This window comes from Etheostoma spectabile, chromosome 5 (genome assembly GCF_008692095.1).
Source record: "Etheostoma spectabile isolate EspeVRDwgs_2016 chromosome 5, UIUC_Espe_1.0, whole genome shotgun sequence".
In the NCBI taxonomy this organism is placed as follows: domain Eukaryota; kingdom Metazoa; phylum Chordata; class Actinopteri; order Perciformes; family Percidae; genus Etheostoma; species Etheostoma spectabile.
In genome coordinates, this window is record NC_045737.1 from 27513232 (window position 1) to 27585320 (window position 72089).

General features: G+C 40.6%; 1 protein-coding gene and 1 long non-coding RNA gene across 2 annotated transcripts; both read right to left on the minus strand.

The window, feature by feature from the left end:
• Window positions 1-25619: 25619 nt before the first annotated feature.
• cox7c (cytochrome c oxidase subunit 7C) lies at window positions 25620-27973 on the minus strand. Its single transcript, XM_032516785.1, has 3 exons — window positions 27786-27973; window positions 26135-26276; window positions 25620-25720 (listed from the first exon to the last, which is right to left on the minus strand). Exons 1-2 carry the CDS (start codon window positions 27858-27860, stop codon window positions 26160-26162), a joined length of 192 nt encoding a protein of 63 aa, XP_032372676.1. The 5' UTR covers window positions 27861-27973; the 3' UTR covers window positions 25620-25720; window positions 26135-26159.
• A 5669-nt stretch (window positions 27974-33642) lies between these two features.
• LOC116690254 (uncharacterized) lies at window positions 33643-43997 on the minus strand. Its single transcript, XR_004332214.1, has 3 exons — window positions 43843-43997; window positions 39886-39891; window positions 33643-33652 (listed from the first exon to the last, which is right to left on the minus strand). It is a non-coding gene; the product is annotated as an uncharacterized LOC116690254 (long non-coding RNA).
• Window positions 43998-72089: the final 28092 nt, after the last annotated feature.

A 72089-nucleotide genomic window follows, 5' to 3' on the forward strand; every position in this document is an offset into this window, starting at 1 on the left:
AGTAAAATTGCACATTTCAGAGTGGTCTTTTATTGTGGCCAGCCTAAGGCACACCTGTGCAATAATTATGCTGTCAAATCAGCATCTTGATATGCCACACCTGTGAGGTGGATGGATTTTTTTGGCAAAGGACAAGTGCTCCCTATCACAGATTTAGACAGATTTGTGAACAACATTTGACAGAAATAGGCCTTTTGTTTACATAGAAAAAGTGATTCAACTCATGAAAAATAAGGGCAAAAACAAAAGTGTTGCAGTTAGAATTTTGGTCAGTATAGTTGTCCAATTATAAGACAGTGTGGCAGGGCAATGATCCTTAATATGAATGTAAGGCAACCAAGGTTTTTTTGTTTTGTTTTTAGCCAAATGCTTGACTCACCAAGTCACATAATGTCCACAACTGCATCTGCAACTGAAGATCAGACACAAAATACCCCATGAGACGAGCAAGGAGTGGCTGCAGTGCAGGCCTGGCAGGAAAGATGACAAATGTCTGCTGATGTCTGATGATAGTAGACTTGGTGTTAGCGGCCACTCTTACATATTTCACAGAAAGTGAACACTCAATTGTGAGATTCTTTTACTTGACCTGAATGAACTGGTGCACATAAACATACAATCCGGGATTTTTGGAAGTTGGTCAAGTGTCTTTGGCCTGTTTCAAAGGTTTTCATATTTTTATATATTATAAATACAATTGACACACAACATATTTCCTATAGAGCGCAGTTTAATGACAACATCTAGAAACATCTATGATCGCACACCCACTCTTTTTTTTTTTAACTTAGAAAAAAATGATGTTAACCTAGGGATACATGTGCAAAGTCAGTGCACATAAACTGACCCAATGTCATCAACACAGTGCATAGTGAGGTTGCTCTTTTTGGCAAATTCTGATCTGGCTAAGCTTTAAATACCTTAAACGTTTAAATGCTGTTTGCAGGCTGGGGAGTTTGACTTGAAAGCTCCAGTAAGTCAGCCATGGGCTAAACCTGATAGAAATCGTATAGTGTTGAGCAACTCCAACTGATGGTCTCCACTCACCATCTCCAGTCATAACCTCAGTGCAGCTGACATCCCCATTCCGTTCTCCACACTCTTTTTCTTTAATTATGAACCCTCACGGTTCTGTTCTCTCTCTTTTTTGTACTGTGATTGGACACTCCTTTCAAGACAGATAGATAGGATTTTAAAGCTCTCATGACGAATGGTTCCTGCATGTGCTATGACAGAGGACACCTTGCATTCCCATGGGTCACTCAGGGAGCTGATGCCTATGTTCTCTGCTACAGCACAGGTTTCCTCTAAGTCGTGTGACACAGAAGTCATTGAACTGTGAAATCTAAAGGCTGACATTGACTTGACATGTAACCACCAAAGCTACTCCACTTAAAACGCACAAATACTCTGTGTAAACACGTAAACTAACATGCACCATTAGCTGTAGTCGTACACTCAAGCATGAACTCATCATTAAGCAGGTAGGCACTTCAGTGTGAGTGTGCTCTTGAAGTGGCCTGGTCTCAAGCCCCTGCATTTACTGCATGGCCATGTCTTGTAGGCTTCATTGCTGCTAGGTCCAGTAGTCCCCTGTCCTTATTTGGCTTTATATGGTGTTTTAATGGAAGACCGGGATCATCCTCTGTCCCTGTGAGGCAGTGCGACTGAGTTCTGTTGATCCTACTAGATTGAGCGTAATGAGATTGCAGACAGGATGTGGCTAATCGCCTTTCCCTGGCAGACAGATGAGTGGAGAGTGTCAGCTTCATACCTGCTGAGAGGTGCAGTAACCATTCTCTACTATGTTTGACTTCAAACCCTGACTCTGAGATGTGTAGGAAAAAAAGACACTTCATGTACTGTACCTGTAGAGGTTAAATAACCGAGTCTAAAATCTAACCTCTAACAGTTCAACCCATTTGTGCATGTGTCTTCTGTGACTTTGTCTGTATCACTGTTATGTCTTTGTCTTCATCTCTGAATCTCTGCATGTGTGTAATGGGAAGTGGTCCAGGGCTTCTGTCAAGGGGAGGAAGAGTGTAAAGGAAAATGGCCGGCCAGCCTGGCTGTTGTGCTTTGTTTCAGCATAACTGCGTTGTCAAATTTGAGGATGGGCACTGATCCATATTAATTGTCACATTGTCATAACTCTTCATTGCCCTCAAAAGCAGCACATGGGGAAGATCTCCACCCTCCTACTAAGACAATGACGTTTTGTATTCATTAATGCATTGCATATGATTTGAGGCGGCAGCATCATGTCTTTTAATGTAATGAAAAATGAATGTGCATGAGATATCCATTGCAAGTGGTCATTGGTTCCTGATTGGGTTAGCGTGAGTGACAAGATATTTTTTGTCCACATTGCCATTTATAACATAAGGAAGTGTTGCAGACTCAACTATATGTGTCAATATTTCTTTTGTCCTATGTGGTTAGGTGTATTGGTTAGAGACAGACATAAACTGTAACTTGGCTGGGAGAGTGACAAGCTATACATACACATGGACTTCCTTTCACAGTCTTTTTTCTGTCATCCTTCTCACATACAGACCTTCTTTAGCAAAATCTTCATAATGTGCGTCACCTGAATAACCTCTTGTGTCTCATTTAAGTGCTAAAGTGGTGAGTGTACACATATGTTCACATATGTTCCAAGTTCCTGGGTCAGGCAAACCCGCTTGCCTTCTCTTCCTCAACTCAAGAAGACTATACGGGGACTTGTGTAAATAAATCACCAGATTAACATAAAAGTTTAAAAAAGGGAGTGAGTGACACATGGATGGATAGCGTGATTAAAGGTCCTCGAGAGGAGCAGGCTTAGTTTTCCAACATTACTTTCATTGGATTTATGAAAGCTTCCCATGCCACATCCAATGTCAGCCATATACTTAAAATTTAATGTCATGTGTGAATGTGAATTTCAAGACGCAACATGAAACCTTAACCACTGAAAAAAAGCTCCAATCAGCTTTTTTCAGAGACTATGTCTTAGAGCATGCACATACATTAGCTCACATTAAAATCTACTTTAATAATCTATAAATTGTCTTTGGAAATGTATGTTTTGTATGATTTATCCTTGGCATTCAAGTTTCATGTTATCAGTGCACAAAGATTTTTTCGGCTTTAACTTTCTGTTGCTAGTTCCAGTTTTGTATTTATTTTTTTCTGTGACATTTCATGTCTCCTTAGTATGCTAACAAGCCACATGACTTCAGTTCCTTCTCTGCAGAATATGGGTATTATGCTGCAGGAGGCTGCAGGTCCATCTGTTGCTGAGTGTGTGTGTGTGTATGTATGAGGTGACATTTCATTGAGTGTTGTGGTGAATGTAAAACAGAGTGTAAAAGAGACAGAAGTATGAGGCCTGCTCCACATTTGCGTTTGCGTGTGCAGCACACTCTTGCATTTGTTTCCCTGCCTGCACACTTGTCTTGTAATATTGTAATTGGTGCCGGATGAGACTTCCGCTGGCGTTGCCTCAATATGTGCCCGTCAGGCCTCCGTGCGTCAGTGAGTTACTAATGTGTTGAGCAGGCTATGGAACAGTCTGCTGATCTACACCTCCTGCAGTCTCCAAAGGGAATTGGAGAAGGCAGATGGGGAGGCCACTGTGGTGCTTTATGAGTGGATAACTGCAGGTTCTGTATGTGTGGTGTGTGTGCACACAATTAATGCATCGACTTAATCACAAAACAGTGTGAAATTACACAAAAGAGAGACTTTCCTTCTTCATAGATGAATCCTGCAGATGACAGAGTCCTTACAAATGAATGGTTCACTGTTTTCTACAACAATAGACACCAGAAGCTTTGACTCTTTGCTTTTCTTTTCTTCCTGACACTCACAGTGGCGGCCGGACACGCTCTGACCAGAAAAGCTATCCTACTTTCGCTGTGGTGTAGTGGGCTGTTTTTCACTTTCTTTTTTCAGAGGGCAAGTGGGGGAGTTTGCAGCTGCCACTCGAATGCACATATGGGCAGAGCGGTGATGAGATGGGGGCGGGGGACAGAGAGCACATGGCCCCCTCAGTCACACTTTATTCATTTCAAGGGATGGAGGTAGAAAATGGGCGGCTCACTGCATGCACTACATTTTAATTTTTGTTCTAACTTTGACAGAAGAGAGTATGAGAAGAATTTTTGTATACAGAAAAAAGTTAAAACAGAAAAAGAATGTTGTCTATTCCTCTGTTCCTCTCTTTGACACACACCACCCCACACACACACACCACTCCACACACACACACACACACACACACACACTCACACAGATACATATGCATGTATTGACAGACATTCAGAGATACATTTTGTTTTTGAATTCTATCAGCTGGATTGGAAAACAATATAATTTAATTCAGCCCTACTGCCACCTTCAAGACATTTTGTGTTTATGTATGTTTGGGAGATGGAGGAGTAATAACTAACAACTGTGACATATCAGTTCCTGTTTTGGCAAAGATCACAAGTCATCTGCATTCATTTATGTATTTAGACCTGATTATTTCATAATTTTACATGCTGTATCTACATTATAATTGTTTATGTAAATGATCTTGCATGCCTCTGCTTTGTTAATTAGACTATTGCTGCACCATGTTTGACATTCTAGATGTAAATTCAGGAATAATTGAATTTTTTTTTGTAAATGTCTTCTAAACGTGATGCCTGCATCTATATTTTGCTTTGTAGTGCCTTGTCATATTGTTTGTAAAGATGCTTGTCCAGATGGGCCCTGGAGGTAATTAAGAGCACTCAAGTACGCGTAGAATGACAACTGATACTCCACAGAAAGACTGCTATTACAACTAATGGACTGCATCAATAAGATAAGATGCATTCAGCTTGTGGGTTTAAAATTTTACGGATTGAAGTTAATAAGCCTAATTTACTTGGCACCCATTCAGATATATAAAGCTCACAACTTCCTATTTTATATAACAAGCCAATAGCACTTGTTCTGCAGGATTAATATTTGCAAAAAAAAGGATATTAAAGGGGGAAAGTGAAGGATGAAGACCTTCCACGATATTAAAATGCACTGTGTGGCTCAGCGCCCATGTTTGAGGTTGATGATCAGATGATATCACCCTGGCACCAATGGTCTGGGCGGTTCCTTTTCCCATCTGGTGTTGCCATGAGAGATGGACAGCAGGTCCCCGAGGGCCAATGAAGGAGGTTGTTATTAGAGGCACTTCCTGTAAAAAGTTACTTACAAATATCAAACTCATAAAACAAATAAGTGTGTGTGTGTGTGTGTGTGTGTGTGTGTGTGTGTGTGTGTGTGTGTGTGAGTGTGTGTGTGTGTGTGAGAGAGAGAGAGAAGGACAAAAAATCTTATTCAGCAAATATTCATTGTATATGAGACATTTCACAAACAAGTTTGTACTAATCCTCAGACAAATGTATGATTATGAACATACAACATGCATAGTAAAGTGTAAAAACTTGCAGAATATTGATACATATGCAGGAAACTCATAATAAATCAAAATTCAACATCCATGCTCGTGACCTCAAACCCATTAGTCAAATTGTATCACTTCACTGAAACAGGAATGGTATTGCCCACAGCTACTGAGAATGGGTTTGCTGCATCAGGTGATGAGTCATGTCCTATATGAGGCTATCCCATCCATCCGCGCATGCAGGCAGACACCAGACGCTCACTGCCCAACCTATTTGAGCAACAGCTGAGACATCATAATCCACATTAACTGTCCACTGAATGCATGACATCATCTTCACTCCGGCGTTTTATATGCATAAGTAAAGAGATTAACATCTCTCTGACTAAATTAAGACTGCTGTGCACATTTATCTATTTCTCTCCTTTCTTGTCTCTCATTGCAACCTCCTAAGACAATTTCTGTTATTCCTGTTTGCTTTTTTTTACTCTTGTCTCTATCTCGTACTTCTTCTTCCATAAAAAATCATTTTCCTCTACTCTCTCATGTCTTGCTCTCTCTATATCTTTCTTACATCCCTCCACCCCCTCAGGCCACGGCATGTGCGTTGCAATCTGCAGCCCCAGTGCTCTGCTGTCTCCCCAGGCCTCCCCATCACCCTGTACCCTCCCCTTGTGCTTTTAGGCCCCTCTGTTTAATTCATGAGCTTCCCGTGGCTCCTGTCATGTCTCATCGGGGCCACAGGAAGGCAAAGTGTAAATAATGGAGCATCCCCAAAGACACGTTCAATGCTGACTGTCACAGCAGCGCACCATGTGCTCCCATAGAGAAGACAGGGCAACAGTCTGTGTTTCTGTGCCTCTCTAACACATATGTCATGCTCATAACATTTTTTTTACACATATAGTGAACACAAAGTGTAGTTACAGCAGGGCAGCTGGCACGTGTAAGCACATTCTGTGTTGATGTGGCACGTTTCACCTCTCAGACATTTTGTACTTTGCAGAATGTCCATAAATAAATATTCAAACAAATTAAAATGCCTCATGGACAGGTTTCAACATTGCACTATATAGTTTTTTCTTTAAATAAATAACTTAATTTTTTTTTGTGTATTCAAACTACACTTGTTTTATTTCAGTAGTCTGCATGACTGCAGACACTCTAATCCACCTCAAAACAAGCTGAGGCACATTTATCAAAATGAGCATAGCATTCTCCCACTGCGAGAACGCAATGCTAATCTTTACCATTGATCACCTCTGGGTGTTTTATTGGCATTATTCACAGCAGAGGTTGTTTCGAAGCAACATCCCATCTTCTGTGGAATCCTTCCTTAAACCCCATAACAGGATGCTCAGATCAATACTGTTGAGATAAAATGAGAAATCAGGGCAGTAGTAAGGAGGCAAGGCCCTTACTTAATTCTCACAGGGCAAAGTCTTTAAAATGATCTGCTTGTTAAGCATAGCTGAGCAATTCCTCAAACACAACAAAGATCCCTTTGTCCTACTCAAATATCTACCCTCAGGATATTTGTTCTGCGTACATCAATAAAGAATGGATCAGGACAGGGGACTAAGCCTGGATAGGATTGTAGAGCTTCAGGCTCAAAACACAGTGTCCTTGTAATTTGCCTTCTTTTCTTTGCAAAATCACTCACCCTGCAGGATTTCTCCATTATCAATTTTCAGGGCATCAGGCATGTTTATGGTACTATAAATTGGGCAAACAAGACGGTAATGTGAATGAGGCTCAACGTTGTGATGGACAGATAGAGACTGAGTCGGCTGTGGAATAAAATAAACAGATTTTGCCTTGAGTCCAAGCTGAAAGCCTGTTTTTCTCTGCGATGCAGCAAACTATTTTTCAGTTGGGGGTGAATGTTTTCTAATTATAGTAAATGACACATTTGGAGAGATGTGTGTATTTGCAGGTGTATAGTGTGGGCTTTGGTCATGTTCACCCAGTGATGCTGTCTTGCTCATTGAAGGCAGCCCTAAACATCCTGGGTCACCATTATACTTGGGTTATATAAAAATGTAATTAAATAAAGTGCATTACTTTCATGGAGGTATAACAGTGAATGAGAACAGCCTGTGCTCATACGTACCATGCCACAATATGACCCGATCTGAGGTCATGAATGCAATGGCTGCATCCTTACAGTTATGTCTCCCCACCGAGCTGAATTAAGTGTCATTTTGTGTGTGCACACAATGGATGTGTTTCGATTGTGTCAGGTACAGAGACAGTGAGACAAAGGTGCAAATATCATGGCAGTTGATCACAATAAAGGAAATCTCTTGGGGGTAACAACCTGGCAACACATCATGTCCTTATTGATCTGTGCTATGTTCAGCAAATCTGCTACTTAGGCTGACTGTGTTTTACTATTACCTGTATAACCCCACATTAAGGTTCTTGGCTCACGGATGTTGTTTAATTCTGCTTAATCCTGTTCCCTGTAGCCATTGCCATTGATGCAGCCCATTTGTTAATGGAATGTGTGTGTGTGTGTGTTGTGTTTGTGTGTTGTGTGTGTGTGTGTGGTGTGTGTGTGTGTTGTGGTGTGTGTGGGGTGTGGTGTGCGGTGTTGTGGGTGTGTGTTAACACTTACCATTCATCCCTGATAATCTATTTTGGATCAGAGACATCAGGGCTTCTTTATTGTAATAGCTCAACGGTTTTCTTTCACCTTGATATGAGAACAGCTTAATACATTAATTTGAACTGAACTAAATTTACTAAGTTGGAAAACAAAATGGAAAATGCATTGATCTATACATGGTCCATTTACCAACACAGGAACTTGAAATATTTCATGTTTCTGTTTATTATGTACTTTTAATAAACTTTTGGCAAAGGGAAGGCTTACACTTTGAAACCTGTCTACACATTGAGTTATTAAGCCAGGCAAAAATAACACACATGTTTTCAGCAAATAAGTATGGCATCTACCATTTAGAAGACAATGTGTGTAAGTAAAATAAAAACATTTCCCTTGTGAAATATAGCCCATTTGCTGCCCTATATTGACCAAAATTGGAGGAGGGCACTGTATGACCATGGAGCTCTGCATGCCAAGAGATGCCGTTTACACAGTTGGTTGTGACAGTTGCTAGTAGTAATAAACTCACACGCTGACTTTTCAATCTGGCATCAACATTTTGTTTGATCACTTCAGCTGTGGTGGGCTACATCTAAAACAAAATAGCAATATACCACTCTGGTTTACTTGCAAAGCTCTTTATAGCATTCAGTGGCTCGATAACAGGCAAATTACCCCACTGAAAAAAGTCCATTCAAGCATGAATAATGCAAAACAAATTTAGATTATGGAATAGATTGCATTACAAATCAGTAGAGTGCTTGGAGGCAAGAGGTGAGGGTCTATTGTCTACTTGGCATAATCCGCTCACTGGAATGGATGTCATAAAAAGTGTGTTACTTACAATGTGATGAAGGTGGGTCTCAGAAGAGCAGCCCCCATGGGCCGTCGAGAGTAACACAGTAGGAGGCTTGGTTTTGTGTTAAATGGAAGAGCAATGGAGGATTAGACACTATCATGAAAAATAAGGGGAATGCAGGTGGGTAAATCTAGGACAAGTCATTAGATGAGGAAGGATATTCATCTTCAGTGCCATGGGTTCCAGCAGAAACAGGCTGAAAATATCATCTTTCTTTCTTCCTTCTTTCTGCTATTCTATTTTTCTTGCAAATTGCCAACAATTGCTTTTCTGACCCAAATAATAGAACTTTACTTCAAGATGGGACAGGTTTATAGTCTCAAATGTGAGTACAAAAAGTGTTTTTTTATCAAAGGAGGCAGATGAACTATCAGCCTCTGTGGCACTTATTGTAATGATCGTGATGCTGCTGTTTAGACAGATCTCATTTTGACTGGAAAACGCCTGCAGCAAGGAGCGTGTGTTTTCACCAGTGGCAATTTTCTCGGGGTCTTTTTAAAACAGGAGCAGGCAAAGTTTTTCGCTCGAGGGCGACACTTGGTCTGCAATTAATTAAAGAGTACTTTATTCCCCGATTTTACTAGCAAATGTTTTTACCACCCCTCACAAAGACAGGAACTTTCTGTAAACACACACTCTGAACTCCAGCTGCAGAGCTGTGCTTCCTCAGCAAATATAATGGGCGTATAGAAAGTGTCCCAGCACCTTTGATTTAAGTCTTGTGGTGCCGCATTTTTTCATTTATTGAAAAGATATTTGTTCCTCATGCACACCTTGGGATTTCAAAAATAATGGTTCAAGTCAAAGCAAAGAACCACTCCCTGTAGACTTTAGCAGTGTGTTATTGTGCATGATTGAATAGGAGTTCTTCTCTTGGCTTTTTTGTCTTCAAAAGCGGATGAAGGGTAACTGCCGGATCAGCAGGTATGGTTTTATCATTGCTGGCTAGACGGGAACGATTTAGGAAAGCTTCACCACCCAAAACACTGCATGATACAGTTTTCTCTCAGAGTTGTACTGCAATTATGGTACAGGCTTTTAGAATTGACGTTAAAAGTTAAAATGTGTCTGTGAGTGTGTGTGTTAACTGCTAATGAGACTGAATGTAAGTGACGGATGCCCATCTGTGATAAAAGGTCACATGGAGAAGGCCTGAGGGGAAATGACTGCTGTGGCCTTCTGCTCTGCACATGTAAACTGTGTGTAAGATAGATAGATAGATAGATAGATAGATAGATAGATAGATAGATAGATAGATAGATAGAGTTCTGTCTATATGTTTGTTGCCAATCCAGACTCTCCATATTCTTGTTCTGTTCTTTTTTTCCATCTGCCTCTTAATTTTCCTGTCTTTCTTCCTGTCTTCTGTTTTTACTTTCCTTCACAGACCTCCCCGAGGCCAGTAGCATCCAAAAGCCCTTTTATGAGGACCTAATGAGAAGTAAAGCCCTGCATTCAGTTGCGGTGCCTCTGGGGCCTGTTGCTTTTCTGAGCTTAGTTTCATGTCCCATCCTATTCAGAGGGGTTGACGAAAAAGCAAACAGCACGCTATTCTTAGGAGGACAGGGCAGGGCCTGATGTAAAGAGAGAGACATATTGGTTCTGCTATTCACCAACACTAGCATATTATTATAATAGTAGATAGTATAACAGCATATAGGCTATTATAGTTATAAGTAGATTTGTAGCTATATACAGTAAGTTAAACTTTAATCGTAATGCCTTTACTAGCCCAGAAGCACTTTTTAAAAAAACAGTTGTTGTTGTTGTGATTTGCTGTTCTTCATGCTGGGTCTAACTCCAGTCAGTCAGAGGAAAAGTGTGGGTGAAGCCCCCTCTCCTGGCCAGATCCTGCAACCCTTAAACAAGAGCTGCTTTGTCTGATTTAACTAGGGGGAATACACAATTTACTATTTATCTGCAATATCCATTTGAACATATTAGAAAAGTAATTGTAGCCATTGACATATAATGCACAGAACATCTTGTGTTGACATATCTCTTACATTAGATGCAATGTGATGCATCTTTTAAATGAAATATCTACAGATGTTGTGTGACTTTTGCTTCACAATGCCCATTTTGATAAGACTCCTTCTGGAGTGACAACAGTGCCAACAGTCAGTCACAGTGCTTCTGTGTGAGGCTTCCACATGGCGGAGATCCAGCACACACAGACACTGCCATGTGTTCTGGTGGTTTAACACAAAGATGGGAACAGTTGTCAGAGAGGGCCCCTGTTGTTGTCAAAGCAAACGGGGATGGTACACAGAATCACATGTTTTGATATGTCTTCTGTATCCCCAGCCAGCAAAATCATTGGACCATTTTTAGACAAGCCAGTAGATGGCACTGTAACATCAAAGCTGAAGCAAGTGTCCTTATGCTGCTATATGAAAGAGGCAGGAAAATACATCACCATTATGAGAAATGTCAGCCACACGTATCATCACAAATTGGGGAACAGATTGGTGGGAATGAAATCTGTATGGTAATAGGAGATGATAACATATGAAAATGCACAATCTCAGGATAAATTCTTCCTGAGGAGTATAGATTCAGAGCTTAGATGTTTGCCACAGTCTTAACAAAAATATGCAATTTCAAAAAACACGGGCACCTGGTGGAGTGGGCCCATGTATAGGGGTTTGCTCCTCGTCGCAGCGGCCGCGGGTTTGACTCCGGACGTTTGCTGCATGTCGTTCCCCTTCTCTCCCCTTGCAATAAAAGCAAGCTCCACCAAGTTAAAACATGTACCGTACACTGGGGCTACATACTAAGGAGTGTTGTTTTTATAGCTTGGGAACAATGAGAAGTAAAGGACAGAAATTACGACCTCTCTGTTTGGCTCACACTGCCATGAGTTCCCCATTGCCTGCTTCGTGCAGCTGTAAATAAAGGTAATTGTGCAAAAGCTTAATTAAATGACATAAATCCTGTTTACGATGTCGGGCTTTACTGAGCCACTGAATCATAGGAGGAAGGAGGGATACAGTGTTTGTGTGTACACTTTCTATTTCTTTCTACCCTGACACAGTGACACTTCCCCCACCCTACTGCTTGCTACGTGCTTTCCCTTTTTCACACACACACACACACACACACACACACACACACACACACACACACACACACACACACACACACACACACACACACACACACACACACACACACACACACACACACACTATAGTACACAATGTATGCAAAACACAAACTTCCCCTCTCTGGGTAGACACGAGGTACAGCTTTACTGGGGCTCTTGCTAACGTCACTTTCTGTGGAACTTTGGACACTTGGAGCAATAATTCATCTCTTTCATTAGAGCTGAGAGTGGGGGGGTGAAGGTGTGGCTGTCTGACTGGCACTCTGGTATTCCATACCACAGACCACGCAGACGGCTCGGCCCAGTGTCCATGACCCTGAGCCCTGATGAGAGGATATTTAATGGGCATAGGAAGTGAAAGGAGCAGACAGACAAGGACATCCCCAATTTAAAGAACAGGCAAATATATAGTCGCAGAAAGTCAAACAGAGTTCAAACCGTTGGTATATAACTCATAATGCAAAGGCATGGGGACATTGTCTACGGGGGACTTTTTGTCCCTCAATAAGTTCACATTGTTCTACATCTTAACGTAGAATATGTAGTGGCTTTGTGTATACACTACCAACAGAACCTGCCTCCATAGCTCTGTCTCAGCAGTTTCATCTAGCGAGCACAATCTCCTATGATTGATTGATATTAGATTGAAATGGCTGGCTGTTGTTTCAGCACCATTGACTTCAGCAAGAGTTGCAGCCGAAGATTACAACACTGATTGCATTTCAATTTTTAATGGAAAGTGCCCAGAATATCCAAAGTTCTTTGCTGGTGAGTTCACGCAGAGTGTTTTGCGCCATTAGCAACCCTCAGAAAGACAAATTGGTTGCATTACCAGCTGCCTAATGTTCATTTATTATTTGTAATAATAAAGTGGCATGTGTTTGTGCTCTCCTGAAATTGATTATGTTGTACAGCACACCGTTCGTGGAGGATGATGTTTTTTTACAAGCTCATAAGTCATTTGAGTATTTGTGGCAGTTATTAATAGCTCTGTGTGATGAGCTGCCACTGAATCAACTGGGCCTGCTCCTGTTGGATTCAGTGGAACATGCAGTAAGACATGATCCCACTGTATGTGTCTTAATGGCACGCGGCCTCCTGCCCAGTCAACTGTGGACCATTAGACCCAGATTCAGTGCGTAACTGATAGGGATTCCCCACATATTGAATGGGTGTGCATGGCAGGGATGATGATTAGAGATGATGCATTAGGAGCAAACAGGTGAGAGGGTGCAGTGTCTGGTAGAAATGGATGAACTGATTTATCCAGAGTGCACCCATTCATCAAGCATCCGTGAGTGGGAAGGATGGTGAAAAAAGTGGGGGGGGGAATAAATGAACATCAAAATAACATGGGTGGCATGCTACCAGTGCTACTGGAAATGAAAGTGAATGAAAGTGAATGAAATCAAGAGAAAGATCTAAATCATTTCTACAGTAAAGTAACAGATGAATTATTCAGAAACTGTACTGTTTCCACCAGTAGGCTTCATCTGCAGCTTTCTATCCGGCAGACTATAGTGAAGAAGCCCATAATTGCTCAGGACATGAAGTAGTACTTAAAGTCCCGAACGATGTAGATCAGAGTACAGTGCACACCACAGTGACAGGCACCACCAGTAACTAGTCCATCATGCTAACCTCTTTATTGTAGCAGATGGAAAAGTTAAGGCCCCACAATGCTGCAGCACTGCCTGCACATCACTGCAAGCTGTATCCCACATGTACCGTTTGGCAAAAAAAAAAAAGTGCAGAGAAGAGCTTTTGAATCAAAGGGAGGAGAATTACAGCACTGGTTAGAATTTAATGAAGGCACATAAAGTGGAAATCTCAGTATGTAAGATCTCATCAAACTGCTAGCTGGGAGAAAGTTGCAGTTAAAAGCAGTGGTAGGACTTTTTTTTTATTCAGCTGGAACAAATCTTTGAACGAACCTGAGTATTTGCCGTTCACTCTGGTTAGTTTTAAATTGTGTGATACATGAATAATCAGCAGAGCTCTAAGACTGAGAGATCAAACACCAACAAACAAGTAAGTACAGAGCTCCAGAACAGCTCAGCCCCCCCCTCATCCACCCAGCCTTATCTTCCTCAGCAGTATGTTGTTTTCACTCTGTACCAAGAGTGAAAACCCCAATATAAAGCCCCCCCACCCCACCCCACCCCTGGTGGATTATTACTGTGGCTAATCTCTCAAAGGTCAAGAGAAGCGATTTGTCTCCCCACCGCTCTATACTGTCTTTCACTCTAAATCACAGTGGTGTCTGGAAGGAGACTCATCCCCCCCCCCTCCATTTCTTCCTCAATTGGTCATTCCCTCACTCGGTCACTCAATCAATCAATCAATCAATCAATCAATCAATCAATCAATCATTCAGTCAATCAATCAATCAATCAACAAGCATTGTGTGGCATCATTTAATAATGTTTCAGTCTTGGCTACACTCATACATGCTTAATAAACCTTTTTTTGCTAATCTAATACGTGTCTCTCCTCCACTGAGAAACATGGGCATAATAACATTTATGCATTATGTTCTCACCGTATCAAAGCAGGTCTTTTTTCTACTCATTATTTAATGTATTGAATTCCCAGGTCCTCATGTCTTGATTTTCTCCACTTGCAGCTGGTTGTGCAGATTTGATTCTGCATTTCCAGACTTCCCAAACTCCCTGTTGCTTATTCTCTCTGCATCATTCACAGATGGCTGCTGAGCAGGCTCCAGGGACACTAGGCTTGCTCGGACTGATTGGTTGGATACTCAGCTATAATATTTACAAAAACCCAACAGACTCCCCATTGTTAATCTTGTTCTGGTCTTGTGTCTGTGTCCTTATCCTCACTTTCAGAAAATGTTTTATCCATGTATTTGCTGTGAGCATGACTGTAAAGGATACTATAGTTCTTATTAACTCTCATTTTTACAGATTGTAATTGCCTTCAATAACCCCAGGTATGGACAGGCGAGGGCCAACGCATGTTTTTTTAAGGTGTAGAAAAACAAGGGAATCCAAGGCACTCTTCTTTAAAATGATTTAAAAAGCCTTTTATTTTACTAGAAAATGTAAAAAACACAGGGAGAAGCAACCCACGCGTAGTGGCACAGGCCTTTTTTACATGTAAGTGTCTATGAATGGAATAAATCAAACCTGTTCTATGTGAGTAACTCATTAAAAAGCAGTCAGAGGTTAAATAGAGTGATGGAGGGTAAAGTTTAATTAGACCATCTTTTCTTGTTCTGTACAGCAGGCAGTTCACCTTAACTTTAGCAGACCTATTTGGGATCTCACAAAGGAAAACGAATGAATGAGCCACAGAAAGGTTTAAGCTCTAAAAGTGGGGTGAGAACACAAAACCAAGTTAAAAACAAAACAAAGAAAAGAATCCACCACATTTCCTTAGGCAGTATATACTTCTGCCACAACCAGGATTCCATTAAGCTAAAAATACAAAAGTTTTAATTTTACAATGCAGTGAGGTATTCAACAACAGGGCGTGTAAGTAGAGATATTAACTAGGTGCCCATTTCACACATGCTGAAAATGCAATTAACTTCTCAGAAAAGACATTCAGAACAAAGACACTTGAGAACAAAGACACATTTAAAGTCAAAGAACTAAGCTTCATTGTGTTAGCAGACTTTGAAGGTAGGTGAAATTCAATTTCAAACTCTGAAAGACCACAGCTGCATCGAATTAAGCTTACATACTTTGTCCAATTTTATTCCTGTGAAGATTACACCAAAGTAATGAAATATTATGATATAGCCATGGGGGGGAAGCTTTTCAAGGATAGACGAAAACATTTATTCAGAATAAGGGCACTCTATGATATGATGGCATTGCATCAAGATAATACTGCTGAGAATGCTTTCTCTAAGAGCTTATAATGCTAAGTTAGATCTCCACTGGTAATGATGAAACAACAGTGAAATTCTGGTAATGTGAGGCTTAAGTTCAGCGAGGGATTTTTTAATATTATTATTAAGCAAACACTATTGCTAACAGTCATGAATCACTTTATTAGCTGCACTTTCTAAGGTTATCATTACTTAAATTCTTGGAAATATACTGCACATATTTTTACTTCTTTGTTTTGAATATTTTTCCTTTCTCTACTTTTGAAATGTACCATTCAAGAAAGCTCTGGAGTCTCAGAGCCCCCAGGAGCCAAAAGGGTACATGTTCCATCCAGAGTTACTTCCCCCCCCCCCCCCCCCCCCCCCCAAAGTTTGTAAAGAAGTCTGCCTGTCGCCAGTTTGGATTCGTAAACCAAAGTGTGAAAGATGTGACGCAGATAGCGGGATGCAGGGTGAGAGAGAGAAAGACAGAGAGAGAGAGAGAGAAAAAAAAGCCAGCAGACGGGAATATTTCTCAGCTCGCTGAGGCAAAACTGCCATCAGCGTCTGTATATGAATTTAGGAACACTGGATGTGCTTGAGCATCATCCATGGCTGCTTGTCAGAGTTTTTTCAGTCCCAATGAGGTGTGTATATGTACTAAATTTAAGCGACATCTATCAATCCTTTTTTTTGCAAGTTTAGACATTTCCTTTGCGGACTCGAGTCACTGGCTTCCTGGGTAGAGTCAAGGAAGTGATGCATTTTTATTGTGTATATATAAATGTGGGTGCTCTGAAATAGAAAGAGCCACATGTCGCATCAGAAAGCCATTCCCTTCATGTCCTACTGCTCTGGACTGAGCAGAGATGAAATGCAGCTGACATATTTTGTTGTGTAACAAACACAGGGCTGAACTATGATTCTTGACAAAACTGGAAATGTGGAATGACATTTATATGAAGACTATGCACAAATACGCCATTCCACCGACGCAGTAAAACCTGCAGTGAACTTATCTAGCTTTGGTTGTCGTGAAAGTTTTGTTTTGGTCTCTTTTGTAGCACACAGCTTTCTCCTGAAGTGGTCTGATCGTTCCTATTACAGATTAAGCAAATGTTTTTGTTAAGTCAGCTTCCTCATTTGCCATGCAAGCTGAGTTGTCAGGGGGCCGAAATCTTTCCCTCAGTCCTTAGTCCTTATCGTGCTTCCTTTTATCAATCCCTACTCCTTTCGCCTCTCTTTTCCCTAAGTGGCCACCCACCCCTGCCATGACTTTGCTCACCAAATTAACTTAGGGAAACCTACTGTGATTGGACCAGCCAGTGGAAAGTCAACTTTAACCTCTCTTATTAATTGGATGAATTGGCCTCTCCTATCAGATTGTTGGTGCACACACATGCACACACACACACACACACACACGCACACACACACATGCTAAAATCAGTAGGTAACTATATTTAATCAGTGAAGAGGCTTTTCATTCTGTATCTTATGTCTTTGTAATTGCAAAGAGGAGGAATTCTCACTTGATTAGCCTGCAAGGTAAAGGATACAACAAGATGAAAATCTTAAGAAACTCTGGAGTGGTCTATATCCTTTGGAAAAACTTAATCAAGCTTGTATTACTTTGAGAGATTGCTGTAAAAAGGTTTGCTCTTTACCAAACAGAACTTTAAACAGCTCATCGTTGACAGCAGATCTGAGGGACATCTGCTGGGTTGTTTCATGCTGAAAGTACCATAGGGGTTACATGCCATGCAGTAGTGCATACAAAATAGCATATTATTTGGTCAATAAATATGTGCGCCTCTTTAGGATTCCTTCCAAAAAAGACTAAAATGGGTGTTTGATCCTTGTGTATTTGTTATATTGAGGTTAGTCTAGTGAGGCTTTGTGTCTGAGGTCCTGGGCGCCATGTGGTTCAGCGGGGCTTTTGAAAAGCACCATTCACAAACCCATCTGAACTCAGGCCAACCCGAATAGTGCCTGCTCATTTCAACAAAACATCTGTGGCATCCAAAGAACATCCTGGAAGAAACTGGTCTGCAGAGAAACGCACCATTCGGGGCGTCCCGTGCCTTTCTCTGCCCCAGTTCTCCCTCAATGTCTCTGTGAGGCACAAGCCTTTCGTTCACAATTCCCCTGCACAGTCAGTTCTGTCTTTGTGGCTTGTATTGTGTCTCTGTTTGGTGCTCTGCTCCCACGTTCAAAGGAAACAATTATTGTTTCATCCTGCCCATTGAACAAACCCTCTCACAAAAACTATGTGGGATCAAATTGTGTTTGTATGGACTCTTGCTGTGCCATTCTGAGCTTCATATAATGAGTTTGACCTGCCCTGAGTTACTCATCATAAATTTAAATGTGGGATTATCAAAGGACATGACTATGAAAAGTAAAAACAACTGAAAAGTTGAAACCATAAAGAGCGTTGTTTCCAGCAGAGTCATTATCTCATCATGCGGCAGTTGTAACTTTGGCACTGCAAGTATTACAAGTCTCCCAGGAATTCATTACATGTTAAACCCCGATGGTTTGTTTTTGTCCAGATGGGGGAGCTATCATGCTACCTTGCAACAGTACAATAGTGCACCACTGCACAGCTTCTCTATGTCTGTACCTCTGCATCTCTGTTGTAGGAGACTACTGCAGAACTACATCTGAAATTGTAAAAATATGGTAAACAGAGTTACAAAAACTATAAAAAATGCTGACTCTCGGAGTTCAGGACGGTGTTTGTGCCCAGTGGGAACAATCGCAGAGATACTGTTCCTGTACGTGCAGCTTCTTCGCTCATTTCTGCACTATATATCCATCGATATCTCTGTTGTCTGTCTTCAATCCAGCTTTCTGTACAGTAAATAAAAATATTAACTATTCTCCATACATCTATTTATGAAATGAAAACTGTGCAGACATTGATGGCCTGCATATTTGGCACAGATTGTAGGGAGAACTGCTGATTGCAAAACAGCTGCATTTAGTGTTCTTAGTCTTTAATCTATGCAACTAAATGTATGATAGATGTACTCTCTAAAATTGAGTTGGGCTGTAGCTTTCAGAGAAATTTGACAGATGTTGAGTGTTTGGACTTGTGTGCTGTGTTTGTGCAAATACCGTATGCATATTTCAGTAGTGTTCCTGTGGATGTACTTGAACAATGTTTGTGCACCTGTTTCGGGGCGTATGTGTGTGCAAATGTAGCTTTGTGGCAGATGCCTTTTAGTGTGTGAAATGCCGTGGGTTGAATATCTCCAGTGGAAGTAACAAGGGAGGGAGACCACTGGAGAGCAACAGACACAGCTTCTGGCCCTGAAAAGGTTCAAATATTTTCTCTCTATCCGTGGGAGGAAAGAAACCCATGGCAGAGAAAACAACAACAAATGAGCAACTGCGACCTCCTTTTTTCTGCCTTCCCTCTCACTTTCCATCTCTAGTAGTCTCACATTGTCAGACCTTATTCCCACACGTTTGTACTGTTACGTCGCAGCAGAAAGCATCTCTGGAGAAGCTTCATTAGAGAAAAAGACATCTTCCACTCTTCTATGTAGATCACATTGAACCCAACCAACCCAGTCTTGTTTAGACTGAGGTGGTTTGTTACAGTGAATGAGCCTGCTGGCATGGCTGTAGCATCTATATGGTTGATCTGTACTGCCAGACAGCCATGGAGAAACGTGATGGTATGTCAAGCTAAACACCAAATTATTAAGTTTATGTGTTTAGTAGCAGTGGAAAAAAATAAAAATATGCTGCTGGCTAATTTAAATTGCTGGCCTTGAATGAAATACAAAATTGAGGGACTTTTAATAAAATCCAATTTAAATCCCTTGTGTTCTGAAAGGAGACAGTGGCAAGCTTCAAAAGAAAGATCTCAAAACCTCTTGATTTAGCTGGGCATTTTATATGCCAAAAAGTATTTTATAATATAAGGTGGTGAAATGGAAGATATAAATATGTGCTTTTCATTGAGATGGAAGAGAGCGAAATTCAAAATGCACTGTATATTGTATGAAGTAAGAGAGTAAAATGCACACCCATCAACACGCGACCCTTCAGAGGCTCTAGCATAAGGCTTGATGTGGAAGAGCGTGGACTGAAGTGGGCATGATTATTTCAAATGAAAACTTTTTCACCCAGAAACTTGCTGCTATTAACTCTGGCAGTGTGTAGTGTTACATTATTGAACTGAAGACCGCTCAGGGTTCTAAAGTGAGCTCGAGGGGATGTAGAGATTATGCCAGTTTTGGATCTCGCCCGGGGCCCCTGCTAGGTCTCTGCACCCGTTATTTTCACGTCAAAATAAAAGTAAAAATAACATAAGTGACATATGACGGCACGACATCTTTGTGATCTGCCACTGTAGTTAAGAGGGCCGGTCTAATTGAGGTGGTTGAGTGCATGTATTTTTCTCTAAGTAAATGTGTTGCAGCATTAATGAACGATAAAGGCTGAAGAATGCAATCTGTGCTGTAAGGCTCAAATGTCTCTACTGGACAAGAATGTGTGCTTGTGACTCTGTGGCTTTTTGATGCACTTTGTTTTGTAAGACGTGGTGAGACTGTTTTTCCTCTCTTAACCTTATCGCAGACTTGTTTGTTCAATGCCACCATTCCTTTTAATCTCTCATGCACTTTTTTTCTCCGTGACATACAAAGAAGCGCACATACACACATGTGAGTCGACTCGGTACCCTGCGAGTATTCGTCTCCTATGAACAGCCATCCCCTGGAGGTTCTGGACTAATTGTGTGGAGTTCCTGGCTGAGGCACTCTGAGGAAGTGGGAGGTGCATGTACACTTCATCTTCCTGCACTGACAGTTCTGCACTTCTCCACAAGTCAGCATCTTTGAGGTGGAGCGTGGTAAACAGAGAAGGTAGGGAAGGTAGGGCTTAGCAGAAAACTTAAGAGTTCAGCGAGTCCTTGAAAACTTTATTGACTGACTGTGCAGTGTCAGGGCGTTGTTCAGCGACTGGAGACAGCTGCTTTCACCTCTTATTGTCGTCATTTTGATATGATGGGTGGGCCATATCTGGAGTGTCTCTGCGTTTGGATGTAATGCATTGATTGGTTGGTACAATGAAATGCTGCCATGCAAGGTGTTTACAACAAACTGCTGATTAGAGCTCATCCAACTCACACAGAGGGGTAATTTAGTCTGTAGTGTATTATTCAGGTACCTATACTCTCCTTCAGAGTGTGTAAATGTTTATATAACCATCAATCACTAATGAGTCCGCTCACACCAACTAACAGTTACAAATGAAATTGTTTGACTATAACACCACGGCTGGATATGAAATAACTGAGAACATTCCATAAAAGCTTGAGTCTTTCCATCAGATAGCTGTTCATGCTTTACACCAAGCTAAGCCCACTATCTTCTCCTCTGAAGTGCAAATTAGTCTATAATCAGATGCCACACGTGAGATGCAGAAAATTCTATTATTGAACAGTCTACAGAGGCTGCGACGAATGGCCACAAATACTGCAAACAAGGCGATTTCCATATCGGCAAGAACATACCATGTATGAACATATATGAATAAATAAGACTGTTGGATAAAAAGGAAAATAAAAAGCTGTAATGTTGCAACTGAGACATTACTCTATATATATATATATATAGATATGTATATATATATACATATCTATGTATACAGTAAGGGCTTTCACCGCAGTAATTGTAGGTAAGCTATTCTATTTATTAGCAGGCATGATGTTAACGATCACTGAGAGTTGATAAGCTGGTATAGAATTGATGTTTAATGACTTCCATTTGTTTTAATTAGTGCCTGTGCGCAAGGGAATGTAAAGCATTTGGAACGACAATTACAATAATGAATTTAGCAGGTATAGACTCTAATGAAGGTGTAAACTCTGCACACACAAAACTGCAGACACACAATAGCACTCCCTCTTCCTTTTTCAATTTAATCAGGAGAGACTTCATTTAAGAGTAAAATAAGTTTAATGAACATGGTGCATAATAGGTTGATATGTTTGAGTCTTTGGCAATCAGACTCCATTGCAATGTTAAATTAAAAGGAGTTTAGAGGCCGTGGATATATGGGTATGTCCCCCCTGATGGAGTCTAGACACTCGTGGAGGTGATGAAGGAATTAAGGAAGCCTGAAGATCTGGATGGATGTGAACAGGGCGTCTGATGGAGGAACCCTTGGTGCTGGGAATGATGAGAACTGGAGGTGAATGAGGTGGAGGATGGTTGCATCAGTTTAGCCTGAATTGCCAACTGACAGCAGCAGAGAGTAGAAGAGATTTAAAGTTTGAATGCAACAACGCAATAGCTCATGGAGATTGTGGCAAATCTGGTTGGTTTAACTGAAACCAAGGTTCAGGTTCAGGTCTAGATAGCGTTATTGGTACCTGTGGGTAAACTAGGTTTACAGTGTAAGAGGTAGGACATTCTTAAAACCTTGTAGACTACCACATAACATGCAACACACCGAACATTAAAACATGTAATAGAGACAGTAAAACATGGATAAAAAGAATAGAAAACAGTACATGACGAAAGTGCTTGTGCGTTTTGTGCAAGTAATTCTAATTCTTCACTTTGTTCAATAGAATGATTGCCGCTGGGACAAAACTGTCTTTGAATCTTATAGTTCTGCAACCAGGGACTCTTAGCTTCAGTCCAGAAGGGAGATACTTTAATTCCCTATTCAAGGGTGTAGGCTATCTCCTAAGATGGCCATAGCTATCCGCTGCAGTTGTTTAGCATACAGGGGTGTGTGGTGCAGCTGGGACTCCCCAGTCAGCTTACTTGGACATTTTACAATTTGATTTAGGCGATTCTTGTGCTTAACTGAAACACATCCAAACCAAGATGCTAATGAGAACGATATGATGGATTCAATAAAAGGATGATAACATAATACCATCATGGTCTTGTCTATATGAAAATGGAACAATTTTCTCAAGCAGTATAGACACTGTTGTCCTTTTTAACAGACAGCTTCACACTTTTTGAGGAAAGCAATAATTGTTTCTAGATATCTATAAGATTCTACATGATCCACTAGTTGACCATTTATAATTGTGGCCTTATATCCTAGAGTTTTACCAAAATCAATGTACATATCCTTTGTTTTTTGGATATGTTCAATTGAATGCTGATGACAATGCGGCCAATTAGGTTGGGAGAGAGAGAAATGTGAAGCGTAGAAGTCTTCCTGAAAGAATTTACACTGAGCTTCATTTGCCCCCTCACTTACGTACTAAATGCAGCATGACAAACTCCTGCAAGAGACTTGGCATGCTGGGTGCGTAATCCTCCTGTAATGTATTCTTTTTCGGGCTCTCCCCTCCACCCCCTGCTTCCTTCCTGCAGCTGTTCAAAGTGCCACGCAGTGGAGATATGGCAAGCCCATCTAAAATGTGTGATGTAGACTATTGTGGGCACCATAGGACCCCTCATGGAACATGTCCTATGCCAGCAAAGCCTCATATAGTTTTCATAAGTCGCCAGCACTGCACTGCAGCGTGGTCTTTGTCCAGATAACACCATTGTGTCTAATTGGTTCTCACTGCTGAAGTCTGGCATCAACTAGGATTCTTAAAAGCCCTGGTTAGAGGCATTATGGAAGAGAACAGATCAAACATTTATAACAAAAAAAGTACCCACTGCTTAGTGCATGTTTTTCATTTTACTCTGGGACGCCTAGATAATGGGACCTGATCTCTCAGTCTAAAACGTGTACTCTCAGGGGGAGCATGCATGTCTCTTTATTATTTCTCTATTTTTTTTATTTTTGTGTTGGGGACATTCCTACATTAGCACTCTGAGTGCCAGAGCGTACTATAGTACACAACTGAACCATTTACAAAATGTACATGTAGCTGCTGGCCATTCTGTTTAGTCAGTGTCATACTGACAAGACTTTATTTATATGTTTTAGTTCATGTTTACCTGCCGGAACCAAACTTTCAGGACAAAATCGTTTTTTCAAGAATAAAAACTGGCCACAACATGCTGCCGGAGTCTTTAAAATTAACATACTGGATGTGAGAAATGATAACGTTTTACAGCCAACTAGTTTGGATGGAATAACACTTCAATGAGGCTAATTTGTCTCAAATGGCTGACTGCTCCTTCTTTCTCTGCCAACATAGTGATATTTGAGAGACACTCAAAAAGTGTAACCATGAAGTGTGGCTTGTGTCAGGAGCTGAACGGCATCAACTATAGCAGCATTACATTTTGAATCACGATGGTTCATTAAATACTGATAAAGGACCATTCTGAGAAAGGTTTGTTGTTTAAGGCTGAGAAATTTCCTCGGCAAACAGAAGAGCTAGAGCTATCATTGAGGAGAATGACATTTGCATGCATTAAGCAGTATTGACGTTTTAAAATTCACTGCCTCCTTAAAAGAAACATACAGTATGGTACTGACCTCCTGTCGAGAGACGCATTAACACGTCAATGCGCATGTAAACAGAAAAAGTGCTGATCAGACTATTACTTTAGTTTGTCGGTCTATGTGGGTGTTAATTGTGTGCTTTGATAAGAAACAGTTTGGACATTTAAACATGTGCTGTGTGAGTGTGCAGTTTAGTATGCTGGGATATAATAACAGGGTATGGCAGGGTGTCATGTTTATGTGTTGAGCGGTGTTTTTTTCCAGAAACGCCTCTCTCCCTATCTTTGAGCTACTAACAAAGCAACCTATTCTAAATGAGGACAATACAACGCTCCTACGAAATATCGGCTCACACTTGTTGACCCCATTAAACGTCTGATAACTTTATTACCACTTAGCATGAGCTGCACGACCTGAATGCTCTTCCATCCAGGAAGCCCAGAGGCACTCCCAGTATAACAGCATTAGAAATGCAAGAGAACACAAAACACACCTGACAGCTTTACACGTTGCTGTGAGTTGTGTGTGAGAAATCAGGGGGTTACAAAGGGTATGTCAGGTTGTTTCTCATGCTTACAGCTTGTCCCCGTATTTCTCTGCTTATATCTTTAGGCCAACCCAGGCACCTCTTTGATATACAGCAAATGAAAAACTAACTTTAGCCAATTTCTAAAAATGACTTTAGGCATAAGGTAGACCTGAATAAAGGTGCACAGAAAACCTTAACTTTTACATTCCCCTCTCCTACCATGAGAGCAGTCACACCTCCCTTTTTATGACATTGTACTTGGATAATATACATAGCCAGAAGCCTAGGGTTAATTGAACTGAAAATGATTATTCAGTAGAGTTCAGCTGAAGTGCTAAGCTATAGAGCGGGAAACAATACCTAGGAGCAGGAGGACTGATTCTTCAATGCAAGCCCTCTCAAACCAATTTGAATTTCTATTTAATTAATTAGCTTTAGGTTGCTGAAGACAACGGGTTTAAATTTACTAAGTTATGGGTTCTCTGTTAACTTTTACAATATCTTGTTTTTACAAGAGGATACATATTTTATGAATCTTAAAAGGATCTGAAAAGATGCTCATCTGCTTCAATATCTGACCTGGAAATATTACTCCCTGCAATGTGCATTTAAGGAATACACCTTATCTATACCTTAATATCTTATATAATAAACGTGCACTTAAGAATGTTACAATAAATCAAGCATATTGGGTAGCTAAAATGAGACTAGAGCAAGCTTGATTACATAAAAAAAAAAAATCATTACTAACAAAAATGTCAACAGCTAGTTGTGTATATAATAATTTTACTCTCTGTAACGTACATTCAATTGCTTTTTTACACAGAAAACAGATTCTGGAATTGCGAAAAAAAAAGGACTTATTTGTTTTAGTTAAGGAAACTTTATTTACAAAGAAAATTAAGAGATTCCCATTCGTCTACATGGATAACACTCGATGGATAAATATGTTCCAGCTGACGACCTGCAGGGAGAACAAGAAAAAGGACAAAAAGGGGATAAGATGTCTTGCATACACCCGATGACAGAAAAGCAATTTGTAAGTAAACACCAGTAAAGATAAATGTGACTACAACTCTGACCTACTCCCACGTGATGCACATCAGTGTCTGCAGTAAACTGTCACATCAACTTGCTAAAGTGCAAGCATATCTAAAACACAGCGTTGATATCAACCCACATGACATTCACTGCCATCACTCTCAGACATGCAGGTAATTTATATAAGATATGTCGCTGAGCAAAAGGCTAAAGCGGCACAATGAGGGACTGTCATTGTCTGAGGTCAATATTCAAACCAAGGCTGAAGTAAATGTCACATCATCATGACATTTTAATGAAAACAGATATGCTCGATAAACATAGCAGTCATAATTACCTTGAAGGCTGAGTAATGGTCCATTTTACTTCTTCAGGATCTGGTGTCTGACGACAATGAAGGGGAATGCGAAGCCACTGCCGAAGAACAGTACCATCATGCCGAGCAGACGCCACTTGTTCTCCACGGAAAACGGCAGGTTCTGTAAAATGACAAGAGAATTCCGACTTAGTGAAACTCCAAGAAATGTAATGCAAAAGAGTGGCATTACATTATTCCTTATTAAACCTCACCATTTTTTACTACACATTGTTCTTAGAAAGCTCTTGATTTCCACATGTAATACACATTTAAATCCATACCTGGCAATGAACAGGTTGTTTTACAGTTTAATCATACATTAGTAGTATGATATGCAGGATATCTGTGCAAAGTGCTGCATAATACATCCAGGTATAGTAGGCAGCGATAAATGAATGGCAGGACTTATCGTTAAAATATCATTTTTAACCTAATTTTAATTTCAGGGATTGTCTGTCAAATTAAAAAAGGGGGGAACTCAGTGTCTTCATGAGAAGTGTACTATTTCTTTTTTTTTTACTGATTTATTACCGAATATGTCAAGTGAGACAGCTGTTTTACACTGGCATTTGTAGGTGATTAGGAGCCTCTGTGTGCATTTTTGTGCGTGCACATTAAACAGCTCAAATTTGAAATTAGGAAAACTGCATCCAATGAGGTATATTTACAAAAGAATTTTAACATGATCAATGGAACAAGAACACCAAGTCTGAACTATGTAATATAAGTCCCTGTGTGCCTTGCATTTTAAAATGGAAAAAGCAAGAGTAACTATGAGTTGTATAACATGCATCTGGGCCTATAGTCCACATCACAAAATACACTTTGAAATAAACTGACGTAGCTCATTGTATAATGCAACTAGGGCCCAAAGTAACAGTATTCAATACAAAACCACTTCATTATATGTACTTATCAATGTGGGGTCCTAAAATACACACTGAACGGATTCAACTGCCAGGTTTATATGAACTAATTTAGTGATGTCCGCTATTTCTTTCATCAGAGACAGCTACAGCATCAATAACCATTGTTCTATTCCAGAGTATGTAAACTTCAGTCAGTAAAATTGACAGTCTACTCTAGGAAATACCAAATCGTGAAGAGCACCTTTCTCCGGGCTGGCTTGTTGTTAGCATCCAGCTGTGACCTTTCAGCAATTAGCCGGAAGTAACGTTACAGAACAACTTCGTTCAGGCATTAATATTCACATTACTGTAAGGGTTTGTGGGTTTACTTTTGTCTTGCCGGGATACCTTCATCATATTAAATCCAGACAAGCAATGTAGAAAGCTTTAACTGTCTTATTCTGGGTGCTAAAGAACTTAGTAGCATTAATGGAATTAGCAAGCTAATAGTTACCGTCTTAGCTACAAAGCTAATGCTAGCCAGGCTTTCCTCAACAAATCAACACTTGCTTTCATAAGGCTGTCCTCGTCTTTAAAATATTTGGTTACATTGTAAAGTAGAAAATACACATGCCCGTGGTTAGTTTTGCTAGCATTGCTATAACGCTGGTGTGACCTCCAAGGCCAGCTAACGTTAGGATGTGACTACACACAAGGCCGGATACAGATAACATCACATTTAAGACAATAACGTTAATGCTGCTTTTAAGAGATAATCTCACCTGTCCTGGTCCTTCACCATAGTGTGAAGAACGAACAGCAGACGTTGTGAATCGCCTTACAGCTTGTCCCAGCATGATTACAGTCTAGTTTCTTCACTGCCTCAGTACAACGTTGTTGTGCGACCTTCTTGTTCCTGTGAGTGGTAGAGTAGCGGCGCAAAGGGTTGTGGGAAATAGAAATGACGCCAAAGCATGTGGGAAATGTAGTTAAAATACCGGAGAAGCTACTGAGGTGTTGTTTGCTGGTCCATTAGAGATCCAAATTTAAATGTGCCACATTATGCATATCTGTGTTTTTGTGTGTGTCTGTGCGTGCGTGTGTGTGTGTGTGTGTCAACATTAGGTAGGCTATTTCTGGTTTTAGAGGGCTGAATTTTTTTTTTAAGAGATCACGGAGAAAGACTTGCTAAATCACATCCATGGTCAAATTATAATTCTTCTTGACATGTTATACACATAGGTGTAATCAAGACAGTAAAAATCTCCTTATTACAATTTAAAAATAGCCTCCAATGATAAATTGAGCTTTAGAATTAAATCTGTTCTTTTGACTCGCCTGGGTGTGTATGTATGTGTGTGTGTGAGAGTGTGTGTGTGTGTGTGTCCTTGTACTTAGAGTAACAAAAAACTATTGTTTGATACATTATCTGCATTTGCAGCCTTTGTCACAAATATATCACTGTTGTGGTAAAAGCCTACCTAGAGCAGACTCATGACTGATGGTGTGACCCTCCCTAAGCACTGCTGCTGCTACCTTTTCATTGATTAATGCTCATGTGTGCAAAATGTACTTTATACCATGCTACTTTCAGAGGATCTTTGGATTATTACTGTATGATGCACAATACTGTTTGTTCAGAATGTGTATAGATGAATACCCTGTTAATAGGTTTCAATGTCATAAGAAAACTAATTCAAAGAAGCCTCAAGCTAAAACTATAGAAATATGTTACAAATTCCCTATTGAGTGATCCGTGTGTGCGTACGTGTGCATGGATTTATTTGACAGGCTACGCCTGCTCTTCAGCTAACTTTCACATTTGTCATTTTAAAAAAGAGCCCACATCATCTCACTGTCATGTCTTCATTTCAAAATAATGTACTTATAATTTCCTCATTGTGTCTGTTTGCATCCACAGAGATTCTTGCTGTGAAATGTGAAGAATGGAGTACACGTCTCTTGTATTCTCCTGGGTCAAAGAAAAGTTTAGTCAAGCTGCCTGTTCAATGTTTTGAAATCCGTCACTTATGAAATCCAAAGCGTACACATTGGTTTGGCATTTATTGTTGTTGAATGGCTTTTGTCTAATGTCAACGTGACACAGATGTCAACGTGACACATTTGCAGCATCATCAAAATACGAGTGTCGTGTGGATTTTTCAAAATGGATTTCCAAGGCAGTATGAACACACCTTATACATGTTACTTAGAAATTAGAGTGAAGGTTTTGAAAAGGTTATTGACACAAGCATGCTATCTCTCTGCCTGAAGCAGTTCTGCAATTGACCTGAAGGAGAAGCCTGTTGGAAACAGCAGCAGGGCTCACTTAAAGCATCATTTTGGCGAATTGCTGTTTTTAAACTTTACACTTCACATGATCATGAAGGATAAATGTTCTCCGTGTTCCAAATTGTTTTCTTCATGGTTTTCTTGATATTTTGCAGTTTCACAGTAAATATTTACTTATAGCACCACAGAATTTAAGATATTTGAAAAAATAATAATGTAAAAAAAAATAAAAATCACATTACTAGAAATTCTGATGTTTGAAAACAACTGGGACTAACAAGGATGTAATGACAAAAAGCAAAAGAGAAAGTTGTGATGACAACCTTATGTTTTGATCTGACGGCTAGAGATCGATGGATGAATGGCCATCTTTTTTGTTTTTGTTTATTTTGTTTACTATCATTATTATAGCAGTTCAACATGGACATGACAGGTTGTTCATTTCAAGGAGACATTCTTACATTGAACATATTGAGAACACTAACAAAAACTGACAGAGTCAGAAAAAAGGATAATTATAATAAAAAAGACAAATATACAAAAATCACACACAAAGGGGAAGGGAAGGGAGTGACCACTGTCTACAGAACCTTCACTGCAGTATGGTTAACACTACTGACCCTTACACCACGGAACTTCATACATAACCACAAATGAGAAATAAACAAATAAAATGTAAAGCATGTCTCTGTTCGTACTGGTTCTAATGAGAGTCAGGCAATGTGATTTGGTCCCTAACATAATCAAAGAAAGGTCTCTATATCTTATTGTACTTATTTTCTGATCCATTTAAAAAGTATCTGATTATTTAAAGTTTAAGGAAATAAAAGGGCATCTTTGATCCAGTGTGTAAATGTTGGGGGTTTGCTGTCTTTCCATTTTATCAAAATCAACCGCCTAGCGTCGAGAGTAAGAAATGCAATGCTATCAGATTGTGCCTGAGTAAGATGGCTTGAGTCAGGTGCAACACCAAATATCCCAGTTCCAGAGCATGGTGAGGTTGATTGTCCCTGGAAGCCAGATATAGTGTTGAAGATAGAAGTCCAGTAGTCGTCCAGCTTTGAGCAAGACTAGAACATGTGTTTATGTGGTGCTGGGTTGCATCGATCACATGGTGGATCCATATCTGAGAATCTTTTGGATAATCTGAGTTTAGTCCAATGTACGAGATGAGCAATCTTGAATTGTAATAGTCCATGCCTTGCACAAATTAATGAGTCATGTACTCTGCATAAAGCAGCCTCCCAAGATGCTTCGGGGATAGGTTCCCCCAGCTACCTTCCCACTGAGATTTTACGTCAGAAAGGGTAAAATGTGAGAGTGCCTTCAGTTTGCTATATATGGCAGATATAGTACCCTTAAATGATGAATGTTGATCAAATACATGATCAAATAGGGTGTGTGGGGGTTGATTTGGAAACACTGGGGGGATATTCCTAGTGAAGTCTAGTGAAGAGAGCAATAAAGTGTTTTTTGGGATATTTAAGTTATTGCATAAATGTTAAAAGGAGACAAAATTCCATTATGATATAGATTATACAATTGTTTAATGCCTGCGTTGCCCCAGATATCAAATAACATTACACAGTCAATGGAAACACATGTAAGAATTTAATACTTCTGCTTTATCCTTCACAATTAAAAGTTCTTTGACCTATGCATATTTCACTGAGAGGTTACAAAATAAAAGACATTACAATAATAATTATATTTTCGTATTTCGTATATTTTGTAGCAGGCTCAGTGATGACAAATAAAATTTACAACATTGTCATCAATGTATTTTCTGTAGCCTTATTATTTTTGAATCCACTTCTGAATCACCCATTCCCTCTTTCCCAACACTGCCTTTGATTACCATGACAACCAAACCAAACAGACGAACACTGAGCAGTCACAGTGCTTCTGTGGAACATTCAAAAGATGTAAATAAATGCTAAAGGTGGTCATGACAAAAAAAAGGTATGACCACTTTAAGTGTAGTTAGGGTTAGTCTTTATCAATGTATTGTTTTAATAATGTTCCCTAAATGTTTTGGGAGTGCATTTCTTTTACCTGGATTTTAATGTTGTGTGTTTGATTCAGTGCTCAGGTTTATCTACATGTTTTGGTGTAACCATGACCGATACTTGGATGGGTATTGGTTCCGGGCAGAGAAGGTGCATTCAACGTCTTTGTGTAATTTGGGAATTAACCCGCAGATTGACTCAATACAGTGCTAAGTAAAGCTGGCTGTCCATATTTGCATAATGGAATATTTGGGTACATTACCTGCTGCCCCTGAGTGCCACACTTAGTAATTGCAGTAGATCATGTCCCAGTACAAAGTGAATTTTTTTTCCAGGGCTGTCAGCAAATAAAATGCTGTACTTCTGACAAGTTGGGGGGAGCGCTGGCATTGTCTGCTGTGATGCGAAGAGCCGCGGCAAGCTGGTTACCCCTCGTCATGGCTGCCACATCCATCAACGCGGGGTCATCACCTGGCCTGCTGCCATGTGTCTGCGCACCCATTGCCAGCGCAATCTTTTAAAAACGAATGAAGGTTTGGGAATCACACCACAAACAATGTCATCAGACCCTGCTATAAATATTGATCTTGTTACTTGTCATACAAGGTTGGCAGCACAGTCCTGAAATCCATCCTGCTTCATGTTCTCTCACGCACTGTGGTTGTCTACTGTTTGTTATTTTTGTTGACTGTCCTAATTTCTAGCTATTGACATTCCCTGGCTCGTGAGCAAATCAGTTTTTACCCAGAGTACTCTGTCAATAGTCATGTGAAATCCACCGTGTGAAAAAGAGTGCAAACATAATGCATATACAAACACACAAAGCTGTCATCTTATATAATAACCCCCCCCATTCTCATTTAAGTCCGCCAATTAGCATTCAGTGCAATCCAGGCTCAGTCATATCTGTAAACAAACCTTTAATCAACCATGTACATGACTGTGCATAGTAATATAGCAGGCTGTGTGCATAATTACAATACATGGTAACACCATCACTTGCTTGATATATAGTTATTACAAACATAATGTGGCTACATCCAATACATATCTGACTGTAAGATGAAGTTTTTTGTAATTGAATAATATTTGCAGTTATCAACCAATCTGCTACAGTATGATGAATAGCAGGTGAGACTGCCAAGGTAAACAGCATCACTCTCTCTGTCTAGATTTGCAATAATGTTCCACAAAGGAGTGGAGAGGTAATGGATAATGTTAATCAATGAGGACAGTTCATTTTGGCAGCAGCACTTTTGAATTGAAGGCATCTTGCAGCATTGCCGCTGACAAGAGCTGATTTGCACAATGTGTTTTGTAGAATGTTAGAGAGGATAGTGAAAATGGTATGTGGGCTGAGACATGATTTGTTTGTGTTTCCATGGGCATCGACAAAAGAGAGTGCCACATCAGGTGTTTTTTGTATTTCTCAGTTAGGACTGGACAGCTTCATCTGTTCTTTGAGGGGACTGATCACCTTCAATTTCTTCTCTGTCTGTTTTAAGGTCAGAATGAATCGAGTGCAAGTGGTATTTCCTACACACATACAGTAAATGCACAGGCGCGCACGCACACACACACACACACACACACACACACACACACACACACACACACACACACACACACACACACACACACACAGGCTGTACAGTGCACACACAGAGTCGCATGCAGCCTCCAGCTAAGTCTCTCTGGGAGTTTTGTGGTATGATTTGATTTTAATCTTTGAAGTGGATTAGGGATCAATTGTATGGGTTTAGAGATGACCCAGCCCTCTTGGGATTACTGACCTTATGCCCTTGTACAGTCAGGGTAAGGCCTTTTAAATAACGTTCATCCTTACATGTATTCATGCAACATCTGCGTTTCTCCAAAGCCCACTGGTGTTTTCAATGCACTTCAGTGTCACGAATGGGATTTCACTCACTTCAACATTGCCGTTCCTCTAAGATAAAATGGCAATGATGATTGGATTCTATATTACTGTAAACCTGCCGGGCTGGAAAGAGAATTTTATAGAGAATTCTTCTGGAGACCAGAGGTGAACATGACAAATTTGAGTCATTCCTATGTTTTTCCTGCCCCCAGCATGCACCAGTCTAGTCACAGCGAGCTCTTTATGAGGACCATTGGTGAGGGTTATGTGTGGTGTAAAACATCCCCTTGCCTTCGTGTCAACTTCCATGGATCACATATGAGCAATTAATTCACTGTTTCAATAGAAACTGATTCACATTGTACCTTTTACTGTTGTCATAACAAAATACGTATGGGTGAATTTACACATAAATATATCAATAATAGCAGGTTGTTTAGTGGGACAGGATGATCAAATGACAATGTTTCTTTGATAATTTATTTTTCAAAATATGAAGTAGGAATAACACGTTCCAAAAACCCATTCAACTAAAGGTGATTACATTGTTGACATAAGTAATTATTCTGCCTCAATGGTTATATTTGGTTAGTAATTTTCTAAATGGTCCATCCAGTGCATCTCAGAAGTATTGTTTTTTTTACTATTTGTTTTTAAACAGTGCCCAAATAAGTTGTCTACCTGTTGCATATACTTGGCCGTCAAACTTTTCCAGGTCAAGCAGAGAAACCAAAGGTTTCCATTACAATCACACATGTCATGCTGGTTTCTGCTGAGATGACTGTGGGCCTTTTGAAATACATGTGTGCATGTACTGTAATGCAAAAGAGTATGCTATTACACAGAAACTTTAAGCACAATAAAAGTAAAGGCGAAAAAAATACTTTCTGTACGAGGTCAGTTTTTGCCAGTGTTTGGATGTAGTTTTATTCACACTTTTTTTCATTTGGTCCACTTTCACTTTTTCTCACATTATTTGCCTGCACAGGTTTCTCATTCACTGTATTACTTGTATAAGCCCCTTTCTATTTTACCTTTGAGGCATTGCAACAACTTCAAAAGGTGTGTTGGAAAAATCATTTAACTTTCATTCAGTTTAACAGAAGTTTTGGGCCTCTGGCATTGATTTTTTTTTTTTCACTGGTGAGGAGTGAAAGTGAAAACCCAACTTTTGAGTTTTATGGCGGAACAAAGGATAATAGCTACAGTAAAAAGCAAAGTCTGACTCCAAAGCAACTGCTGGAGCAGAACACTTTGACTATATATATCTATATGTGTGTGTGTTTGTGTGTGTGTGTGTTTGTGTGTGTATGTTTGTGTGTTTGTATGTGTGCACACGTGTATGTGTGCACACGTGTGTGTGTAGGCCTACATGTGTTTCATAAAGCACACATATCTGAATGTGTACTCATTCTATTGTTTCTTGCTATTGTTCATTGACATTGCCTCATAATAAACATGAAAACAAAGAGATCAGCAGTTTTCTGCTCTGGTAGACATTGTGGTGTTCATGTTTACAGTATACCTCTGATCATAACTGATTCTGCATGAAAATAGTCATCGAACAATTCAATTGAATGTGTGCCTCCCTCCCTTGCCTCTCATTTGTTTCTATCTATATTACTGTATGTCTGTGGTTGCGTGTGTGTATAACCTTCACGATTCATTTCATTAAACTGTACCAGTATGCATGATTGTGGAATATCTACCGTCCTTGGCAATCCCAGCAGTCTATTGAAGATGAGCTCCTGCTTTGCCACCCTGTCAACCATGAGACAGAGTGCTACAAAGCCACCTGTCAGCGGGCCGTTAAGCGAAGCTCCAGGCTGACCAAGGACTGACCGGGAGCATCTGTGCCACTGTTTGTGTCTAATACGCTAATGAGAGCTGTCAAGCTGTCGAATCCACTCCCCGTGCCCTCCAGCACTTACAATGGCACCTTCAATTTGGCTGTCTTGAGTGACATTAACAAACATAGCCACAAAGAGAACAGACGTGTGCCAGTGATGCCACGCACTGACATGTTCACAAACAATTAACAACAACAACAAAAATACAGTCACACTCACAGATACTGCCCTAAACACACATACAGAGGGAGGAAAAGAGAGGGAGACAGAGATAGATTTGTTATTTTTAATAATGGAGTTTCCGCCTTTCACTTCAATTTGTTAACTCCTGTTCCTCTGGCTGTCTGTAGAGGCCAGTGTTGCTCAGTCACCATGAAGTTTTGCTCTACTTGAACAAGCCCAGAAAGACCTAACAACACATTTAACCTGGAACAAAACCCTAAAGAAAAAACAATTCATCCCCTGCTGTATTACTAAATTCACATGAGCCTTCTTGATTGATGCCATGTGCCGAGCAGTGCAGCCCTTCACCACCTCATGAAAGGAGCAGTGCACGCCAATCAATGGCGGACAGTGTGTGTGTGTTTGTGTGTGGGTATGTGTGTGTGTGTGTGTGTGTGTGTGTGTGTGTGAGTGAGAGTTGAGAGTGAGAGAGGTCTTAAGGCGCTCCACCCTAAACCTGCCAGGCATCCATCAAACACACTATGCCTCCTCTTAGCTCACTTCCCCTGCAGTTTTCCTGGGCATCTTCTGGAAAAAAATAGATAAATACAAAACACATGCCAAAAAAAAGAGAAAAAGAATCGGTTGTGAAAACAGAGGTCCACTTTGGTAAAGCTGGCTTAAATGCTGCCTGCGCTCTCATTAAAAAAAATGGTTGTGTAGAAAAAAGGTAGTGTTATTATATGTAAATGTGGTAGCCTTCTAACTGTTTTAATACATAACAACAGTTCAGAGTCAATTAGCATAGAAAGTATTTGAATACAAAAGAAACATGTTTGTAACACTGTGTCAGAATATTGTGTGAGGCACTAACAATAAACCCAGGGACTTAAAGGGATTCACACAGTTCCCTTGATGGACAACTCACACAATAATGAGAGACATCAAGGAAACGCTTCAGAAACAAAAAAATCTAATCTCAGTTTGTTGACTTTAAAAGTATTTTTTTTTAAACTTTCAATTCTGTACTAACTTTTAATTCTAAACTAAAGCAACTCTCCCATGCCTTGCCATTGGAAAACATGTCTAACTTGATGATACTTTGGCTTTTCAGACGTGTTGATAATTAGAATCCCAGACAAAAGTATCCAAATCTACAAAACTAAAGAGTTCAAGCAGTTTTTTTAAGAGAGGACAATTTCCTACCACACTGTACATGAAAAAGTAAAGTATTACATGTGTTAGTACAGTATTTCACATACTATACATGCAGATGATTTTCTCTCTACCAATACTCTTGGACAGCCAATTTAATGCCAAAACAAAGTAACTTAATGATGGTGCATGTAAAGAAGATACAACAGAAGTGAAAATGAAGAAGTGAAGTCAAATTTAGTTACATTTAAATGCAGATTTCTTATGGGATGACCTTGAATATTAGGCTATTCCAGGCATTATGTATTTCACTGTATACTGCTCACCCACAGTGTAGGTATAAAATTGCAGTATAGAGACTTCCAGTTACGAGGATGTCACAGTATGTGCTAACATTTTATAGTGTGAGTCATATATTTATCAGCATTCAGGCAGTGCTAAGAAGTCTTATGCATACCGTCTGTGCAGATGGGAGGTGCACATAAAGTAGAGAACGGCAAAATTGATGCATTTAAATTCTATCAAATGCACATATGTCTACATGTGGTGAGTGTCATGCAGGAGGTCATTTGTACATTCAGAATAGATTTTAATTCCAATGCTTTTATTGCCATTATTTGCATGCATGTTAGCATATTTCTAGGTCAAAACCTTTTTGCATGATTACACTATTTTTAAACCAGTTTAGACAAAAAGCTAATTTAGTAGTAGTAGAAGATTTCTCCTCTGCACGGTATATAACCCAGTAAAGGTGCACTATTAATGTTTCATGCACATATGTCCAACTTCCTGACTGCACACACTGATGGTAAACTTTGGGCCCTAGCTTGATGTGACTATTATTCACCTTTCGTGTACATCTTTGTAGTCTACACTTTAACACTCCCTATGTACACATAATTTCTTTGGGGATGGCCACATTCCTTTAGTATGTGAAATTATGCAATAATGGTTACACAGTGCAAAGGAGATTGCACAATTGAGATTGTGTCTAAAAACACAATTCCCAACCGTTTTGGAAATCAAAGACGACTAATTATATAATAATAGTTACTCTTATTATCTGGAAATATACAACCAAACCCTGGCCCAGAGGTTCAAACCCCATCTGACTTTAAGTTTTTACCTGGCCTTAAAATAATTCATCTTAATGTTCGTAGTCTTCTACCTAAAATTGACCAAGTTCGAATCTGGGTAAGGTCAACAGGAGCAGATATAGTTGTTATTTCTGAAACATGGCTAAACAAGTCTATATCTGACAATGATATTTGCATAAATGGCTTTCAAATCTTTCGTGTTGATAGACTAGCTAAAGGTGGGGGAATTGCCATTTATATAAATACATCTCTCCATGTAGATTTGTTACAAGCTGAATCTCTCTGTAAACAATTTGAACTTTTAATGCTGAAAGTTGAAATTGCCAAGGGTTTACATGTAAATGTTGTGGGATGTTATAGGCCTCCTTCCGCCACCTCTAATGCACTCCAATTACTAAAGGATTCTCTATTTAAGCTTGATTCAGATGAAACTATACTAATTGGAGATTTAAATTGGGACTGGCTTAGCCCAAAATCTAACGATTTTAAAATTGTATGTGATCAATTAAATTGATGCATCTCCTACTCGTCCAAATAATAAGTGTCTCTCAATTCAACATTGATTGATCTGATTTTACAAATGCCCCACATAAATACTGTTCAACTGGGTCTTTTGCAATGATCTCAGTGACCACTGTATTGTGGCCACTGTTAGAATAACCAAATGTAAAAGAAAACCACGAGTCTTATAAAAAGAGATTTAAAACATTTAAATGAACAGGCATTTTACCATGATCTTTCTAAGTGCCAGAACAGAATTGACCTCATTCCAGATTGTGAAACAGCTTGGTCATTTTTCTATGAGTGTTTCATGGCTATTGTTAATAAGCACGCCCCCTTAGAATTTAGAGTTAAAGGTAGAGATAATCCTTGGTTTACACCAGATTTGGCAAATGCTTTACTAGAGGAACTTGCCTGGGCGAGAAGCAAGAAAACTGGTTTAAAATGCGATTGGATAATTTCAGAAAATTAAGAATAATTTCCTCACAAATTAAAAATGCCAATCTGAATTCACTTGCTTACAACTGATGTCTTAATGACCCTAAAGATTTTGGAAAACAATAAAATCTCTCACTGTAGAAAATAACTCACAGGTCTTGCCAAATTACATTGTCCATAACTCATCAAATATTTATGACAAAGTTGAAATGGTAAATTGTTTCAATCAACATTTTATTTCATCTACGCCCTCCATGAACTCAAGCAGCACTGTAACTGTTCCGGAACAACCCTCTGATGCATCAACATTTAGTTTCCAGCCTTTTACTTTGTGTCAAGTCCGCAAAGCATTACAATCATTGGATGCACGTAAACCACAAGGACCTGACTTAATTGATCCCTACTTTCTAAAAATTGCAGTTGATTTAATAGCAAAACCTCTGACTGATATTTTTAACTTAAGTCTGACCTCTATGCAAATTCCTAAAATTTGGAAATCGGCTTTTGTCACACCGTTATTCAAAGGTGGTGACCCAAAAATTTTAAATAACTACAGGCCAATTTCAAAACTTTGCATCTTATCAAAAATTTTGGAATCTTTAATAAATGAACAGTTGAAAGAATTTTTGTATTCCAACAACATTTTATGTAAATTCCAGTCAGGTTTTAGGAAAGGTCATAGTACTATAACAGCAACACTGAAGGTGATCAACGACATCTCGACAGCTCTTGATAATAAGCAACATTGTGCAGCGCTTTTTGTTGATTTGTCAAAAGCCTTTGACTCTGTAAATCATATTTTACTCAAAGAGAGACTGATCAATATTGGATTATCTAAAAAGGCAGTTGGATGGATCTGTAATTATCTCACTGACAGGTCCCAGTGTGTTAAATCAGATAATATTTGTTCTAATATTCTTTCCTTAACTAAAGGAGTGCCCCAAGGCTCTTTTATTTACTATCTATGTGAACAATGTTGGTCAGGGTCATGGACACCAATTACCATTTTTATGCTGATGATGGTTTCTACAGCTTTGCAAAACTCTTAGTGCTTGTTTCTCTACATTACAAAACGCTTTCAACAAAGTTCAGAATATGTTTCTACAACTGGATCTTACTCTGAATGCAAATAAGAGCAAGTTTATGTTATTCTCAAAAGCAAAGAGCAACTGCACATAAATCCTCTTGTCACTCTTCAAGGGGCAGAAATTGAAAAGGTTAATCTTTTAAATATCTAGGTATTTTAATTGTGACAGTCTTAGTTTTAAAGGACATGTTGAACAATTGGTTAAGAAACTGAAACTGAAAATTGGCTTTTACTTTAGAAATAGGCTATGTTTTTTCTTTCGATGCAAAAGGAAACTTGTAGCTGCAACATTTACACCCATTGGATTATGGTGACCTCATTTATATGAATGCCCCAACCCAAGTATTGAAACTACGGGACTCTGTTTATCATGCCGCATTGAGGTTTATCACAAACTGTAAGCCTCGCACACACACCACTGTGAACTTTACACCCAGTGTGGCTGGCCAGCGTTGGAGAATCGTAGACTCAATCATTGGTAATGTTCATTTAAGGTATTCTGCGTCTGCTCCCCTCATATCTGTGTGATTATATTCAACCAAAAGCGGATAACTGTATTCTTTACGCTCACAAACTTACTGCTACTGTCTGTACCAATTGTCCGCACAGAAGTTGGTAAGATGGCATTTCACTATTCTGCCCCCACAACGTGGAACAATTTACAAAAGTTCTGGAAATTGAAGGAAGTGTTGCAATTGGTCAGTTTAAACTATTGCTCAAAGGTTTGGAAATTAAATCTATGGTCTTAAATGTTTTAAATAGTTTTTAGGAAATTGTTATGAAATTGTCTGTAATGTATGGAATTGTTGTTGTGATCTGTGCCGCTGTGTTGGCCAGACTCCCTTGAAAAAGAGATTAGTAATCTCAATGGGATTTTCCTGGTTAAATAAGGTTATAAAAATAAAAAAAGGCAAAAAAAACAACTGCAAAAATCTGCATGATAAATGGAATGGAAGTGAGTCCATGCTCCAAGGACAACCAATACATATACATAATTAAAACAAGAAATACAGCAAACACCAATATTTACAATATTTTTACTGATTGGAGTTTTCATGCCTAATTATAACACACCACGAGGAAAGCAAAAAATGAAAATAAAAGTGAAAATGTGGAATTCCTGGATGAAATTGATTCAAAAGCAATTGTCATCAACAGACTGACCGGTAACTAGAAGTCTGAGATGCCTGAAACCCTGCCAACCAAACCCCCAGCATCACCTGGGAAGAGCAGGTGGGTGTTGTTGGAGTCTAATTCTCTGGATAGTTCCAGCCTGCCAGTAGCTGACAGATCCTCTTTTATTCTGCCAGAGATCAGACTCTTTATCTTGGAATGAGAAAGAGGAGCGAACGCCTGGTGAAAACACAGGTGGAACTGTCACACACCTGCTTTGGCACTGAATTTGATCCATTTGCCTTGTTTAGCTCGGTTTGGAACGATCGGAGCACTTGGCATATGGCGGGGACAGGTGCTTCAGACACAACGTGGGTGAAAAGTGTCTGCGCAGGGCTCCTCTTTGCCCCTCTAACGATGCCTGGTTGACATTCAAAATTCATTCATGAAATATATTAGCATCATCTGCGCTTATGACTCATGAGCTGCTACCGGTTTAATGGCACTCACAAACCTAGTTAAGCTAGTTCAGTTTCAATTTCACTCATTGACAATGAAAGTCAAAGTGAATCCTACATTTCCTTATACACATGTAAGCAGAGCCAGCAATTAAGCTCTTTTGCTGCAGTTTGTTAACAGCAATACTGACAAACGTGAGAAAATAATTTTAAAATTCACAGTAACATGCAAATTTAATTCTTGATCCATGTTTATCTGTTCAGTGTAAAGGACAACAGCATACTTCAAAGAGGCCAGGATTGTTGTAATTAAAGCAGGCATATGATTCATTATTATGCTCATAAATCTTCCCTTGATTTCCCCTTGCTCAACATAAACTGGCACAGTCGTTGCTTCGTTCTCTCACTGGCAAATAATGCTGGCTTGCAGTGAAATATCGAACCAAGGAATAGCTATGTTAGAGTTTTTCTCCGCTGTTATTGTAATTCTGTAAGGAGTAGAATAATATACAGTAGATATTCATACAAGTGGATTTGCTGGTTCACCCTGTTGCCATTGTCTGAATGTGAGACTGGAGATAAGTCTGTAGCTTTCGAGACAAAAACTATTCATAAAAACCTAATCTCAGCTGGAAATATTTGACAAGTGGGTTCCGAAAAATCATGTTCAAAAGGAATTACAGCAATAGCACTTTCATAACCCATTCTCAGTCGCAGGCATGTAAGTAAAGTAACGTTAAAATTAATTTAAAGTTGGTCAAATTCTGTGTAATGCTGTCCAAACACTTATATCAAAGGTGAGTTTATAGCTTATTACATCTCTATATAATAGACAGTATTGTAGTTACAAAGAAAACATTTGGTCAGAATTCATTTTGGGATTTATGTCCATCTGCTGCTCACATTCCTCATTTTAAATGTTCATTCAGTGGCCCTGGCTTTCCTCCATCCTCAGGGCCTGATGGATTGTTGACCTTCATCAGTGACTTTCTGTCTGCAGCGTCCATTCAGTGCAGGACAATTTTCCGAGAGGGGACAGGGGGGCACTGAGTCATTCAGCCAGTGTAAGCACTGCGTTGCTTGACTGGAAAAGACACAAATATTTAATGTGTCCCCCAGCTAGCACTGCATTAAAGATGCAACACCGTGTCCGACACAAACTCTGTAGCAGCTTAAGGACCAGTTTACTCTGAGGTAACTGTGATCAGTGATCTAAAAAAAAAAAGACAAGAGTGAAGCTAAGAATTTGTGAAAACAATTCCTACTAGATCCAAGAGCCAGAAAAGTTCAAGTGTGACCCTTGACGATAGACAGCAGAAAGTTCAGGGAGTGGAACATTTCTGCAAATGGCACAAACATACATGGTTAATGTATATATGTATATATATATATATATATATATATATATATATATATATATATATATATATATATATAAATATATACATATACACAATCATATACTGTGATGTTTCCTGTTTCTTGGAATAGGCAGAAGATAGCCTTTGGCCTGTTGACTCAAAAGTGTCTTTAACCAATAAAAGCATATTTGTTGTTAAAAACACGTTTGAGTTAACAGGCCGAAGGCTATCTTCTGATTGCCTATTCCAAGAAACAGGAAATATCACAGTCCTAATATCCCTAACATAGCCTATATGAACAGTAAAGGTTGAGTGGTGAAGCATAAAATTGCGGCAGTCATGCAGTGACAACGTACTGATAGATATTTTACTCAGGGTGTGTAAAGTCCCACCATGGCTCCAATCACCAGGACCAGTCACTTGTCTCTATAGGTGACAAGTGTAATCACATTCATTGTCTGTCAGAATCCTGGCTTTGGGTGTGCAGCTGTAATGTGTCTGATATTAGTAGAGTAAAAAAAGGAAAGTAGAGAAATTACAAAGGATCTTATTCAATTGCTTGACCCCCCCTGTGCTGCAACTAATGGCATGTATACAGCATATATTTATCAGTAGTTAGGGTTAAATCAGGCAATTGCATGGTGGTCTTACCACAGTCTACTGAACCATAGCTGATATAATAAAGTGTGAAACAATTTTGATTAAGCATTCTAAAAGCATTTTAAGATGCTTTGAGGGGGGGGGGGCAGATCTGCAAAAAGGTGTCAATCAAGACTGCAGCATTAGGATGAGGAAAAGTCCTTACCAGCAAACGGGGAGGAAATAAGGAAGAAATTCACACGCCTATCCCAAACCTCTGCCGTATTTCATTTCACAAAATTATGCCCAACCATTTGCCTGCAGTTACTTTCATTGAAAATCCATCCCTGTGTTAATGGAATTATAAGATGTAGTGCACCTAATCAAATGGAATTGATTTAAGTTGCTTTTTGGCCCAGGGCCCTAGCAGCTCAAGGGCTCTGCTTGCGTTTTCTCGTTCTCTGATGATCCCTGGCTTTAGGGAATCGACCTGATAGACTGAGGAACATGTGCGTACCTGTATGTGTGTTAACAAGGTTTGTTAGCTATTTCTTCGCAGTGACGTGCTATGATTTTCGTATAGATGCTGGGAGGTATGTTGGCGCAGTGGTGGAAAGAGTGAGCAGAGATGTGCAGTACGAAATGGAATACAGGGCTGACATGGCTAAACGAGGAAGCCAATACTCAATGCAGATCAACCGTTATGTGTGTATTTATTCATAGATTTCCTCTCAATACTGACACAAACAAAAAAGAAGAAATGAGACAGCCCTGCCAGTGGCTGTGAGACTGTGCTTACATACAGTGTCAGCATACTAACTAATGCTCACAGTGGCAATGCTATCATGCTGTTGTTACTGTTACTTAGTTTAGTGTGTTAGCATGCTAATTAACATTTGCTAATTAGCGCTTAACACAAAGTACAGTTGAGGCTGATGGAAAAGTTATTAGTTTTGCAGGTATTTAGTTATAAACCAAAGTACTGGATACATTGACATCTTGTTCTGATGGTGGCACTATATGAAAAATAAAGGGAGCACCAAAGTGACTAATACCCCCAAAGTATATCATCCTGAGATGTACTTGAATGGCTGTGCCAAATTTCAATCCATCTAATGCAAAATCAGAAGCAGAAAAGTCAGGGTGTCATTAGGATTCATTGTCTTGATGCTGTACTCACAAGATGATCAAAGTTAGTAGGCGCCATCCTCTGGAGACCATGAACATCTGTAAGTAATGTCATGCCCATCCGTAGTTGATGAGATATTATTTCAGTCTGGATCCCCGTGGTGGACGGAGGGACAAACTGAACAACTCTGCCATCTCTAGAGCAGTGCTGCAAATGTGGCTAAAACACTGCGCAATAGCAAGCAAAAGCAAGTCAACTGATGTCCTTTTAGGGCTGCTCATAAAAAATCAGGGCCACGAAGCACTGCTCACATTACCTTCTTAGCTTTGAATAAGTGTGGAAGGAATCATTGCTGCGAGTGCAAACATTCTGAGAACTCTTTCACATAGGCTACTCCTCTGAAAGTGAAGAAGAAGATGTACTAAAAATAAGTAAACACGATTTTCTATTAGAACTTCATACAGCATGGACACACAAGAGATGCAGAACTACCTCAAGATTGGATTAAATCAGCAAAGCGTGCAGGGAAGTAAATCGTAATATGTGAATAAATTGGTGGTGAAAGTGGGATTGAGCAAAAAGAAAAGCCAGACACAGACAAAATATACTGTGGATGGAGGAAGAGTTTTGTACATTAACAAAAGCTCCTTCTAGCCATTCTGCGATCAGATTCTCCCTGAGTCTCTTCAGTGTTGATGAGGTGGAATCAGATAAAGCACAGACCTCACATGAAAGACACAACATCTTTCCTCTGCTCTCGGAAAGCGTGCGGCCAATTGTGTATGACAAATTGAGAGCATTTTGCTATGGCCTTTGCCAAGCTTGTGCAAAATTAGTTTCTCCTGTCTCCCTGTCGTGGACACCCAAGTCTTCCATTTCCTGCATGCCTTGCAAACACAAAAGGACAGTAGTGACATTTATTGGGCCTGGGTTTATTTGTATTCCGTCTCTTCCTTCACTACATATCTGCTTTTATAGGCTTACTCAAGCGAAACATTAAAAAAGCTCATTCTTTATTAATCCTCACAATGACAATTCAAAGCTTCCGACACACTGACTTGCCTTTTCTATTTTAAGAAATCAGGTTATTGGTATTATTTTTTAAACATCCCTTGGTTGTTGGCGTATGGAAAGTAATGCACCATTCAGGCTTTTCATTTTTGTTAAACAGGACAAATAGGTAGAATTACTGTTCACAAAGAGTTGATGTAAGTATTTTCCACATGAAATCTTTGATAACCTTGCTACTTATAATGTTGCATAAGTGTCTGCACTTAGCTGCTGAGTGACTTGACCTTGTTATCTCGCCACTCATCTTGTTTGCCTCATGTTTATACAAATTCATCAACATGGAATTCATTAACAGCAGGCGGACCAAGGCTAGAGTTTTTGCCCATTTTTAGCAGCATTTTATTTAAAGACAAAGAGCATGCCCCAACGCTAATTCAGTCACGTTGCATTGTTGCAGCTGCCCTTGGCTCAGTTTTACAGTTCAACATCTGTGCCTGCCCTGAGGAGTGATAACCAGACGTGGCAGCAGATATCACAGCACTGATGGGCTACGGGGCAAAACCAGCTGAGCTGTCGGACATGCATTTGATTAGACGTGAGGCCACATTCAGAACACATACAACTGATGTGTCTTAATTCTAATATCGTCCCACATTAATAGTCCCTTTGGCCTGTTTCTCACACATGTACATGGACGTACATGTATATATATATATATAATATATACTACACATTAAATATACCTATTTTTGTGCACAATCAACACAGTTCACATTTGAGTTTAAAAACATCATGTGTGTGGTTGGGGTTTTTGTTGGGTTTGTTTTCCCGTTTCTGCCTCCTGTGAATGTCTCAGTGTTTCCAGGTCCTGGTGCTGTGTCTGTTCCGTCCCCGGTAAGCGTCTGTGTGTTTCACTTCCGTTTTATTGTGAAGTCGGCTTGTCTGTTCTTATCTAGTCTAGCTTTATTGTTTGTCTGATTGCCCTGCCGCCCTAATGTGATTCACCTGATGTCTCACCTGTTCCTCATTACTCTATACCTTTGATTTAACCCCAGTGTTTCCTCTGCTTCTGTGGGTCATTGTTGTATTTTCAGTCTGCCTGTGCAATGTCTGCGTTGATGCCTTGATTTCCCGAGTTCCGTGTAGTCTCCTGTTTTTTTGCATTTTCCCCTGCTCCTCTGCCTGTCTGTTTGTGGATTTCGGATTTTGGATTTTCCCTCGACCTTGGTGTCTCTTGTGGATTGTTTTTTGTTAAAGACTGCAATAAAGCCTTGTTTGCCTGCTCCTGCCTCCCTCCTTCTCTCCGCATTTGGGTCCTCACCTCATCACCCCATCACAGAATGATCCAACCATAAAATGGACCCAGCAGAGAGGCGCCTGTTCGAGGCTAAAGTGGCAGAGTTTGACCAGACGGTTGCCAAACTGGTTGGCTCCAGTCCTAGTCAGCGGCCTCCCATTCTGGAGAGACTCACCTCACAGCAAGGGTGGTTAAAGGAGAGGCCGTGGGTGAGTCACTTTGTTCCTCGTCTGGAGGCAGTCAGAATAAGACTGGACGCTTTTTTACACACGGCGTCCAATGACTCGCTCCCCTGCCGGTCACATCCAGAACCTAACACCGTTGCGGTTGGAGCAGCTTTCCGACCCAGCCCCAGTACCCTGGCCGTGCCACAGACCCCCTTGGAGAGGAGCCAGGCAGTGCAGCTCTCTGTTTGAGCATTCCGATGGCTGGCTCAAACGCAAGGAGGAGATGGAAGGACGGTCCTTTGAGGGAACCCACCTGGCCATCTTTTCCGGGAACCGGGGTGGCCGCAGACGTGGAGGTGGACGTAAGGGCCCCCTTCGCCATTCTCAGCCCCCCACTCTGGAACCTGTGTGGACCAGTCCCCCGGAGCCGCCAATTACCGCCGAAGAGGCGGACCCCCAGCCGCCGGCCTCCGCCGAAGAGGCGGACCCCCAGCCGCCGGCTCCTCCCGCCGATGAGGCGGACCCCCAGCCGCCGGCTCCCGCCTACGAGGCGGACCCCCAGCCGCCGGCTCCCGCCGACGAGGCGGAACCCCAGCCGGCACCTCTTGAGACGGATGCCCAGGGAGTGTGCACTGAACAGTCCTCCCTGGGATCCGCCTCGGACCCTCAGCCGACCGGCCCCCCTGACCCAGACCGGCCGACCGGCCCCCCTGACCCAGACCGGCCGACCGGTCCCCCTGACCCAGACCGGCCGACCGGCCCCCCTGACCCAGACCGCCGACCGCCCTGACCGACCGGCCGACCGACCCAGACGGCCGCGGTCCTAGATCCAGACCGGCCGACTAGCCCCTGACCCAGACCGCCCCCCCCCACCCCACCCCCCGCCGACCGGACCCCATGCCCCAGACCGGCCGACCGCGACCCCAGACCCAGAAGGCCTACCGGCCCCTGACCCGGACCGGCTGCATGGGCCCCTAGACCCACCCGCCGACCGGCCCTGACCCAGATCCTGACCACCGGCGACTGGCCCTAAACCTGACCAGCCAACCGGTCCCTAGATCCAGACCAGCCAACCAGTTCCTAACCCAGACCAGCTGACTGGCCCCCTGACCCAGACAGTCGATTGGCCCCACTGACCCAGACAGGGACCTTCCCTAACCCAGACCACTGACCAGACCCTCCGACTCTGATCAGAGGCCCAGCATTTCTGACCCCTGGCTGGCACTCAGTGGCCTGCCCCCGGCCGACGGCAACAGTTTCTGGCCCTCAGTCGGAGGTCAGTGCCCCCGACCGCCAGCCGGTGTCTGGGCCTCTGCCCTCTTAGGACTGGCTCCCGGGGTCCCTCGGTAACGGTTCCAGGCGTCCCCGGGACTCAGTCCCCGGGCTTCTCAGGTCCTGGCTCAGTCCCAGGTCCTCAGGAACCCCAGCCCCAGTCTTTGCTCCTAGTCTAGTCTCCCTGGTCTTGTGTCTGTGCCTGTCTGTCTTTGTCCCCGTCATGTGTCTGTTCCTGTCCCCGTCTGTACCTGTTGTCTCCTGTCCCAGGCTTTCCCTGTGCCTACGTCTGTCCCCGCTTGTCTCAGTCCTGGTTGTCTCTGTTCCACTTGTCCCTGTCGTCACTGTCTCTGTCCCTGTCACCGTTCCTGTCTTTCTCCTGTCCTGCGTCCACCATCAAATTCGTTCCCACACCTGATCCGTCTGTAGTCTCGCGTCTCGTCGTCCATCTAAAACTGCCCCTGAACCGACGCCTCTGTCTCCGTGCTGTCCGTTCCGTCCGCGTCCCATTCTGCCGGTCTACGCCTGTCCGTTTCCTGGGTTTCCGTGAGCCCCCCGCGGGCTTTCCGTGAGCTCTCCGGGCTCTCCGTGGCCTCTCCGCGGCTCTCGTGAGCCTCTCCGCGGGCTCTTCCGTGAGCCCTCGCGGGTTCCGTGAGCCCCTCGCGGGTCTTCCGTGAGCCCTCGCGGGCTCTCGTGAGCCTCCGCGAGCTCTTCCGGAGCTCCTCCGCGACTCTTCGTGACCCCCTCCCGGGGGCTGCTTCGTGTCCTAGTGCGCCCCCCGGGGCTTCCTGTGCTTAGTGCGCCCCCTGTGGGTCCTCGTGCCCCTAGTGGCCCCCTAGTGGGGTTTTGTGGTATACCCGCTCGTACATTCCCTTACGCCTCCTAGTGCCTTTCCTTTGTCTTCTTTGGTCCCTGTGTTCGTGAGTCACATATTCTCTGTGTATCTCTGTACCTCTCTCCCTTCTGGTTATTTCAGTTTTTCTCCCGCTTCCCTGTGTAGTATTCCCCCGTTTGTCTCCTCGTTGTCTCCCCCGTTGTTTTACTCAATGTCTTGTTCTCCCACACACTCCCTTTCGCTGTCCCTCGCCTGTCGCTTCCTTTCTGTCCGCTATCTCGGTCGCTTTGCTTCTGTTCGTCCAGTCTGTCGGTGTGTCCTGCTCTGTCCCTTTCGCTTGTGTTTTCTGTTGTTTTGTGGGCGTCCTCTCTTTCCTTGTGTCTGTCCTGCTCTGGGTTTTGTCCCTTTTTTCTGCTTGTTGTATGGGTGGCTTCCCTGTTCTCTCCGTTTTCTCAGTCTCCATCTCGGTCTGAGTTTTTGCCCTTCTCCGTGCTGCGCTTTTTCTGCCCTTGGTCGCTTCTCTGCTCCTTTCTCTGTTCCTCTCCTCCGTTCTCTGTCTCCATCGCTCTGTCTCTTGCGGTCTGTCTGTAGTTGTTCTCTGTGTCCTGCTCTCCTCTCTCTTCTCTTTCTGTTGGTTGTCTCTCTGTTTCCCCTATCGGTTTTCTCCTCTAGTGTCTTTTCCCTTGTCTTTTTCATTCCCGGTGTGTATCTGTCTGTCTGTCGTCGTCCTGTGTCTCTTCATTCTTTGCTGTCTATCTTCTCTGTTGCTCTCTCTCCTTCTATGGGGGTCTTTGGTTCTACCGCTCTGTCTGTCTGCTCTCTTGTCTATTCTCTGTGCCCGCTCGCTCTCTCCCGTGTCCCTGCCCTTGTCCCTCTTCGGTCTTTCTCCTTGGTCCCTTGTTGCCACCTGTCTCCGACCTTTTTCTGGACTTCTTCTTGTGCCTCTGTCTGTGCTCTTTCCTCGACTGTTCTCTTCTCCTTGTTTCCTCGAGCCCTCTCTCGATCGCCTCCTTTTCATCCCATTACCTTCCATCTTTGCATTCTGTCCGTTGTCCTCTTGTCCCTTCTTCGTCTAGTCTTTTCTTGGCGTTTTGCGTTTCTCGTTTCTTGTCATCTCTTCCTTCTTGCCTTTTGTCTCCTTCTTTTCTCGTTTTAATTTCCTGCCTGTCTCCTTGTCCCTTTCGTATTGTCCCGTTGTCTTGTCTTGCCCCAGTGTCTTCTTTGTCTCCTCGATTTCTTTGCCTCTCGCCTCTTCGGCTCCTTGCCCCTCGTTCCTGCCTCCTTTTTACCTTGTCTCCAGTTTGGTTCCCTCCTTCTCGTCCCTCTCTCGCTCCTCCTTCAGTCCCTCTCTGCTCCCTCTTCAGTCCTCTCTTGCTCCCTCCTTCCAGTCGTTCCCTCCTTCCAGTCCTCTCTCAGTCCTCCTTCCAGTTCTTGCTTCTCCTCCTCGATCCCTCTCGCTTCCTGTTGGTTCTGCCTTGTTCCCTGTTCTGGTCTTCGGTCTGTGTCCCCGTACTTGAATTCCCCTACTCCTTGGTCCTGTCTCTAGTGCTCCTTGTGTTCTTGGTTCCGGTTTGTTACCTGTTCCCTGCCTTTCTTCTCTGTGCTCTCCTTGTTTCCTGCTCTGGCTCCTTTGTGCCTTTGTTTCCCTGTGCCCTTGGTCCCGTCTCTCCGCCCCTCGTCTTGTCTTATTTTCTGGCCTCCTTGCTCCTTCCTTTTTGTCCATGTGCCTCCGTTCCCTGTGCCTTTGCTCCCATGTTCTTCTGTCCCTAGTGCCTTTTGCCCCCGCTTCCCTGTGTCCTAGGTCCCCTGGCCCTCGGGCCCCTCTCTCCGTCTGTGGTTCGCCTCTCTGGGTTGTTTTGTTCGTTTTGGTTTTTTATTTGACATCTGGAATCTGTCTTTGGGGGGGTACTGTTGTGGTTTGGGGTTTTTGTTGGGTTTGTTTTCCCGTTTCTGCCTCCCTGTGAATGTCTAGTGTTTTCCAGGTCCTGTGTGCTGTGTTCTGTTCCGTCCCCCGGTAAGCGTCTGTGTGTTTCACTTCCTGTTTTATGTGAAGTCGGTCCTGTGTCTTATCTAGTCTAGCTTTACTTTGTTTTGATTGCCCTGCCCCGCCCTAATGTGATTCACCTGATGTCTCACTGTTCTATTACCTAATTACCTTGTATTTAACCCAGTGTTTCCTCTGCTTCTTGTTGGATCATTGTTGTATTTTCAGTCTGCCTGTGCCACATGTCTGCGTTGATGCCTCCTGATCTTCCCGTGAGTTTTTCCCGTGTAGGTTGTTTTTTTGCATTTTCCCTGCTCCTCTGCTGCCTAAATGAATACTACTACTGTATATATAGGATCCATCTGAGTGTGTGTGTGGTGTGTTGTGTGTGTGTGTGTGTGTGTGTGTGTGTGTGTGTGTGTGTGTGTGTGTGTGTGTGTGTGTGTGTTGGGTGTTGTGTGTGTGTGTTGTGTGGTGTGTGTGTGTGTGTGTGTGTGTGTGTGTGTGTGTGTGTGGTGTGTGTGTGTGTGTGTGTGTGTGTGTGTGTGTGTTGTGTGTTGTGTGGTGTGTGTGTGGTGTGTGTGTTGGGTGTGGTGTGTGTGGTGTGTGTGTGTGTGTGTGTGTGTGTGTGGTGTGTGTGTGTGTGTGTGTGGGTGTGTGTGTGTGGTGTGTGTGTTTGGGTGTGTGTGTGTGTGTGGTGTGTGTGTGTGTGTGTGTGTGTGTGTGTGTGTGTGTGTGTGTGTGTGTGTGTGTGTCCCTAAAAATTTGTTACAATGGTACTGGGGGAAAACGACGACAAACACACTGTAAAAAAGTTTACCATAGTTTTACAGTATCTACAGTATTTTTTTCATCTAAAATCAGTGTTGTTAGAGCTGGAATAGTGTTGGCAGCGGTGAGCCTCGTGTTGCTGTGTGACTGTGTGGTTGTATCACTGGTTGGTGACTGAAGAATTTAAGGAAATTAGGACTGAGGCTACATTTGGTCCTAAAGTGTGCTGAGGGAACACCAGGGGTGTTGCTATTACAGGGAAATCAATACTCTTTTTTTAATCTCAACTTGAGTTTAGGGAGCTGGAGTCTCTCAAAACGGCCTTTGTTTTTTTGTTTAAATATGCATGTGCTGGGCAATCAGTCAATGCTTTGTCTAATGTCGGCCTCCAAATTGATTTTTTGCAAGTTTATCAAATAGCAGCCCAATTTAATACTTGACTGTGAAGTTACTGACAGCTTCTGATGTACAAATCACAAACACTTGTCTATCATCTTTGATTATTTTGGCAAACTGTAAAAAAAGACATGGTGGCTTTTGAAAGGGTATAAATCTGCATGGGACCAAGGAGACATCATGCTGAAAGTGGGGGTACCACAAGAGAGATACAAGCTTCTAAAATAGGAACAAATTGGGACAAACATGGTGGAGTCTGGAAAGGTATGGGAGGAAGTTAAGAGAAAACACAAGAAAGAAAAAACCGAAACATTCTCTCTTTATGGACAAATAAACAAGAAGGAAGAGGACTTATGGTGTTACCTTATGGAGACAACATGGATGACATCAAAAATGAAAATGCTCTTTAAACTGATAAGAGTTCACAAACATTTGTTAGGCTGTTGTGTATGGGTACAAACACAGGGAAGGCACTGTGATAGCAACAACAGCACTTTAAAGGAAAGTTTCACAGATAAGATCACACTGTCAGTGACTCTGCTACTTTTAATGTTTCAATAATGTCCAGTAATAATTTAATACACCCAGAATGGGGGGGTAGCCACTACTTCAAGACATAATGATGGATTATGACCAAACCAGAGTGCGTGCAGAAGTGCACGATCAGCTAAACGTAAGCCAGAGGCTGGCATTTTCATAAATATGTATGGCATCTTACATATTGTTAAGAGCCCACAGTGAATTACAGATCAGCATTATCAATTCAGAAATACATAATTCGGCTGAGGTACGTTTCAAAAGCGGCTTACTTTATGAGATGCAAATGTGACAAAATAGTCTCAAAGAGCAGAAGAACCATGAGTGCCTCACTTGACTTTCAGGTGCATACAGAATGAGTTAAAGTGACATTTTGTCCCAGTAGTTTCCACCTATCAAAGTACAATTTAAAGAATCCTCCTCCGGTGAGACTCTATTACACTTTGATGAAAAACTTGCGGAGGAAAGTTTGTAAAGTCCAGGCTTGATGGGGGGCATGGGGCAAGAACTCTGAAACAATATCTGCAGCAGTCCCTCTTACAATCTCGTTTTTCGTTTTCTGAAGCAATCACGAGCCAGCAGAGCACAACTGCTCCGCAATTAAGCTGTCTGTGATTTTTAATTAAAACTAAGAGGCGTGATCCGTCTGAAATTTTGTTTGCCTTTCAGGCAACACAAGTTATCATCTTCATAATGGATATGATTATGTATGAAAAATGATCACATTTCTATACCCATTTTCAAATAACAAAGTGCAGGCAGAGAGAGACAAAATAAGTTCCCTTTTTCTTCTTCCTTGCAGTGTTCCGTCCAAACAATGTTACAATTAGGACGATAATTGTGATAGTGACATGAATTATTCAAAGGCGTTCAAAGGGTTCAACTGTACCCGGTAGGCACAATCAATCCGCTGTCTGACGCCTTCACCAAAGCAAAGTCCATTACAAGTTCTAATGCGGCTGAGTAGCTTCTGAACCAAAAGGCAATTGAACGCTGAAATCTCCGGGGACTACGCGGGAGAACTTGAGAGAGACAAATAAACAAAACCAGAACAGCAGCGAGCGCACACAGCCCTGAGGGATACATGCCTTTACTGTACAAAACTGTTAACTCTGACTTTTTATTGACAACCTGAACATCAAAACTGGAGTTGCTTTTGAGGTCTCATCACAGAATGAAAGAGTTACTGAGACAGGAGACAAAATACACACCAAAGTACAGACCCATAAATTCAGACACACCAAAGTTGTTTTCTACAGTCCCAGGCCGAAAAAAACATGCTATTAACCTTCTACGCATCTTCTTCACTTTTATATTTCGGGGCGTCTTTATTTAGATACTGTGGTGCTAATTTATGTGGAGAGGCCATTCTCAATGAGAAAATCGACTGGAGGAGCATTATGAGGAGGATGAAAACATAAAAAGAAGACATAGTGTTGTGGTTTGGGGTTTTGTTGGGGGTTATTTTCCCCGTTTGGCCTTCCCTGTGTTTTTGTCTCTGTTTTCTTCCCAGCCCTGTGTGGTTCTCTGTCTTGTGATTCCCGGTAAGTGTCTGTTTGTTCTACTTCCTGTTCTTTTGATAGTCAGCTTCCTGTCTTGTCTTGTCTTGTCTAGTCTAGCTTCACTTTGTTTGTCTGATTGTCCAGCCCCGCCCTAATGTGAGTCACCTGATGTCTCACCTGTTCCCCGTTACCTCATTACCTCCTGTATTTAACCCCAGTGTTTCCTTTGTCTCTTGTTGGATCATTCTAGTTTTGTTTGCCTGTTTGCCGTAGTCCTGTGACCTGTCAGCATTGCCAGTCCATGTGGTATGGTTGTCTTTTCTCCTGCCTTCCTGCCCGACTGTGACTGCTAGTTCCTGTTTTCCCCGTGAGTTTTTCCTCGTGACGTTTACCCTGCCTTGCCATCGCCTTCCCCCCGTTTTGGATTGTGGATTCTTGGATTTTGGTTTTGTTCCCTGTGTTTGGTTGGACTGTTAGCTGCAATAAACTCTGCTTTAGTTCTCTCCTACTGCTCTGCATTTGGGTCCTCCTTCCTGCACCATAACACATAGTTTGTGTTGTGTACCAAAAGTAAAACATACTGCCGCATCAGTAACTACTGTATTACCTTGGTTGGGAAATCCATAAGCAATCAGTGTCTGTTGGCCTCTACTATGCATTCAGTTTGAACATTTTCACTTTATTATCTAAAGACATATGTTGTTGGGGGGGTGAAACATCTAACAATAACTAGCAGAAAGCTAAAAGGCTTCTCAATTTAGGCTTTGGCAAATATGAATGTATTGTATTCAATTAGAAAAACTATTATATCTAGCACTCGCAGGGTTCACTACACTGTGACAAATTTAATGTGAAATTTACAGTAACTTAGTGGCAAAAACTGGCCAGCAAGTTACTGTGAATTATGTTTACAGTAAAAGGACCGTGATTCTATTTACAATATTTTATGTATTCATTGTAAAATACAAAACAATTAAACACAACATACATTTTACAGTAGGTGATTTCAACTGTACTACTTAGACTACTGTAATTTTATGTCAGCAAGGTTGTAATGTAAACTTTACAGCATTCTACTGTAAAAATTATATACAGTAGTGTTACGGTGAAATCTAAAGTAAATAAGTGTAGATTTAACAGCCATTATTTACAGTGCATGTGTAACAATCCAAGGCACAGGTGTCGATTTCAGTGGGGACGTTGGGTACGCGTACCTTTCAGATTTCATCATGAGTCATTTTGTACCCACCACTTGTTTTGAAAGCCTTGAGCTCAATTTAGTTAAAAAGAAAAAAAGTTCATAACACATACAATTCTTGAGCAACAGATGCCAACAAATCCACAAAGATCTTACTTCCCACAGGGAAGGCACACACACAGCCGTTCTGCTGCTGGGCTGGCCATGCTTCTTTGTTCTGGGGACTGCATGCTTTTAAGTTTTTGTTCAGAATGCCTGACGTTGATTGGATGGATGCATATTGTTGGGACTTGAGAGCAGTCAGCTCGTAGTGTGACATAGCGTTCATCCGTGCGACACATATTTTTGCTTTTTCAATCTTGGCGAAATTTGTAGTGCAGAACTTGCAGAAGTTATGTTGTGGGTAGATATGGTCAGTTGTACTGGGACTTAAATCAAAATATTAGCAAAAGGCATAGCCACACATTTGCCCACTGAACTGCAACAGTAAGCCTAAGGGAAGGCCAGGCCTGTTTTCCTTTCGTAGCTCCTCTCTCTGAGTCTGATTTCACGTCCTTTCACATTGTCAACATAGTAAATGGATAAATGGAGTAGAACATGAATACATGAAACAGAACATTTCGTCTTCATAAAAAGTTTCGGACATCATTACATTTTTGTACACATGTTTATTCATTTACATCCTTAAGCTACAGGATAGCGTCTTTCAAAACATGACCTTCGCAAAAGAGAAACAAAAACTGAATGTGTCATTGTACCCAGCACTTCTGAAAATGCACTTCCAAATGCATCTCTGTCCCCAGCACATTTCAAACCAAACTGATGCCCATGATCCAAGGATTAATAAAGGCTAAACAGCATGTTGTAGCCTACAGCAAAAGCAGTTTAGTTTGATGAAATTCTTAGGCACTACATTGCCGTCACTCTTAAAAGTCCAACACAAACCCTCTATTCCCCACAAAATGAAACTCAAACCTTATTTTATCTCTTTTTTTTTGTGTTTTTTTTACTTGATGGACAATCTGCTGCCTTTTTTTCTCCAGGTGTATTTGGTCAGCTGAAACCAACATCTTTGGGAAAACAAAAAAAGAGGGACATGCATTCGATTGGATGTGAGGCCGCATTCAGAACACACACAACTGATGTTGTCTTAGATTTAATGATCTTCCAAATCAATACTTATACCCTTTGGCCTGTTTCTCATACATGTACATATACATGAATATGGTAAGGGGGGGGGGGGGGGGGGGGGGGGGGGGGGTGCTGATGGCTGATGGCGGCACTGCTGCTTCGTTGGGTAAGAGCAGTGTAGCCGAGCAGATAGAAACGGACCGTGGAGTTAGACGGCCCAAAATTCCCCAGAAATATGCTGCTCTTAGCACAACAAGTACCCTTTTGTTGTATAACTGTATGAAATATTGTGGACATTTATGGATCTGCTTTTCTATACAAGACTGCTCTCAGTTATTGTATTCTGTAGGTGATGACCTAAGTAGTTATATAGAAATGCTCTGTGGTTTACGTTGATATGAATTTACAGTGTTATTTTATTACGACTGATTTCCTACTACAGTCACAAATCAACAACACAGTCAATGCAGTTTGCATTAGCTTATGTCAGCAAATGACTTCCATTTGCTCCAAAACACCTAAAATCGATAGACTCCGCCAAGAGGAATAACCCTATTTAAAATATTTTAATGTAAGCTTTGCCCTGGAGTTGAAACAATCAAGCAGATGTATTAGTCTGTGCAACTCTTCTGTTCCTGCCAGTTTGAATGTTCTTCCCTCTTTCCCTCAGTATTTCCTTTTAATTCTGCAGGACTTTTTTGTCTCCCTGGGCCTTTAGCGTTAGTCTGCTGCAGGCGTTTAGAAACATGTTAACAGAGAAATGAAATGCCATTCATCAGGGCTGACACCAAATCTCCAAAATGACAAGACGTCTGCTGGATCTTAGACTTTATTGGCCAGGAGATAAATGCACCGGAGGAGTAATTCAAAGTGAAAAATCAGTCCCCTGAGAAATGGATTCCCTTATTCCAGGCACCGTGAGAAATTTCTATTAGAAAGTAGAGCAGTTTTTCTTCACCACCCTAATTTACAGTTGGCAGTTAGGCGACACACTATACCTTAACTGTGCAATCCAATTGCTTGGAACCAGATTGATTTTGAAGGTAGAAAATAACAATGATAATTCCTTCACTGTTGAGGCAAGTGTTAGGTCTGCTGCTCACATCTTTCACGACAGTTTTAGACTAAATCTTTAATTAGACAACTGTTGTTCAATTTATTTTTTTACTTGAAGTTTTACTTGAAGTCACTGCTAAGTTATTACCTTGAGATAAATATACACAGGCTTAATTCTTGACTGAAAAGGGAACTCAAATAAGAAACTATATAGAAAAGTGGTAATTTATTGGTATGGAGTTGAAAGCATATAAGTAATCGCAGAAAACACTTAATGATTTTTCAAGATGCTTTTAAGCCCGAAAAACCTTTGGTGAATAAACTCAAATATTTCGTCTGAACTTTTCCTTAAGATACTTTGTTTCTTATTGAAAAATGAAAGTGAATATATTTAATTGTGGTTCAGGAAGCAATGTCGTGATGTATCATCTCTGCCTTGTCTAAATCTATTAGCAAATCCATTCTAAAATCTTACCCTGGACTTACAAGGCCCCAGGCGCAAGAGTACAGTCAGTGAACTTTTAAAGGTGCTCTAAGGGACGTTGGGTGATGTTACTTCTTGTTGACATTCAAAGTATTGTCAAACAAAACTGAGGCTAGCTCACCCCTCCCTCCTCATCATCCCGTCCCGTCATGAACGTGCATTGTAGCCTACATGCTAACGCTGCCGCAGTGATGGCTCAACCAACTCCTTCTTGTCGGTTATTGGCTGGAACGCTGGAAGACTGTTATGTTTCATGGTTCAGGTTAGAAGTTTGTTTTTGTTGCCGTTTGTGGAGCCTGACAGTGATACAAATTTTATATTAATTTCTATTTTATTTCAAACTCTATCATCACTGCATTTTTACATCAGAAACTACTTTTGAAAAGAGAAAAAGAGCTAAGTAGAAAACTATTATACCATCATAGGCAATCGTTGCATGTCAATGATGGTTCATCATGTGCAATCATGCTGTAATGCTGCTGCAGTTGTATTTACATACTGGAAGTCAAGTTTATTTGCTTTTCATTGGCAACACAGAAAGAAGATATATTTATTCTGACGGAAACATAATCACTTCCTGAAGAAGAATTGACTTGTTTCGTGTCATGAATGTCTTTTGAAAAAGTTAACCCTTAATTTGTATATCAAGAAATTGACTGGAAATTGTGGAAATTATTGTATGAAGGGAACTCTTCTGTTATTGCAGAGCAGCAGCAGTGCAGGCCTGAGTTACAGGAGCAGCCAGCTACCAACGGGCCCAAGAGCAGCCATCTACCACCGGGCCCAGGAGCAACCATCTACCACCGGGCTCAGGAGCAGCCATCTACCACCGGGCCCAGGAACAGCCAGCTAGCACCGGGCTCAGGAGCAGCCAGCTACCACCGGGCCCAGGAACATCCAGCTAGCAACGGGCTCAGGAGTAGCATGACTACCACCAGGCTACCACCAGGCCCGGGATTCAGGAGCAGCCAGATACCACCAGGCCCGGGATCCAGGAGCAGCCAGATACCACCACGCCCAGGAACTAGGAGCAGCCAGCTACCAACAGGCCTGGGATCCAGGAGCAGCCAGCAACCAACAGGCCTGGGATCCAGGAGCAACCAGCTACCACCAGGCCTAAGCAGCTCAGTGTTCCAACTGGGTTTAAGGTAACACGATGGCCACTAAAGAAATTTAAAAAAGACATAGAGGAGCTAAAAGCAGCCATGAACATGATGGGTGAGGAATTGGCAATACCAAACTCAAGAAGTTGAACATAGAACAGCAGAACAAGGTTAACACCTTGGACGCTCGAGTATCAGACATGGAGCAAGACATTCAAATGAAGGCTATCTTGATAACAGGATTGAAGATTAAGCCTCGGTCTTACGCTAATGCTCTGAACGGGGATACGCAAGTCCAGAACGCTGACCGTGTCAATGCAACTGAGTCGCAGGTAACAGCCTTCCTTCACGGGACACACATCTCCATAGAAAGTCATAATATTGAGGCATACCACATCATTCCAACAAGAAACCAAAAAGATAATCATGTTGTCATTTGACGTTTCCCAAACAGAAAGCATAAAATTGACATGCTCAGGCAGGGCGGCAAATTAAAGGGCACAAATGTTTACATCAATGAGCATCTAACTAAAAGAAATGCAAATATTGCAAAACAGGCAAGGTTCTTGAAGAGGCAAGGGAAGATTCAAGCTACTTGTACCTCCAACTGCAAGGTGTTTGTAAAAATGAATTGCTCACCAGAGCAGGCTAAAGTATGTGTATCAGGTCCATTGAGCAGCTCGACAAGTTTGGAAGTACCTAGGTCAAATTACTAAGAGTTGGATCATGTGGTTATCATGTTGTGTTTTATTCTTTGTTTTTTTTTTCATGGTTATAGTTTGAGCTCTTTGTCATGTCTGACACTATGACGAGTTGTCATTTTAGAATGTTTTGTGACACTGACCTAAGTATGATGAATTTTGATCAGAATGTTGATCCTAAAAATAACTTTTATGTTAAAATAAATAACAACTGTGACTACTACACAGAGCAACAGTTCAAAAATAATATTAAACATGACTCTGGCATATCTATCATTCACTTTAACAGCAGAAGTTTGTATGCTAATTTTCAGAGTACAAAAGAATATTTAGAACAATTCAAGAAACCCTTTAATGTTAAAGCCATATCAGAAACATGGATTAATGCCAATAGGGGCATGGATTTTGAGGTGCAGGGATACAAATTTTCCTATGTAAATAGATTAAATGGTCTTAGACCGGTGGCGCTTTTTGTTGACAAAGGGCTAATTTACAAGGTGGTCTTAAACATGTCAGTAGCCATTGAGAATATACCGGTGCACCGGTATCTCAATTTGAATTGTGTAATAAAAAATGAAGAATATCATTGTAAGTTGTCTAGGAAACCAGGATCCAATGTTGAAATATTCACAGAAATAATGGAAACAATGTTTAATAAAGTAAAACATAAAATCAACTGTATGTGGGGATTTCAACATTGACCTACTAAATCCCAACAAACACAAATCAACGGTGGAGTTTGTTGAAACAATGAATAGTTTGAGTCTTTTTCCAAGAATCACAAAACCTACCAGAATTACATGTAATGGTGCAACTCTGACTCTAATATTTTTTACAAACAATATGGAAATCAACTCTTCAAGTGGAATATTATTCAGTGACATAAGTGACCACCCACCAATCTTTGTGACTCATGACTGCAATTTCAGTGTGAAAAAGAAATGCACTGACATCAGATTTCAGAGAATAAGAACAGAATAAACTATTGCTGCATTTAGAAATGAACTAATAAAGTATAACTTGAAGGAAGAAAAGAAGGAAACTGACCTTAACAAGGCATAAGAACTATTCTTAGATATATTTTCATCTTTATATAATAAAAACTGTCTGATAAAACAATACTGTAATAAAAGAGAATATTCAGAAACACCCTGGATGTCCATGGGTATTCAAAATGCCTGTAAAAAAGAGTACCCTTTATAGAATTTCATTAAATATCGAATGCAAGATCAGAATTAAACTATAAGAAATATGAAACAAACTGACTACCATAATGAGGGTATGTAAGAAGGATTATTTTAATAAATTACAAAAAAATAGCAAAGATAATGTTTAAGGAATCAAATAAACACTATTATTATAAAAGGACTTAACAAATTTAACTATCTGGAAAACTTCCATGATAATGAGAAGATGGGGACAAATGTGAATGAAGTGGTTGAGAGATTCAACAAACACTTTGTTAATGTGTGTCCCAATCTGGCCAAAGATTTAAATTACATGGGGACAAATTACTCTGTGATGGATCATGTGAAAAATAACACATATTCATTGTTTTTGGGAACAGTAGAAGGCAGGGAAATTTAAAAAAGATTGTAAATAAATGAAATAATAAAACTACAAAAGATTGTGATGACATTGATAGTAAAAAAAAGTAATAGACAGGGTAGTATATATATATATATATATATATATATATATATATATATATATCACTACCGTTCAAAAGTTTGAGGTCACATTGAAATGTCCTTATTTTTGAAGGAAAAGCACTGTACTTTTCAATGAAGTAACTTAAACTAGTCTTAACTTTGAAGAAATACACTCTATACATTGCTAATGTGGTAAATGACATTCTACTGCAAATGGTGCAATATCTACATACAGTGGTGTGAAAAAGTGTTTGCCCCCTTCCTCATTTCCTGTTCCTTTGCATGTTTGTCACACTTAAGTGTTCGGAACATCAAACCAATTTAAACAATAGTCAAGGACACAACAAGTAAACACAAAATGCAATTTGTAAATGAAGGTGTTTTATATTAAAGGTGAAAAAAAATCCAAACCATCATGTCCCTGTGTGAAAAGTGATTGCCCCCCTTGTTAAAACATACTATAACTGTTTTGTCCACACCTGAGTTCAATTTCTCTAGCCACACCCAGGCCTGATTATTGCCAAACCTGTTCACAATCAAGGCATCACTTAATAGGATCTGCGTGACACAGTAAGGTCCACCAGAAGATCATTAAAAGCTACACTCATGCCGAGACCCAAGAAATTCAGGAAATTGAGAAAGAAGTAATTGAAGTATCATCTGGAAGTGTATAAAGCCATTTCCAAAGCTTTGGGAATCCAGCCAACCACAGTGAAGCCATTATCCACAAATGGCGAAGACATGGAACAGTGTGAACCTTCCCAGAGTGGCCGGCCGCCCAAAATACCCCAAGAGCGCAGCGACGACTCCACAAGAGGTCACAAAAGACCCACACACACGTCCAAAGAACTGCAGGCCTCACTTGCCTCAGTTAAGGTCAGCGTTCATGCCTCCACCATCAGGAAAAGACTGGGCAAAAATGGCCTGCATGCAGAGTTCCAAGGAAAAACCACTGCTGAGCTAAAAGAACATCAAAGCCGTCTCAATTTCTCCACAACACATCTTGATACCCCAAGCTTTTGGGACAACATTCTGTGGACCGATGAGACAAAAGTGGACTCTTTGGAAGTGTGTGTCCAAGTATATCTGGCGTAGAAGGAACACTGCATTTCATAAAAATAACATTATACCAACAGTAAATATTTGTGGTGAGTGTGATGGTCTGGGCGGTTTTGCTGCTTCAGGACCTGGAAGACTTGCCGTGATAAAAGGAACTATGAATTCTGCTGTCTACCAAGAGATCCTGAAGGAGAATGTCCGACCATCTGTTTGTGTACTCAAGCTAAACGAACTTGGGTTCTGCAGCAGGACAATGATCCTAAACACACCAGCAAGTCCACCACCGAATGGCTGAAGAAAACAATATGAAGACTTTGGAGGGGCCTAGCCAAAGTCCTGACCTGAATCCTATTAAATGTTGTGGTATGACCTTAAAAAGGCCGTTCATGCTCGAAAACCCTCTAATGTAACTGAATTAGGACAATTCAGCAAAGATGAGTGGGACAAAATTCCTCCAGGACGCTGTCAAAGCCTCATTGCACGTTATTGCAAACGCTGGTTGCAGTTGTTGCTGCTAAGGTGGCCCAACCAGTTATTAGGTTTAGGGGAATCACTTTTTCCCCCGGGCCATATGTTTGGATTTTTTTTCACCTTTTAATAATAAACACCTTCATTTACAAATTGCATTTTGTGTTTACTTGTGTTTGACCTTGACTATTGTTTAAATTGGTTTGATTCCCGAACACTTAAGTGTGACAACATGCAAAGGAACAGGAAATGAGGAAGGGGGCAAACACTTTTTCACACCACTGTAGTTGTAGAGGCCCATTTCCAGCAACTATCACTCCAGTTCTAATGGTACAATGTGTTTGCTCATTGGCTCAGAAGGCTAATTGATGTTAGAAAACCCTTGTGCAATCATGTTCACACATCTGAAAACATTTAGGTCGTTACGAGAACTACAAACTGACCTTCCTTTGAGCAGATTGAGTTTCTGAGCATCACATTTGTGGAGTCAATTAACCGCTCAAAATGGCCAGAAAAGAGAACTTTCATCTGACCTCGACAGTCTATTCTTGTCCTTAGAATGAAGGCTATTCCATGCGAGACATTGCTAAGAAATTTCCTTCAACGTGTGTACTACTCCCTTCAGAGGACAGCACAAACAGCCTCTAACCAGAGTAAAAAAAGTGGGCCGCGTTGCACAAAGCGGATAGAAGAAGTACAATAGAGTCTCTAGTTTGAGAAACACGCCTCACAGTCCCCAACTGCATCTTCATTAAATGGTACCCGCAAAACACCCAGTATCAACATCTACAGTGAAGAGACAGCTGCGGGATTCTGGGCTTCAGCAGAGTGGCAAAAAAGCCTATCTGAGACTGGCCATAAAAAAAAGATTAGATGGCAAAGAACACAGACTTGGACAGCAGGAAGACGGAAAAAAGTGTTTTGGACGGATGAACCAAGTTTGAGGTGTTTGGATCACAAGAAGAACGTTTGTGAGACGCAGAACAAATGAAAAGATGCTGGAAGAATGCCTGACGCCATCTGTTAAGCATGGTGGAGGTAATTTCATCCTCCAACAGGACAATGACCCTAAACACACCTCCAATTGTGCAAGAACTATTTAGAGCAGAAGCAGGCAGCTGGTATTCTATCGGTAATGGAGTGGCCACGCAGTCACCATCTGAACCCCATTGACTGTTGTGGAGCAGCTTGACCGTATGGTACGCAAGAAGTGCCCATCCAACCATCCACTGTGTGGAGCTGCTTCTGGAAGCGTGGGGTGCAATTTCTCCCAGATTACCTCAACAAATTAACAGCTAAATGCCAAAGGTCTGCAAGGCTGTAATTGCTGCAAACGGAGGATTCTTTGACGAAAGCAAAGTTTGATGTAAAAAAAATCTTATTCAAACACAAATCATTTTTCTAACTTGTCAATGTCTTGACTCTATTTTCTATTCATTTCACACTTATGGTGGCGAATAGTGTGACTTTTCAGTAAAACACAAATGGTTTGGGTGACCCCAAACTTTTGAACGAGTGTGTGGTGTGTGTATGTATATATATATGTATATATAATATGTATATATATTGTTATAATATAATATATATATATTAGTATATATATATCATCTATCATTTAAAACAGGAGTATATAAGATGAAAGTAGCTAAAGTCATCCCATTGTATAAATCTGGTGATTTAAATATTTTCAATAACTATAGACCAATATCTCTGCTTTCTCAATTCTCAAAAATACTGGAAAAACTATTTGTCACAAGACTAGATAATTTCATTAAGAGAAACAAATTACTAATGGACAGTCAGTAAAGATTCAGATATGGTAGGTCAACATCTATGGCACTTACTGAGTTAGTTGACAGATTATCAAATTGTATTGAAAATAAAAACTATGCAGTAGGGAGTTTCAGTGATCTGAAAAAAGTTTTTGACACTGTAGATAATATTAATAATGTATCCTTTATCAGTCCCACAAAGGGAAATTACAATTTACACTCTGTTATTACACACAGACATGGATTACACACACATGCTCAGTACCTATACATGCACTAAATGGAGAGATATTCAAATGGGAGGGCTGCCCATGCCACCCCAGATCATGAAATCCTGTTAAAAAAAAATGTGAAAGGTATGGAATAAGAGATGTGGCCTTTAAAAACTATAGAACAGGAGTCAGTTTGTTCAAATGGGTAATCACCGGTCAGTGAGTCGTAGTATTTCCTGTGGCGTTTCACAGGGATCAGTTTTAGGCCTGAAATTGTTTATCTCTTTACTTTACTAATTAAACTATTATTTCTAGGTGATGTACTGCATCCTAAACTCTGCTGGAAGCCACACATTAAATATCTGTGCATGAAGATGGCCAGGAGTATTGGGATATTGAGCAAAACTAGATACATCTTGAACCAAAATACTTTACTCTGTACTGCACACTAATTGTACCATATATGTTATATTGTGTGGAAGTTTGGGGAAATATATTCAAAAGCAACTTGCAAAGGATTTGTGCTTTGCAATAACGAGCAATTAGAACAATATATCACACAGGGTATTATGAGAACACCAATCCTCTGTTTTTTAATTCACAATTGCTGAAATTTAGGGACATTGTAACATTCAAAACTGCACAATTTATGTTTAAGTTTAAAGTTTGAAGTTAAAGTTAAAGTTGTGTTCATGCAAAAGGCCCCCGAAAGATTGTTTGCTGTATTTGCATGTCTATTTTCTTTGCGATGGTATAATTTTTAATATCCATGTAGTTTCCAGGGAACTACAAAAACCGTGATGCACACGGCTGAAATTAACCCAGCATTAGACTTTTGTTTATTATTAGTCTGCCAATTTAAATAATCTGAAAAACCAACAATTAATTGGGCTAACGTTAGCTGGCTATAACGTTAGTAATGGCTACTTTCAGAATTCTTAACAGGAGACAATCAAGTTAAACTACAATTGGGTTTTACTTTAATGACAAATAAAAAGAAATCAATCACTTGCTTACTGTCATTTGTTTAACACTTAAGTAACTACTGAACTACTTCTACCATGTTTCTATATACATTCCGCATGTGTTATTAAATTGGTGACAATGTTTTCTTAATTTGTAAGTACATGCAGTGTAAAAATCGTTTGGGTTGCATTATGTAGTCTACGCTACCTGTACTTAGGCCAGTAGTAGGCTACTATTAAGATTATTCATGACACTCAAGATAATATCTCAAACGAGGACAAAAGATGTTGGTGCATTATATATTAGGATACAAGGTTTCAACAAGATGTAGTTAATTTTTGTAAACTGTCCTTCATGCATCTCTAAAAAGTATTCCTACTGTTAAGGCAGGTTTATTCCGACTATGGGTTAGACACTACATATTTATTGGGTAATTTACGACCATTCTGATGTAGGATATTAAAATCAAAGCCTAGAACATGTAATAAATATTACAATTTAAATCTTTTACAGGCTGTTAAAGGCATATTTTTCTCTTTTTCAGGCTACTCTAAAAAGGAATCCTGACGTTATTCCAGCTTCATTTCAAGTCTGGAGGAGACATCACCTATCCAGTGTGTCTCTTACGTAATTTCAGAGCATTCTGATGTACGGTTTTAAAATTAAGGCCTTAAAACCAAGGCTATATTGACACTTTTCAGGCTCGTAAAGGCATATTCTTCTCTTTTACAGGCTACTCTAAAAGGGAATCCTGATGTTATACCAGCTTCATTCCAAGTCTGGGGGAGACATCACCTATCCAGTGTGTCTCTCACTTAATTTCAGAGCATTCTGATGTACGGTTTTAAAATTAAGGGCTTAAAAGTCAAGCTATATTGACGTTTTATCAGGCTGTTAAAGGCATGTTTAACTGTCCTTCATGCATCCTAAAAAGTATCCTACTGTTAGGCGGTTTATTCCACTATGGTTTAGACACTACATATTTATTGGGTAACTTAGGTAATTTACGACCATTCTGATGTAGGATATTAAAATCAAAGCCTAGAACATGTAATAAATATTACAATTTAAATCTTTTACAGGCTGTTAAAGGCATATTTTTCTCTTTTTCAGGCTACTCTAAAAAGGAATCCTGACGTTATTCCAGCTTCATTCCAAGTCTGGGGGGACATCACCTATCCAGTGTGTCTCTCACGTAATTTAGAGCATTCTGATGTACAGTTTTAAAATGAAGGCCTTAAAACCAACGCTATATTTACACTTTTTCAGGCTAGTAAAGGCATATTCTTAACTTTTTCAGGCTACTCTAAAAAGGAATCCGGACATATTCCAGCTTCTTCCAGTCTGGGAGAGACATCACCTATCCAGTGTGTCTCTCACGTAATTTCAGAGCATTCTGATGTACAGTTTTAAAATTAAGGCCTTAAACCAAGGCTATATTGACACTTTTAGAGGCTCGTAAAGGCATATTCTTCTCTCTTTTTCAGCTACTCTAAAAAGAATCCGCGTTATTCCAGCTTCATTCCAAGTCTGGGGGAGACAACCTATCCGTGTGGTCTCTCACGTAATTTTAGAGCATTCTGTTGTACGGATTTTAAAATGAAGGCCTTAAACCCACGGTACATTTACACTCTTTTCAGGCTTGTCAAGGCAATTCTTAACTTTTTCAGGCTACTCTAAAAAGGAATCCTGATGTTATTCCAGATTCATTCCAAGTCTGAGGAACATCACCTATCCATGTTATCTTTTCCGTAATTTCAGACATTCTGTGTACAGTTTTAAAATTAAGGCCTTAAACCAAGGCTATATTGGCATATCTAACTTTTTTCAGTCACTCTAAAAAGGAATCCTGACGTTTATTCCATCGCTTCATTCAAGTCGGAGGAGACATCACCATCCAGTGTGTCTCTTCGTAATTTCAAGCATTCTGATGTACGGTTTTTAAAATTAAGGCCTTAAAACCAAGGCTATATTGACACTTTTCAGGCTCGAAAGGCATATTCTCTCTTTTTCTCAGGCTACCTAAAAAGGAATCCTGACGTTATTCCAGCTTCATTCCAATCTGGGGAGACACACCTATCCATTGTGTCACTACATAATTTCAGAGCATTCTGATGTACCGGTTTAAAAATGAGCCTTAAAACCAACGCTATTTAACCTTTTGCAGGCTTGTCAAGGCATTTCTTAACTTTTTCAGGCTACTCTCAAAAGGAATCCTGACGTTATTCCGATCATTCCAGTCTGGGTGGAGACATCACCTATCCGTGTTCCTCACGTAATTTCAGAGCATTCTTCTGTTACGGTTTTAAATTAAGGCTTAAGGTAAGCTATATTGACTTTTTATCAGCTGTTAAGGCATGTTTAACTGTCTTCATGCATCTCTAAAAAGTATTCCTACTGTTACGCAGGTTTATTCCGACTATGGGTTAGACACTACATATTTATGGGTAACTTAGGTAATTTACGACCATTCTGATGTAGGATATTAAAATCAAAGCCTAGAACATGTAATAATATTACATTAAATCTTTTACAGGCTGTTAAGGCTATTTTTCTCCTTTTTCAGCTACTCTAAAAAGGAATCCTGACGTTATCCAGATTCATTCCAAGTCTGGAGGAACATCACCTATCCAGTGTACTTTTACGTAATTTCAGAGCATCTGATGTACATTTTAAAATTAAGGCCTTAAAACCAAGGCTATATTGACACTTTTCAGCTCGTAAAGGCATTCTTAACTTTTTCAGGCTACTCTAAAAAGGATACCTGACGTTATTCCACGCTTCATTCCAAGTCGAGGAGACATCTCCTACCAGTGTGTCTCTTCGTAATTTCAGAGCATTCTGATGTACGTTTTAAAATTAAGCCTAAAACCAAGGCTATATTGACACTTTTCAGCTCGTAAAGCTATTCTTCTCTTTTCAGGCTACACTAAAAGGGAATCCTGACGTTATCCAGCTTCATTCCAGGTCTGGGGGGAGACTCACCTTCCGTGTGTCTCTACATTAATTTCAGAGCATTCTGAGTACGGTTTTAAATTAAGGGCTTAAAAGCAAGCTATATTGATGTTTTATCAGGCTTTAAAGGCATGTTTAATGTCCTTCATGCATCTCTAAAAAGTATCCTACTGTTAGGCAGTGTTATTCCGACTAGTGTTAGACACTACATATTTATTGGGTACTACTTAGGTATTTACGACCATTCTGATGTAGTATTAAAATCAAGCCTAGAACATGTAATAAATATACGATTAAATCTTTTACAGGTGTAAGGCATATTTTTCTCTTTTTCAGGCTACTCTAAAAAGGAATCTGACGTTATTCCAGCTTCATTCTCAAGTCTGGGGAGACATCACATCCAGTGTGTCTCTCACGTAATTTAGAGCATTCTGTGTACGTTTTAAAATGAGCCTAAAACCAACGCTATATTTACACTTTTTCAGGCTAGTAAAGGCATATTCTTAACTTTTTCGCTACTCTAAAAAGGAATCCTGACAATATTCCAGCTTCATTCCAAGTCTGGGAGAGACATCACCATACCAGTGTGTCTCTCACGTAATTTCAGAGCATTCTGATGTACAGTTTTAAATTAAGGCCTTAAAACCAAGGCTATATTGACACTTTTCCAGCTCGTAAGGCTATTCTTTCTTTTTCAGGCTACTCTAAAAAGGAATCCTGACGTTATTCCGCTTCTTCAAGTCTGGGGGAGACATCACTATCCAGTTGTCTCTCACGTAATTTTCGAGCATTCTGTTGTACGGTTTAAAATGAGCTTAAAACCAACGGTACATTTACCACTTTTTCAGGCTTGTCAGGCAATTCTTAACTTTTCAGGCTATCTAAAAGGAATCCTGAGTTTTCAGATTCATTCCAAGTCTGGAGGAGACATCACCTATCCAGTGTCTCTTTACGTAATTTCAGAGCATTCTGATGTACAGTTTTAAAATTAAGGCTAAAACCAGGCTAGATTGGCATATTCTTAACTTTTTCAGGCTACTCTAAAAAGGAATCCTGACGTTATTCCAGCTTCATTCCAAGTCCGGAGGAGACATCACCTATCCAGTGTGTCTCTTCGTAATTTCAGAGCATTCTGATGTACGGTTTTAAAATTAAGGCCTTAAAACCAAGGCTATATTGACACTTTTCAGGCTCGTAAAGGCATATTCTTCTCTTTTTCAGGCTACTCTAAAAAGGAATCCTGACGTTATTCCAGCTTCATTCCAAGTCTGGGGGAGACACAACCTATCCATTGTGTCACTTACATAATTTCAGAGCATTCTGATGTACCGTTTTAAAATGAAGGCCTTAAAACCAACGCTATATTAACACTTTTTCAGGCTGTCAACATATTCTAACTTTTTCAGCTACTCTAAAAAGGAATCCTGACGTTATCCAGCATCATTCCAAGTCTGGGGAGACATCACCTATCCAGTGTGTCCTCACGTAATTTCAGAGCATTCTGATGTACGGTTTTAAAATTAAGGGCTTAAAAAGTAAAGCTATATTGCGTTTTATCGCTGTTAAGGCATTTTTTAACTGTCCTTCATGCTCTCTAAAAAGTATTTCCTACTGTTGAGGCAGGTTTATTCCCGACTATGGGTTAGACACTACATATTTATTGGTAACTAGGTATTTACCACCATTCTGATGTGGATATTAATCAAGCCTAGAACATGTAATAAATATTACAATTTTAAATCTTTTACAGGCTGTTAAAGGCATATTTTCTCTTTTTCAGGCTACTCTAAAAAGGAATCCTGACGTTTTCCGATTCATTCCAGTCTGGAGGAGACATCACTACCAGTGTTCTTTTCACGTAATTTCAGAGCTTCTGATGTACATTTTAAAATTAGGCCTTAAAACCAAGGCTATATTGACACTTTTTCAGGCTCGTAAAGGCATATTTCTTAACTTTTCAGGCTACTCTAAAAGGAATCCTGACGTTATTCCAGCTTCATTCCAAGGCGGAGGAGACATCACCTATCCAGTGTGCTCTTCGTAATTTCAGAGCATTCTGATGTACGGTTTTAAAATTAAGGCCTTAAAACAAGCTTATTGACACTTTTCAGGCTCGTAAAGGCATATTCTTCTCTTTTAGGCTACACTAAAAGGAATCCTGACGTTATACCAGCTTCATCAAGTCTGGGGGAGCATCAACCTATCCATTGTGTCACTTACATTTTCAGGCATTCTGATGTACCGTTTTAAAAATGAAGGCCTTAACACCAACGCTATTTACACTTTTTCAGGCTGTCAGGCATATCTTAACTTTTTCAGGCTACTCTAAAAGGAATCCTGACGTTATTCCAGCATCATTCCAAGTCTGGGGAGACATCACCTATCCAGTGTCTCTCACGTATTTCAGAGCATTCTGATGTACGGTTTTAAAATTAGGGCTTAAAAGAAGCTATATTGACGTTTATCAGGCTGTTAAAGGCATGTTTAACTGTCCTCATGCATCTCTAAAAGTATCCTACGGTTAGGCAGGTTATTCCAACTATGGGTAGACACTACATATTTATTGGGTAACTTAGTTAATTTACGACCATTCTGATGTATGATAAAACAAACTAGAACGGTTAATAATATTACAATTTAATCTTTTACAGGCTGTTAAAGGCATATTTTCTCTTTTTCAGGCTACTCTAAAAAGGAATCCTGACGTTATTCAGCTTCATTCCAGTCTGGGGGAGACATCACCTATCCGTGTGTCTCTACGTAATTTTAGAGCATTCTGTTGTACGGTTTAAAATGAAGGCCTAACCACGGTACATTACACTTTTCAGGCTTGTCAAGGCATATTCTTACTTTTTCAGGCTACTCTAAAAGGAATCCTGACGTTATTCCAGCTTCATTCCAAGTTGAGGAGACAATCACCTATCGTTGTGTCTCTTACTAATTCAGAGCATTCTGATGTACGGTTTTAAAATTAAGGGCTTAAAAGTAAAGCTATATTGACGTTTATCAGGCTGTTAAAGGCATGTTTACTGTCCTTCATGCATCTCTAAAAGTATTCCTACTGTTAGGCAGGTTTATTATTCGACTATGGGTTAGACACTACATATTTATTGGGTAACTTAGGTAATTTACGACCATTCTGATGTAGGATATTAAAATCAAAGCCTAGAACATGTAATAAATATTACAATTTAAATCTTTTACAGGCTGTTAAAGGCATATTTTTCTCTTTTTCAGGCTACTCTAAAAAGGAATCCTGACGTTATTCCAGCTTCATTCCAAGTCTGGAGGAGACATCACCTATCCAGTGTGTCTCTTACGTAATTTCAGAGCATTCTGATGTACAGTTTTAAAATTAAGGCCTTAAAACCAAGGCTATATTGACACTTTTCAGGCTCGTAAAGGCATATTCTTCTCTTTTTCAGGCTACTCTAAAAAGGAATCCTG

Excerpts from the sequence above, each read along its gene's own strand:
- cox7c (XM_032516785.1), bottom strand. The coding sequence starts at position 27,860 with ATGCTGGGACAAGCTGTAAGGCGATTCACAACGTCTGCTGTTCGTTCT. Across the intron at positions 26,277-27,785 it reads ATGGTGAAGGACCAGGACAG|AACCTGCCGTTTTCCGTGGA; the intron begins GTGAGATTATCT and ends GTCATTTTACAG.